This window comes from Ovis canadensis, chromosome 8 (genome assembly GCF_042477335.2).
Source record: "Ovis canadensis isolate MfBH-ARS-UI-01 breed Bighorn chromosome 8, ARS-UI_OviCan_v2, whole genome shotgun sequence".
Classification (NCBI taxonomy): Eukaryota; Metazoa; Chordata; class Mammalia; order Artiodactyla; family Bovidae; genus Ovis; species Ovis canadensis.
Genome location: NC_091252.1, coordinates 73,060,874 through 73,132,962, shown reverse-complemented (window position 1 = coordinate 73,132,962; position 72,089 = coordinate 73,060,874). Strand labels below are relative to the sequence as shown.

Genomic DNA, 72,089 nt, shown 5'->3' with positions numbered 1-72,089 from the left:
CTGGACATGGAACAACAGACTGGTTCCAAATAGGAAAAGGAGTACATCAAGGCTGTATATTGTCACCCTGCTTATTTAACTTATATGCAGAGTACATCATGAGAAACGCTGGATTGGAAGAAACACAAGCTTGAATCAAGATTGCCGGGAGAAATATCAATAACCTCAGATATGCAGATGACACCACCTTTATGGCAGAAAGTGAAGAGGAACTCAAAAGCCTCTTGATGAAAGTGAAAGAGGAGAGTAAAAACGTTGGCTTAAAGCTCAACATTTAGAAAACTAAGATCATGGCATCTGGTCCCATCACTTCATGGAAAATAGATGGGGAAACAGTGGAAACAGTGTCAGACTTTATTTTGGGGGGCTCCAAAATCACTGCAGATGGTGATTGCAGCCATGAAATTAAAAGACGCTTACTCCTTGGAAGGAAAGTTATGACCAACCTAGATAGCATATTCAAAAGCAGAGACATTACTTTGCCAACTCAAGTCTGTCTAGTCAAGGCTATGGTTTTTCCAGTAGTCATGTATGGATGTGAGAGTTCGACTGTGAAGAAGGCTGAGCGCTGAAGAATTGATGCTTTTGAACAGTGATGTTGGAGAAGACTCTTGAGAGTCCCTTGGACTGCAAGGAGATCCAACCAGTCCATTCTGAAGGAGATCAGCCCTGGGATTTCTTTGGAAAGAATGATGCTAAAGCTGAAACTCCAATACTTTGGCCACCTCATGGGAAGAGTTAACTCATTTGGAAAAGTCTTTGATGCTGGGAGGGATTGGGAGCAGGAGGAGAAGGGGATGACAGAGGATGAGATGGCTGGATGGCATCACTGACTCAATGGACGTGAATCTGAGTGAACTCCGGGAGATGATGATGAACAGGAAGGCCTGGTGTGCTGCGATTCATGGGGTCGCCAAGAGTCGGACTCGACTGAGCGACTGAACTGAACTGAACTAATGTTGAGATAGTTTCCTTCTATGCTTATTTTTTGAAGAGTTTTAATCATAAATAGGTGCTGAATTTCTCCAAAGGATTTTTCTGTATTTATTAAGATTATCATATGGTTTTTATCTTTTAATTCATTAATATGGTGTATTACATTGATTGCTCGTACTGAAGAATCCTTCAATCCTGGGAATAAACCCAACTTGATTATGGTGTATGAGCTTTTTGATGTATTGCTGAATTCTGTTTGCTAAAATTTCATTGAGGATTTTTTGCATCTATGTTCATCACTGATATTGGCCTGTAGCTTTCTTTTTTTGGGTGTTGTGTTTGTCTGGTTTGGTATCAGGGTGATGGTGGCCTCGTAGAATGAGTTTGAAGCATTCTTTCCTCTGCAATTTTTTGAAAGAGTTTTAGAAGAACAGGCATTAGTTCTTCTCTAAATATTTGATAGAATTCTCCTGTGAAGCCATCTGGTCCTGAGCTTTCGTTTTTTGTGGAGATTTTTGATCACAGCTTCAATTTCAGTGCTTGTAACTGGGTTGTTCATAATTTCTATTTCTTCCTCATTCAGTCTTGGAAGACTGAACTTTTCTAAGAATCTGTCCATTTCTTCCAGGTTATCCATTTTATTGTCATGTAGTTGTTTGTAATAGTCTCTTATAATCCTTTGTATTTCAGCATTGTTTGTTGTAACAGCTCCTTTTTCATTTCTAATTTTGTTGAGTCGATTTATCTCTCTTTTTTTCTTGATGAATCTGGCTAATGGCTTGTCAATTTTGTTTGTCTTCTCAAAGAACCAGATTGTTTCTTTCATTTCTTTTTCATTTATTTCTGCTTGGTTCTTTATGATTTCTTTTCTTCTACTAATTTTGGGGTTTTTTTCTTCTTCTTTTTCCAGTTGTTTTAGGTGTAAACTTAGGCTGTCTATTCGATGTTTTCTTGTTTCTTGAGATAGTATTGTATTGCTATAAATTTCCCTCTTAAAACTGCTTTTGCTGCATCCCACAGGTTTTGAGTTGTCATGTTTTCATTGTCATTTATTTCTAGAAATTTTTTTTATTTCTCTTTTGATTTCTTCAGTAACCTGTTGGTTATTTAGAAACATGGTGTTTAATCTCCAGTTGGTTGTGTTTTTTACAGTTTTTTTTTCCTTGTAATTGATATCTAGTCTCATAGAGTTGTGGTCGGAGAAGATGCTTGATATGATTTCAATTTTCTTAAATTTACTGAGGTTTGATTTGTGACCCAAGATGTGGTCTATTCTGGAGAATATTTCATGTGCATTTGAGAAGAAGGTGTATTCTTCTGCATTTGGATGGAATGTCCTGAAGATATCAATGAGATCCATCTCATTTAATGTATCATGTAAGACTTGTGTTTCCTTATTAATTTTCTGTTTTGGTGATCTGTCCACTGGTGTGAGTGGGGTGTTCAAGTCTCCTACTATTTTTGTATTACTGTCAATTTCTCCTTTTATGTCTGTTAGTGTTTGTCTTATGTATTGAGGTGCTCCTATGTTGGGTTCATAGATAGTTACAATTGTTACGTCTTCCTCTTGGACTGATCCCTTGATCATTATGTAGTGTCCTTACTTATCACTTGTAATCTTCTTTATTTTAAGGTTTATTTTGTCTGATATGAGGATCACTACTCCAGCTTTCTTTTGCTTTCCATTTGCATGGAATATATTTTTCTATCCTGTCCCTTTCAGTCTATATATGTTTTTAGGTCTGAAGTGGGTTTGTTGTAGACAGCGTATACATGTGTCTTGTTTTTGTATCTATTCAGCCAGTCTGTGTCTTCGGTTAGAGCATTTAGTCTATTTACATTTAAAATAATTATCGATATATGTTTTTATTGCCATGTTCTTAATTGTTCGGGGTTGAATTTTTAGATCCTTTTTCTGCTCTTGTATTTCTTGACTATATAAGCCCCCTTAACATTTGTTGTAAAGTTGGTTTGGTGGTATTGAATTCGCTTAACTTTTGCTTGTCTGAAAAGCTTTTCATTTATCCATTAATTTTGAATGAGATCTTTGCCAGGTATAGTAATCTTGGTTGTAGATTTTTCCCTTTCAGTACTTTAAATATATCCTGCCATTCCCTTCTGGCCTGCAGAGTTTCTGGTGAAAGATCAGCTGTTAATTGTATGGGGTTTCCCTTATATGTTACTTGTTGCTTTTCTCTTGCGGCTTTTAATATTCTTTCTTCGTGTTTAGTCTTTGTTAGTTTGATTAGTATGTGTCTTGGTGTGTTTCTCCTTGGGTTCATCCTGTATGGGACTCTTTGTGCCTCTTGGACTTGATTGACTATTTCCTTTTCCAAGTTGGGGAAATTTTCAACTATAATCGCTTCAAAATTTTTCTCATACCCTTTCTTTTTCTCTTCTTCTTCTGGGACCCCTATAATTCAAATGTTGGTGCATTTGATACTGTCCCAGAGGTCTCTGAGACTGTCCTCAGTTCTTTTCATTTCTTTTACTTTATTTTGCTCTTCAGAAGTTATTTCCTCCATTTTATCTTTCAGCTCACTGATTCATTCTTCTGCTTCATATAATCTGATATTGATTCCTTCTAGAATATTCTTAATTTCAGTAATTGTGTTGTTTGTCTCTGTATGTTTATTCTTTAATTCTTCTAGGTCTTTGTTGATTGATTCTTGCATTTTCTCCGTTTTGTTTTCAAGGTTTTTGATCATCTTTACTATCATTATTCTGAATTCTTTTTCAGGTAGTTTGCCTATTTCCTCTTCATTTATTTGAGTTTCTGTGTTTCTAGTTTGTTCCTTCATTTGTGTAGTATTTCTTTGCCTTTTCGTTATTTTTTTAATGTATTGTGTTTGAGGTCTCCTTTTCCCAGGTTTCAAGAAGTGTTGAATTCTTTCCTTGAATAAGGTTGAATTCTTTCTTCCTTTTGGTTTCTGCTCTCCTAAGGTTGGTCCAGTGGTTTGTGTAAGCTTCATATAGGGTGAAATTTGTGCTGAGTTTTTGTTTTGTTTGTTTGCTTGTTTGCACAGGGTGCTGATGGTTGGATGATGCCAGGTCTTGTATTCAAGTGGCTTCCTTTGTGTGAGTTCTCACTATTTGATACTCCCTACGGTTAGTTAGTTCTGTGGTAGTCTATGGTCTTGGAGTCAGAGCTTCCACTTCAAAGGCTCAGGGCTTGATCTCTAGTCAAGAATGAAGATTCCACAAGTGATTCGTTATGGCATTAAGTGAAACTAAAACAAATATTCAAAAATGAGAAACCAAAGATGAACCCCAAACAAATGGCAGTTACAAAATCAGACAAATAATAATTAAAATAATGGCATACACACACACACACATACATATATGTATACCCATGAGCAAAGTCAAAACAGTCCAACAAAAATAAAGTACAGGAGACTGACCTGGAAAACAAAGGAAGTCAAAACTTATATCTACCAGTTAAGAACAAAGCTAACTAAAGCACACACACAAAACAAAACTAAAGCAAGGTGCAAAGTGGGGAATAAAGCAATGAAAACAAAACTAACAAATATATTGACAGGAAAGGAAAAAAGAAAGAATAGATATGCAAAGTTAAATATAGGTAGATGAAGAAGATGTATATACATTTAATATTAACTGCAAGAGGAAAAGAACAGTAGGAAAGGCAAACAAAGGAACAAATATAGAAAAAATATAATAGGTTTTAAAAAATTAAAATTATAAAAAAGAGAAAAGAAAAAAAAACAGAAGAAAAAAAAAAAAAGGAAAACTCCACAGAACTGCAAAAGCCCAACATAGAGGCAGAGGTTTATAACAACAATAAAAAATGTGACTGAGAAAAAAGCTCGCTTAATTGAATTTCTTAGTGTCAATAAAACTGACAACTACAACGGGGTGGCGGGAGGAGGAAAGAGAAAAAGAAAATCCAAAAGAATCTACAGAACAAGTCAAAAACTAAGAATACTAAATGCTTTTCTTGAGTCACTGCTCTCAGAGTCCTTTCCCTCGCTGGGAGTCACAGTCCACCTCACCTCCCTAGGATGCCCTCCAACACTGTGCTGATCTCTGGACCTGCTGTGGAGGCAGCTCAGATTCTAATCTGGTCCTACTCCTGTGTGTTCTTGCCTCCAATCTCCACAGCTATCAGAATTAGTGCATTTTCTTTTGTGGGAGCTCTCAGTGGCCTTTTATATATTCCATAGACACAGAGTCTGCCTAGTTGATTGTGTGGATTTAATCTGCAGCTTGTACAGCTGGTGGGAAAGTTTTGGATCTTCTTCCTTAGCCACACTGCCCCTGGGTTTCAATTGTGGTTTTATTTCCACCTCTGCATGGGGGTTGTCCACTGGGGTTTGCTCCTGAGGCTGCCCTGGAGGACTTGGGTTTGCCCCTGTGAGGGCCAAGTGTGGAGGTGGTGCAGCTGCTTGGGTCACAGGGGTTCTGGCAGCACCAGGTACTCAGGGGGTTGTCGGCTAGTGCAGCAGGAAATAAAGTGCTCTAGAAGGGTATGGCAACCAGTATTGGCCAATACACTCCAGTATTCTTGCCTGGAGAACCCCCCTCCCTGACAGAGAAGCCTAGCAGGCCACAGTCCACAGGGTCGCAAAGAGTTGGACATGACCAAAGTGACCCTGCATGCATGGAGGCAATAACTTGTTTGCCTGTGGCAGCTCTGCCCCACTGAGAGTTGAGCATGAACATGGCACGGCTGCTTGGCTTGCAGGGACCATGGTGGTGCCAAGTGTGCGGGGACACAGACTGCCCCCTGCAGGAGTTATGGCCCTATCAGTCTTCTCAGGCCTCTTGTAGCTGGCGATCAAAAGGCCTCTTCGGCCAGTCTTTCTCTGTAGTTCTGCCCATGCAGGCACTTAGAGGCTCCCTGGCCTGGGGTCCTTCTCTGTTGTTCAGTGCCTCAGGCACATAGAGGGGGGCCCCCCTGGCTGGGGTCCTACTCTTAGTCTGGCACATCAGTCACTTAAAGGAACCCCCTGGCTGGGGTCCTACTCTGTAGTTCAGTGCATCATGTGTTTGCTGGGCCAGCCTCTCTATTGTTCAGCTGCTGATGCTGGCGTGTGGGGAGAGAGAGACTATGGTGATGGCTCCATCCCCTAGATGTGACTCAGCAGTACTGCCTTGCTTCCATAGCTTCCTGGCTTTCCTCCACTGGCATTTCCCACCTTGATCTCCTCCCTCACACCCCCTCAATCTGTCTCTCTGCAGTCCACAGCAGCCCTCAACCTGGGATTGCTCCCTAAACTCCAGCTCCCAACCATTGTGCCTTCCAGGGGACCAGCGTTCCTGTCCGGGGTATGTATGGCTGTGGCAAGGACTGTCTGAGTCTCATTCCATTTAGGCTGTCACAGATCAGCTGTTTCGCTCTCAGCCTTAAAGGTTTCAACTCTGATTCAGACAGTTGTCCCGATGTGGGGATCGGACCCCTGCTTCAGTTCCCCCACCCACCGAGGGCAGGTCCAGTCCTACTAACACTCCTGTTTTTCCCCCGAGTTCCTCCATCACACCAAGTTTTGCACGGTTCTATATTTTATTTTCCACAGTCAGGTACTCCTGTCCACTCTCAGCTGGTGTTCTGCATGCACTTCTGTGTCTGAAGGTGTATTCCTGATGTATCTGTGCAGAGAGATGGACTTCAGGTCCACCTACTCCTCTGCCATCTTGTTCTCGACCTCCCCCGCCTTTTTTTTAATTTCAAAGAAACACAGTTCCACCCACCTGAAATATGTTTCTACTTTATCTGTTAAGTAAAGTGTTTTACTATATGGCCAATAACTTAAAGGATGATTTTCAATAAAAAAGATAGATTAAACAATCTAATTCCAGAAAAGAGCACATTTCTTTTTCAGATGCCACAGGAACAAAAAGCACAACTGTACTTTTTACTTCTATCAAGTAATCAGGAAGTGGAATTGGGCATTGAGTTCTATAGCATGTGTTAGAATCCCAAAGAGACACCACAAGGTCCCACTGAACGCAGGCGCTAGAGTAATAGAGAAAACTGATATTGAAACAAACAGGAAGAGATCCTCATAGACCAATTCAAAGCGGTCGATATGTTTTTACAGAGTTATGAAATCATGCAGCATTCAGTTAGATTTCACTTTTATTCATCTCCAGTGAAGCCATATCCTAAACCAGAAAATTCATTTCTAGCAAAAGAAGGATGGAAATGCTACAAACTGTTGATGTTTACATCAAATGGGTGAAACTTGAAAAATCCACTCTGGTAGACTGAAAAAATGAAATAAAAATTATTCTAACTCTACATGTATATGTGCATTTGGTTGCTTCAGTCATTTCCAACTCTTTGTGACCCCATGGACTGTAGCCCTCCAGACTCCTCTGTCCAAGGGATTCTCCATGCTCTCTTCCAGGGGATCTTCCCAACCCAGGGATCAAACCTGCATCTCCTGCATTGCAGGCAGATTCTTTATACACTGAGCCACTTGGGAAGCTCTACATAATTGACTCTAAAGTACCTAGGAACAGATTGCTATTGTCAAATTTCACATATATATGTAAACTACACTGGTGTTCATTTTCACCATTCTGTTGTGAAATTAAATAATATCGTAGTAACTGTCAATTCTCAATTATTTTGCCCATGCGAATTAGCCATTTTGTGAATTGTCATAGGAATACTTTAATCCCAGAGTCATTTTATTCTCTAATTTTTTATATGTGATGAAACATTTTCCTCACCATTCATTGTTATCCTTAAGAGAATAAATTAATTTAGAAAGTAATTCTAAGCCTGTTTCCCAAACTTCATTCCAAGCAATAGTTACAAGATGTTCTATAAAAAAAGAGGTTGCTTATCAAATAAAGTTGAATATATATTGCTTATGATTCCTCTCTTGGTGATTCATAATGTGCCTTAGATTTTAAAATTTCTGAGAAGTCTGGCAGTAAAGAACCTTTTCTGACCATGGATAATTTTGTGTATTTTGTGGCTTTTTTCCATGTAACATTTGTTAACAGTCCATGGAATAAGTATTCACAGACACATTTTGGGAAAAGTTCTATAAATAAAACAAGCGGGAGATAAACTAACTGATAATAAATTCTATAGCTATACTTCAAAGCCAAACTTTATAGAGTAACAGAATCACACATAACTCTGGGCCCTGAGGTTTGTTCAACTGATTCCCTACTTTTTCAGACCCTTTCTGAGCACCATGATTCTCTTCTCCAGTTCTCCCTGCAGCCCACCCTGGTCGCCTGTCACCATTGTTTTTAGGACAAAACTCTTCGAAGTTCTTTGGCTTCCATAAAAATCAGTCCTCTGTCTTTAGTTGGAAGTTAGCTGCGCTTGAAAAATTACATACACCTAAGCAGAACAGTATAGGAATATGTCTAAGATAACTAGAATAAAAACCTAAAAAATGATTTTTTTAATGTCATTTTGGGTAGCAGGGAATATAATGGTTTTTGACTAAGCAAAAGCATTAGAACCATAACTATTTTTCTGTAAAACTGCATTCGCTCGAGATACCAGAAGGCCATTGTTGAAACTGGTCAAGAAACAGAAAGGAGAGTAGAAAAGTTTTGACCTGTTGAGTTGCCAAATGCTTCTTGCTGACAGCAAAACAGCAATGGAGATAATCTCACTTCAGAAAACACTGTGCGTGGTTTGATTCTTATCTAGACTTATTGTGGTCCTTTTGTAATGTATACAAATATCGAATCATTACATTACTCTCCTGAAACTACAATGTTCCATGTCAGTTGTATTTCAATTGAAAAAAAGAAAGAAAAGTACTAATAAAAAGTTGTACTTTTGTATTTTCCCCCACAGCATCCAGGAATTTTTAGACATAGGACTTACCAAGAGAGCAATCCCCAAGTTCATAGTGAAATTATGTTTAATGTTTATCTCATTCACTAGAATGGGCTCTTCCTGAGGGAAAGTGCAATGTCTATTGCTCATCTGTGTGTCCCCAGACCAGGGCGGTGGCAGCACTTAGAATGAAGCAATAAAATAAGTGTGGAAGTTGGGAGAGGAAGAAAGGAGGGAGGGAGGGAACAAGTGGAGAGAGGAAGAAAGAGAGAAAGGAAGGAGGGATCTTTCTGAGGTTTAGCTATTTTCCCAGACTGACTATGGATGCCTTGTCTTCTAGTGGCCCCATAGGTTTGTTTAGGATGTAATGTGTGGTCATGAAATGGAAGATAATTAGGAGATCATTAACCCACATAGGCATTATATGGTGACACTATTTCTGTGTGTACTGTATTCTAATCAGTCTTTATAACTGTACACTCATATTTTCAGAGAAGGAAAAATAGACAGTTCTTATATGCAATGGACTCCTTCTGGATTTTATACCTGAATAGAGTCACATGGTCATATGAGGTTATATGAAGAGAGAAATGAGATGAGCAATGTTGAAATTTGGTATTTTTGTGTTGTTCATAGGCAACTAAGAAATTAATATTTGACATGATGATTATTACAGAAACCTCATTATGGTTTTAATAATCATGACATTCTTAAGGTCATACAAGCTCTTTACTGGACCACCCTGGGTATTTCCTGTCAGTTAGCATTCAGCTAACAAGGTGATTTAAAAATTAATATTTGATTATCAGGGAAGAAGGGAAAATAAAGGGAATCTGGTCACTTTCCCTCTCTTTCATTCAAATTGTAACTAGGTTACCCAACAGAGCTACAGTGTATTTTTCCTGTGATTTAGCTAAATCTACAAACTGAGATTGAGGAGACGACCTGACAGGATACAAGGCAGCAAGCATTTAAGTATCATTAACTTACAGGCTTGCTGCGTGAGATCACTGACTTATTCTCACAGAACCACAGAGCACGGAAACTATAACTGTTTTCCTGCTCTGATCAATTTGAAGCAAGAAAAATCACAAATTAACATATTTTTTTTATTATGCTGGGCAGAGTATAAAAAAATAGTGCAGCTTCAACAAAACAGAAAAGGACTCAGGTATTGTCGTATTTCTTTTCTGAGCTAGATTTGAACGGGGCCATTCCATCTGATTGTAATTCCTGTAGGTAAGCAGATGGTCAGGCAACACACCAAGAATTATAATCATCTATGTGGGATGTTTCTAAGACATGAGTTAATGCTTTCAAACCCATAAAGCTTGGAATTTTATGGAGATGAACCACATTATAGACCCACATGCAAGCATGCGCTCATCAAAACTGCCTCAACTGAATCAACAGCTCAGCTCATTTGCACCTCCTGACCTTCTGGAACTGACCTGTGAGATGCATCCTCAGAGCAATTTCTTCCTTTTAAGGACTGACATTAGATATATAAAACTATGCATAAGTTGCTGAGATAGCATGCATTTTTACGATGTTTAGATTTGTGTTACATCTGTAAGTTGCCATGATAGTATGTATTTTCATGATGTTCAGATTTCTTAATCTAAAACAAACATGGGAAATAAGGTAAACTGAACTGCCAAAACCAAGAAGTTTTGATTATAATCCATTGCCTCCTTAAGGGGGCTTCCCCGATGGCTCAGCCGGTAAAGTTTCCGCCTGCAATTGATGAAACACAAGAGGTGCAGTTTCCATCCCTGGGTTGGGAAGATCCCCTGGAGGGGGAAAATGTCAACCCACTCCAGTATCCTTGCCTGAAAAATCCCATGGACAGAAGAGCCTGGCAGGCTATAGTCCAAAGGGTCACAAAGAGTCAGACTGAGCAATTAAGCATGCACGCCTCCCTGAGATGCTAGGGGACACTACCAGAGATGACTAGGAAAGAGATAGCATGGGGAGTAAATGGGAAAATTCACAATACGATTGACCCTTCATTAGCCACAGTTTCCGAATCCACAGAATTCAACTGACTGCTGATGAAAAATATTTGGGAAAAAATTCCAGAAATTGCAAAAAGCAATACTTGAATTTGCCACACTGGCAACACTTTGCATAGCATGTATATTATATTAGGTATTATGATACCTATGATATTAGGTATCATAGTAATCTAGAAATGATTTAAAGTATTCAGAAGGTGTGCACAGCTTACATGTAAATACCATGCCATTTTATATAAGGGGATTGAGCATCATGATCTGTTTGTTTATTTTTGGCCACACCTTGAGGCATGCAGGATCTTAGTTCCTTGACCAAAGATCAAACTCGAGCCGCTGCAGCGGAAGCCCAGATTCTTAACCACTGGACTGCCAGGGAAGTGCCTTGAGCATCATGGTTTTGATGTCCAGGAGGGTCCTGACCAATCCCCTCATGGATACTGAGGTTGACTGTAGTAAACTGATCCCTATGGATTATACAAAACTAATTGAGAGTCAGCTTTGGAGCAGTGAAAACAAGGCCTAGTCTGGAATCCAAAATGCTCGGTGTGAATCATGACTCAGACACTTACAAGTCAACAGCATCAAGCAGTTATTTAACCTCTCTCTGCCTCAGTTTCCTTATCGCTAAAACAGGGATAACAATACCTACGGCACAGCACAGTTGTGAAGTAACCTGTGTTAAGTGCCTGGAACTCAGCACACAGCCAATGAATGTCTTCCATGTTTCTTTCTTCTTATATTTTTCTCTTTTTAGTAATGATATTTTTATTTTTAAAGTATTTGTGGCTTTCAGTGCACTTCTACACAGCTTTTCTTAACCCATCTCACAGCAAAGTATGATATAAGCATTAATTTTGTTTCACATATGAGAAAACAAGCTCATTCTAGAATGCAGGTTATTTTACTTCTAGTCCTGTGCTAATCACTCTAGAATGAATATTGGGATAGCTGAAATCATATGAGGAAAAAGGTCAAAACAGTGAGCAGATTCTAAGACCAAAATGTAATAATCTAAGGATTTTAGAGATTATTCGACAAATAGACAAAAAAAATCATCACTACCTAGGTGACATTTATTTCATGTTTTATTAATATGGTTTGGTCTACAGGACACTAGAAATAAATAATACCTAATTAAGAATTATAAAGACTTCCTGGTGGCCCAGTGGTTAAAATTTTGCCTGTCCACACAGGGGACAAAGGTTCGATTCCTGGTCCAGGAAGATTCCACATGCCTCGGAGCAACTAAGCCTGTGCATCACAACTATTGAAACTTATACACTCTAGAGCCAGCAAGTCACGACTCCTGAGCCTGTGTCCTGAAACTACTGAAGCCCGAGCACCTAGTGCTGCTACTCTGCAACCAGAGAGGCCACCGCAACAAGAAGTCTGTGCACCGCAACGAAGAGTAGCCCCCACTTGCTGCTACTAGAGAAAGCCCACATGCAGCGACAAAGACCCAGTACAGCCAAAAATAAACAAATACAATTTTTTTTAATTATAGAACACATAATATAGGATTAAGGAGGGTTTTGGAGAGCTATGAAATGATTCATTTAAAAAATCTATTCTTGTTTGCAGAAACCTATGGATAGTATACACATATAAACTTATAAGACTGTTATTAAGTTCTTGTTTTTCAAAGTTAATGTAAAATAGTTTATCAACTTAAAAAATAGTAAAGTAATTCATAGTAGGAACACTACTTTGGAAATATTTGGGGGGGCTTGTCTAGTTTTCATTTTATTAGTGCAATTAATACACACATGATCACTTATTTTTCAGTCACTAAGTCATGTGCAATTCTTTGTGACCCCATGGACTGTAGCACACCAGGCTTCTCTGTCCTCCACTGTCTCCTGGAGTTTGCTCAAATTCTTGTTCATTAAGTTGGTAATGTTATTCAACCATCTCATCCTCTGTCGTCCCCCTCTCCTCCTGTCTCCAATCTTTCCCAGCATCAGGGTCTTTTCTAATGAGTTGGCTCTTTGCATCAGGTGGCCAAAGTATTGAGCTTCAGCTTAAGTCCTTCCAATGAATATTCAGGGTTAATTTCCTTTTGGATTGACTGCTTTAATCTCTTTGATATCAAGGGACTCTTAAGAGCCTTCTTCAAACCACAGTTCGAAGGCATCGATTCTTTAGCAGTCAGCCTTCTTCATGGTCCACCTCTCACATCTGTACGTGACTACTGGAAAAACCATAGCTTTGACTATATGGACCTTTTTTGGCAAAGTGATGTTTCTGCTTTTTAATACACTGTCTAGGTTTGTCATAGCTTTCCTTCCAAAGAGCAAGAATCTTTTAATTTCATAACTGCAGTTACTGTTCACAGTGATTTACTTACAAGACCCAGCAGTCTCTTCCTTCGATTAGGACAACTCCTCTCAGTTCCAAGGCCCCTCACCAGATTGGCTGAAGCCCCTGTTGCAACTATTACATCGCAGTTTAATCTCACTGCACCAACAGTGCTTCCCTAGCTCCCTGACCAGTATTGATCCTTGAAGCTCTTACCAATTAAACACTGCCCATAAATATCTATTTCAGAGCTCTTTCCAGGGGACCCAACCAAAGACAGTTGGTTACAGAAATGATCCTAGGAATCAGACCCTAACTTGGAATTTGGGAGATAAGTTGTCTGCTGGCCAGCTGTTAATGAGGACCCCACAAAGGGTGGTACATGAAGCACTGATACTGAAAAGTAGCACATCGTGGAAGTCAACTGGGGTGAACTGAACGGGATAACGTGAAGGACAGTACACAGGCTCAGGCAGCTGAGAGGTTCCATGGACAGCATCACTCTTGTGTGCGCATGCTAAGTTACTTCAGTCGTGTTCAACTCTTTGCAACCCTATGGACTGTAACCCGCCAAGTTCCTCTGTCCATGGGATTCTCCAGGCAAGATACTGGAGTGGGTTGCCATGCCCTCCTTTAGGGGATCTTTCCAACCCAGGGATCGAACTCACATCTCCTGAAGCTCCTGCACTGCAGGCAATTTTTTTTTTTTTTAAATCACTGAGACTTCTGGAGAAGCCCATTATCAGGACTATGGAATAGGGAAAACCTGATTAATCCAGGGAGGGGACTGACTTCACTGCAGAAGTGACTGAGTTCAAGTAGGCTTTCAAAGGCTGTTGGATGTAGGGGCTTTCACTAGAACCTTGTTTACTCAGTGAGCTATCAAACCACCTTCTCAGTGATGAGAAGGAAGATGCACCTCCACTCGTTGGGTTGATGTCTGTAGAAACAGTCAGGTGATTTCCTTTCTGATGAAGATTTTAATCTCCGTTTGAACACTAGAATGTGGGCTCCACTAAACAGGGACTTTCCTTGTTGTGTCACTGCTGTGTCTCCAGCTCCTAAAACAGTGCTCAGTACTTAGAAGGTGGCACTCAATAAATATGGGTTGAATAGTTGAATAAATGCTTCAAAGGAAATACTCCTAATTGGAGTTCCTATATTCATACCATGACATGAATGATTAATGTGAGCATAGGCTCAAAGGGAGTGGGAGAGAAGCAATGAGTAAAGAGCCCATAGCAACTCACCTACTTTATTCTACTTGTATGGGTCAGTAAGTATGGGAGGCAAACAAGTAATGCCTATGCAATGAAAATCTGATTGGGACTGACTAAAGATGCACTTCTGAATCAAACCGTAACCTTGTGCTGTTAAGTATTTTCAGAGTGAGAGCAATTGTCTTGTTTTGACATAAACTGGTTGTGCGTGTATGCTCAGTTGCTTCAATCCTGTCCAACTCTTTGGGACCCCATGAACCATAGGCCACCAGGCTCCTCTGTCCATGGGAGCTTCCCCACTCAGGGATAAAACCTGCATCTCCTGCATTGCAAAGAGATTCTTGAGCCACCGGGGAAGCACCAAACTAGTCACTAAGCCTTGTTTTTAATTTCTGAATTTTTTCAAATGGAACAATATTGGTGCTATCTTTGACTGGAATGTAAACCAGCTATGAAACCCAAATGACTTCCAGTCCTTGCTTTCAGACCTGGGCCCCTGGAGGGGGCTCTTGACTGAAACATAAATGGCAGATGTGGTCCTTCTCCCAAGCACTGTATTGAGGCTGAGACTACAGCTGAGAGGAGCACTTGAGATCACTCATCTCTTCTAAATCTTTCTGTGCTGCTCAGAACCGAAAATCAATTTGATGTAGGAGCAGTAAGTGATCCCATATTGAGGAGGCCTGTACAGGTGAGTCCGCGCCCTCTGCTGCTGCTGCTGCTGCTGCTGCTGCTGCTGCTGCTGCTGCTGCTGCTGCTGCTGCTGCTGCTGCTGCTGCTGCTGCTGCTGCTGCTGCTGCTGCTGCTGCTAAGTCGCTTCAGTCGTGTCCGACTGTGCGACCCCATAGACGGCAGCCCACCAGGCTCCCCCGTCCCTGGGATTCTCCAGGCAAGAACACGAGTGGGTTGCCATTTCCTTCTCCAATGCATGAAAGTGAAAAGTGAAAGTGAGGTCGCTCAGTCGTGCTCGACTCTTAGCGACCCCATGGACTGCAGCCCCCCAGGCTCCTCCGTCCATGGGGTTTTCCAGGCAGGAGCGCTGGAGTGGGGGGCCATTGCGCCCTCTGTCAGGGTCATAAACCAGGACCTTGCATATTCATACACAAAGACCAGCGGGACACCCAGACTCAAGCGCGTGGGAAACAGCGACATCCAGTGGCTGGCCGGCTGCATACCCGATGGGCGGTGCACACTGAGTGCGAAAGATGGGGTTCACTCTTTACTCCAGAGGCTGACTTCTGCTTTTGTCTTTTCAAGCCTCCCAACCCTCTGAGATTCCGAGAAGGTTATGATTTCAGACCAACCAGGTGCTAACCAATAATATTTATCCTCCCACATATTCTAGGTTTTTTTACTTTCAGAATCAGCTCTCATCTCTCCCTAGAGTTGCAATGTCTTAAACTGCATCATAAAAATGAATAAATGCTCAACCCTTGAGAAAATGTAAAATTCTAAGATTACATTTTTTTCTTTGTTTTGAAAATAAATAAGCTTTGCCATTCATTCAACAAATGCTTTTTTTGTGCACCTACTAGGTGCCAAGCCATGAGTACAAGAGGAATCCTTTCCCTCTTGGGGAAGACAGACAGTAATGTACACAAACATACACACACACGTATGGAGATCCCATGATGTCTGGTCGTGGTAAATGCTAAAAAGAAAAATGAAATAAGATAAGCACATAGATTTTGACAGGAGAATTGCTGCTATTTTTGCATTGTGGTCATACAAGATCTCTCTGAGGACATTTTAGCTGAAACATGAATTAAAGGGTCAGATCATGTATGTATCAAGGGAAGGACAGTCCAAACATAGAAAAAGGCAAATACTAAAAAGGAGCCATTGTGCAAAATCTATACACAGAGAAAAACTAAAATGGTGTCAGTGTTGATAAAAGTAATTATATATGAAAGCAATTTTAATTCTATTTTTAAAGATGAAAAGCCTCTGAGCCTAAGCTCAACTTTTGTATTTTATACAGTAGAGTACAACAGTTAATTACAGTCAATCTTTGAATCCTAATTCAAAGCCAATTCAGACCCAAAGTAAAACACTGTCATATAATAACAAATGCCACTATTTAAAATCATTATTTCAAGGTAGAGGCAAAGAGTCAGGACAGTGGAGAGTCACATGCTTCATTCAGACTCTTACTGAAAGTGAGTTTAACTCACAATATAACTCAGACCTCCCAGGGCTCCCAGCAACAGCTAAGGGTGTTTTACACACACACACACACACACACACACACACACACACACAAAGAGTGGAGCAAGCTTTTTATGTTCATTATAGTATTTGACAAAGTATGATAAAGATACTTCGGGAAAGATACTTTTCTCTTTTTATTTCCTCTTTCTGAGGTATAATTTGCACTTATCTGGACTTCCCTGGTGGCTCAGCTGGTAAAGAATCCTCCTGCAATGAAGGAGACCTGGGTTTGATCCCTGGGATGGGAAGATCCCCTGGAGAAGGGAACGGCTACCCACTCCGGTATTTTGGCCTGGAGAATTCCATGGACTGTATAGTTCATGGGTTGCAAAGAGTCAGATACAACTGAAAGAATTTCACTTCACTTAACACTTATCTTAAAGGGTACAGCTTGCTTAATTTTTACACATTTGAGTTTTTTTTTACATTTGTAAAACTTTAACCACCACTGAGATCAAGATATAAAACATTCTCAGCTCCTCAGATGTCTTTGTCCCCTTCTAGCTTACCCCCAAAAGGTAACCAGTGTTTTTATTCCTCTCATTATATACTTATTTAGTCAGTTGTTTTAACTTCTTAAATCACACAGCATGTGCTCTTTTTGCATCCAGATTCTTCTGTTCAACAATTACCTGTGAGGTTCATTAATGAGGCTGCGTGTAGCTGTAATCCATTTTTAAAATCACCGTTGTCTAATATTCCATTGTATGGATGTGGTACAGTTTATATGTTCTATTGCTAACAAACTTTTGGATTATTTCTTGTTTTTGTGGGGTTAGTATGAACAAATCTAACATTATTGTACATGTATTTGGGTGAAAACAAGCATTCAATTTTGTTGAGTTTCTATCTACGATTAAAATCACTGATTCAGAAACTGGGCCAGCTACCTAATTTGCAAGGCTCAGTGCAAAATGAAAACGCAAAGCCTCTTATTCAAAAAGTAGAGAAACATGCTATTAAAGATACTACAATGTAAAGTTTTTTCCTTTTTCCCAAGTCTCTCTCAACTTATCATGGTGTTCTTTTGTTTGCTACTTAGTAAGTAAAAAAATTAAAATGCTTACATTTTGACATATATTTTACTATTTACCTTTATATTGGGCAATGGCTGTTTTAACTGCAAATATTAAAGCATTTAAGCTGCAGACAGGATCACTGAGATAGCACAATTCATTTTTCATAGCTTGTACATGCATACACATCTCATTCTTAACAGAACAGTGAATGTGCTTCCTGGAACTAAGGTAAATATTTTTGCTTTGCTTCTTGGTACATGCCCAACATCTTTCTACCCTTGGTTTACTGCTGAGAAAGCAGGATCAAAAGGAAAAAGAACTATAGGTTGCCCTATCTTTCCTTTCCTTCCATGTAATCATTGCTAGCATATGCGTTTGTCTAATGCAAGAAAATAACATGAGTAGGTAAGAATATGATAGAATTCTTTGTTTTTGTGTTTCTTAAAATAGCATTGTGTTCTTTCTTTTTAATGCAAGATCTGGTTCTAGCAGACCTGGGGCTTCTCAGGGCTGTCAGCATCCCCCACTTATCTTGTATTTCTTTGAGCTTCATTAAACTCCCAGGCACTGGGGTTCCACAAGAATACTGTGGTCATAGGTGAGTGCTCTCCACGACAGGGGTACCAAGGAACAGCACAGACGCACAAACTATACTTCCCTCCCTGCTCAGGGCTGTACCCAGCACCAGAGGTCCCCAACCTTCTTGGCATCAGGGATTGATTCCTGAAAGACAATCTTTCTACACACTGGGGGTGGAGGATGATTTGAGGATGATCCACATAAGGAGCTTGCAACCAAGATCCCTCGCAAGCTCAGTTCACAGTGGGGTTCGAGCTCTTAGCAGAATCTAATGCCTTTCCCTGATGGCCTGTGCTGTTGAGAAGTCTATTATTTATTTTGATATCTTCTTTTGGCTTCTCTGATAGCTCAGTTGGTAAAGAATCTGTCTGCAGTGCGGGAGACACCAGTTCGATTCCTGGATCGGGAAGATCTGCTGGAGAAGGGATAGGTTACCCACTCCAGTATTCTTGGGCTTCCCTTGTGGTTCAGGTGGTAAAGAATCTGCCTGCAATACGGGAGACCTGGGTTTGATTCCTGGGTTTGGAAGATCCCCTGGAGAAGGGAAAGGCTACACACTCCAGTTTTCTGGCCTAGAGAATTCCATGAACAGTCCATGGGGTCACAAAGAGTCCGACGTGACTGAGAGACTTTCACTTTCACTCTTGTGAAGAACCTGTTAAAACTTTTGCCCACTTTACAGTGGATGGTCTGTCTTTTTCACAGCCATATGCAGGTGCTATTCATATTTTCTGCATTCTTTTGATGTATGTATTTACTGCTAGTATCTTCTGCCCTGTACTTACCGTTTCATTCTCTTAACAGTGTTTTTTTTTAATCATAAGTCACAATATCTTTGTGTAAGTTGTTCAGTTTTGTTCTTCTTCAAGATTATCTTGGCTATTCTAGGCCCTTTGAAATAAAAACTCTGAAATGACCTCTGTGCTAATCTGCTGCTGCTGCTGCTGCTAAGTCACTTCAGTCGTGTCCGACTCTGTGCGACCCCATAGGTGGGCAGCCCACTAGGCTCCTCTGTCCCTGGGATTCTCCAGGCAAGAACACTGGAGTGGGTTGCCATTTTCTTCTCCAATGCATGAAAGTGAAAAGTGAAAGTGAAGTCACTCAGTTGTGCCCGACTCTAGCATTTTCAAAAGTCTTCAGATTTAAATTCCTTAAATTACCCAGCAGAGGGTACTATACTACAACGAAGAAAAGCCAGTCTAAATCTGGATTTGGAGGAAAGAGGTTTATTAATGTTGTGCTTTTGTCTTTCCATATCAGAAAAGAATTTTTAGTTTCATTTTGCATAGTCTGGCTAATTAGTATGCCTAGCAGATGCAACTACCAGCTGAATTATTATACCAACAGTTGTTGCATTGAGAACATTTTTGATGATCATGAATGAAAGGTCATTCAACATTTGCAAGGATTTTCATCTTCCTTATTACCACCATTCTTTATGGTACTGACTGAAGTAACTTTTGTGGCTTTTTATAAACTCTTCCAGAAGTCATTGTTTCTGTTAAGAGTATGGTTTCCATTTTTCAACCTCAAAATAGAAAAGATGACCAAAAAACTTATTATAAATCCTTTAGTTAAAAGTGTTCTTTGAGACAAATATATGGTATCACAATAGGTAGAGTCTAAAATATGATACAAATGAACTTATTTACAAAATGAAAACAGACTCACAGACATAGAAAACAAATTTATGGTTACAAAAGGAGAAAGAGGATGGGGGAGGGATAAATTAGGAGATTGGGATTAGTAGATACAAACTATTATATATAAAATAGATAAACAACAAGCTCCTACTATCTATATAGCATAGGAAACTGTCTTGTAATAAACTATGATGGAAAAGAATATGAAAAAGAATGTATATCCCCTGTGTCATTTATCAAATGTCTATAAATGCTGGACTCTATACCTTGTTTTACTAAGCTTCACTTTATTGTTCTTTGAAAATATTGCATTTTTACAGATTGAAGCTGTGTGGCAACCTTGTTTTGAGCAAGCCATTTTTTCAACACCATGTGCTCACTTCTTGTCTCTGCGCCAAATTTTGGTAATTCTAGCAATATCAGACTGGTTCATCATTATTTGTTATGGTGATCTGTGATCAGTGATATTTGATATTATCCCTGTAATTGTTTGGGGGACCCATGAGTTGCACCCATATAAAATTTAATCAATAAACGTCTGTATTCTGACTGCTCCACCAATCACTGTTCTACTGAGGGTAAAATACGACCAAACAGGATTGTGTGCAACAGAGAAATCATTCGTGAAAGGAAAAGTCAATCAATGCAGCAAACTTTACTGTAGTCTTATTTTAAGAAATTGTCACAGCCACCTTCAACAACCACCACCCTAATCAATCATCAGCCATCAAGACTGAGAAAAGACCCTCCACCAGCAAAATGATTATGACTCACTGAAGACTCAGATGATGGTTAGCATTTTTCAGCAATTAAGTATTTTTTTAAAAGGTTTGTACATAGCTTCCCTCATGGCCAGATGGTAAAGAATTTGCCTGTAACATAGGAGATCCAGGTTCAGTCCCTGGGTTGGGACGATCCCCTGGAAAAGGGCATGGTTACCTAATCCAGTATTCTTACCTGGAAAATTCCATGGACAAAGGAGCCTGGCAGGCTCTAGAGGGCTCAGGCTTCAGTAGCTGTGCCACTTGCCAGTTAAGTTGTTTCCCATCATGTGGGATCTTGCCAGATAAGGGATCAAATTTGTACCTCCTACATTAGCAGGTGGATTCTTTACCATTGAGCCACCAGAGAAGCCCTTAAAATGGTTAATTATTTTGCTTTTTTAATGTGGTATTGGTGAAAAAATTGACAAATATCAGTGAGAAGAATAGAGATTTGGAAATAGACCGATATATATATGGTCAATAGACTTTCAGGAAAATGGTTAAAGCAGTTCAGTGTGTACCAAAAATCTTTTTAGCAAATCTGTTTTTAGCAAAACAGAACATCTTATGAGGAAAAGAATTAATCTCTACTTTTTCCTCATATTAAGCACAAAAAAATAACTTACAATGTATTTAATTACAAAATCTTTGTTCAAATACACAAAAATTTCTTAGGTAGAACATCAAAACACAATGATAAAGAGAAAAAAATGAAAAATTAGACTAACAAAATTTGAAACTTTTGCTCTTGCAGACATCATTTTAAAAATTAAAAGGTTTCATGAACTGGAAGAAAATATTTGCAACAAATATGCCTGACAAAAAGCTTATATCCAGAATACATAAAAAACTCCTGCAATTTCATAATAAGATATAACCCAAATGTCCATCAACAGGAGGATGGATAAGTCAGATAAAGTATTCATACAATGGAATGTCAGGGAAACAATGCTCCATGAATATTTTCACATTTCTGGACAGTTTGTCTTCAAACAAAATTGGCACACCATAGAACATTTCTTCTTCTCCAGACTCACAGCGCTCCTCACATTACAAGGGTGTTAGACCTGGAGCCATATGTTCCCATTCAAAGGATAATAAAACTTATCTCCCCCAGAGCCAAATGATTGCAGGCCAGGGTAGGGACTTTCCCCTTTTCCCTTCCTGAGACAATCTGTTTGCTTTCCCAAGTGTTTGTTCACATTGGGAAGATAAGGGTTTTTTCCCCTTTTTCAGAAAGGTAGGCAGCAGTTAGTGAAAGTGAAGTCATTAAGCCATGTATAATCTATTTGAACTTCCAGACTCATAATCTAGGACTTCCTATCCTCTTTCTCATGCATAGGATATCTACCTGACTCTCATCACACCACCTCAGAAGAGAGTGAAGAATAGAGCATGGAAAACGGATGCAGTTATGCTATCTGTGGTCCTTCCCTGGTGGCTCAGTAGTAAAAAATCTGCCTGCCAATGCAGGAGATGCACAGGGTTTGATCCCTGTGTCGGGAAGATTCCCTGGAGAAGGAAACAGCAATCCACTCTAGTATTCTTGCCTGAGAAATACCAAGGACAGAGGAGCCTGGCAGGCTACAGTCCATGGGGTCAACAAAGAGTTGGACAGGACTTAGCAACTAAATGACAAACAACAGTAATGGTAATTCTGATCTCTGCCCTAGAAACTTTTTGCTTTTGGCACAGAAATGAACAAATGCAGATATTAAAAGCTTATCATGGAACACTTCCTAGCAATGAAAAAAGGATTAAAATTACTGATACATGTTATAACATGAATGAACCTCAAAGACATTATGTGGAACAAAAGAAGACACATGCAAAAAAAAAAAAAGTACATACTATCTGGTTCCATTAATAGGAAGGGCAAGAAGAGTAAAAACTAATCAAATGTTGGGACTTCCCTGGCAGTCCAGTGGTTAAGAATCTGCCTGTCAATGTAAGGGACAAGGGCTCAATCCCTGGTCAGGGAATTAAGATCCCATGTACCTCAAGGCAACTAAGCCCATGCACCACTCTCCAGAGCCTGTACTCCACAATGAAGATCTTGTGTGCCACAACCAAGACCCAATGCATCCAACCAAATAATTTTTTTTAACCTAATAAAACAGTAATGGAAGTCACAATAGTGACTATGTTAGAGGGATGTAAAAGGAGCATGTGGGAATTTTCTCTGTACTTGGTAACATAGTTGTGTATCCATGAAAAATTTAAGTGAAGTTTTTGTACCTTACTTTACATATATTATGACTTAATAAAAAAAGTTGTTTTTTTTTAAAGTCTCCACCAGTTGTTTTGTGGGAGTTGGAAAGTGATTCTAAAATTTATTTGGAAATCCAAATGGGATAAAGAATAGCCAGGGTACTCAAACAAGAACAAAGTAGAAGGACTTGCTTTACTAGCAAAAAGATAATAAAAGTAGTGAGGAATTAGCACAGTAATAGACAAATACACTAACAGAACAAGAGTATGGTCTATAAACAAACCCATTTGTGGATGAGAGTTTATGAAGAATTCTAAGAAAAGGATGATTTTTTAGTAAATAGTGCTGGGTCAGCTTGACTTTTAAACAATTAAACTTGAATCCTTACTTCACATCACATATAAAAATCAATTCCAGGTGGATCATAATTTGAAATGTGAAAAATTAAACAAAAAAAGATTTCAGGAGATAACTTAGAAGAATATTGTCATGACCTTGGACAACAGTTTTTAAAGAGGACAGAACAAAAACAAACCATAAAAGAACAAACTGGTAAATTAGATTTGATTACATTTAAGAATTTCTTTTGTTACTCTCAAGAGTGAAAAGGCAAGCCACAAGAGGGAAAATATTTGCAACATATATAACAGAAAGAGGTGTCATATTTAGAAGATGTAACAAATTCCTTCAAAGCAATTAAAAATGAAATTAAAAGAGACACGATTTAACAGAAAAAAAAAATTGAAAAGAACTTAAGCAGATCCATGACACAAGAACTAGTATGTATTATCCAAGTGGCTAATAAACTTGCCAAAAAGTTCTTAACATCATTAATCATCAGAAAAATGGAAACGAAAACCACAATCACATAACTCTACATATGTTATAAAATGGCAAAAATTATGAAGCCTGAAAATATCAAATATTAGAAAGAATGTGGAAAAAGAACTCTCATTATCCTGACAGGGATGTGAATTGTGTACATTCTTCAACTACTTCAGAAATCAATTTTGGTGGTAAGTTACTTAAGTTACAGAAGTTGAAATTATGTCTGTCTTATCCAGCAATTACACTTCTGGGGATGTATTTGGCAGAAATATGTGCACCCAAGCAAGAGACACATACAAGAATGTTCAAAACAGTACTATTGCTAATAGTCCTGAACCAGAAACAATCTAAATGCCATCAAAAATAGAATGAATAAATCAATCATGACATTAGTTCAGTTCAGTTCAGTCACTCAGTCGTGTCCGATTCTGTGACCCCATGAATCGCAGCACACCAAGCCTCCCCGTGTCCATCACCAACTCCCGAAGTTCACTCAAACTCAGGTCCATCGAGTCAGTGATGCCATCCAGCCATCTCATTCTCTGTCATCCCCTTCTCCGCCTGCCCCCAATCCCTCCCAGCATCAGGGTCTTTTCTAATGAGTCAACTTTTCACATGAGGTAGCTAAATAAAGTATTGGAGTTTCAGCTTCAGCATCAGTCCTTCCAAAGAACACCCAGGACTGATCTCCTTTAGGATGGATGGAACTGGTTGGATCTTCTTGCAGTCCAAGGGACTCTCAAGAGTCTTCTCCAATACCACAGTTCCAAAGCATCAATTCTGTGGTGCTCAGCTTTCTTCACAGTCCAACTCTCACATCCATACATGACTACTAGAAAAACCATAGCCTTGACTACACGGACCTTTGTTGGCAAAGTAATATCGCTACTTTTCAATATACTATCATGGCATAGGCATCCAATAAAAAACTTCTCAGCATGACAGTACAGCTAAGGCAGTAACACAGATAACTCTCATAGCCTAGTGTTGAACGAGAGAAGACAGAATACACCCTGTGTGATTTGGGGAAGAAGAGAAAGGTTAGGAGAGGGGTTTCTATCAGGTTAGAACTGTTCCATTTCCTGAATTAAGTGATGCTTACCAATGCTTTCACTTTGTAATTCACTGAGCTATAACATAGGACTGGAAAAGATCAGTTTTCATTCCAATCCCAGAGAAAGCCAATGCCAAAGAATATTCAAACTACTGCACAACTGCACTCATCTCACACACTAGAGAAGTAATGCTCAAAATTTTCCAAGCAAGGCTTCAAGAACATGAACCATGGAATTCTAGATGTTCAAGCTGGTTTTAGATAAGGCAGAGGAATAAGAGATCAAATTGCCAACATAGAAAAAGCAAGACAGTTCCAGAAAAACATCTACTTCTGCTTTATTGACTATGCCAGGGCCTTTGACTGTGTGGATCACAACAAACTGTAGAAAACTCTTAAAGAGATGGGAATACCGGATCACCTTACCTGCCTCCTGAGAAATCTGTATGCAGGTCAAGAAGCAACAATTAGAACTGGACATGGAACAACAGTCTTGTTCCAAATTGGGAAAGGGGTACGTCTAGGCTGTATATTGTCACCCTGCTTATTTAACTTCTATGCAGAATACATCATGTAAAATGCTGGGCTGGATGAAGCACAAACCGGAGTCAAGATTTCAAGGAGAAATATCAATAACCCCAGATATGCAGATGACACCACCCTTATGGCAGAAAGTGAAGAAGAACTACAGAGCCTGCTGATGAAGGTGAAAGAGGAGAGTGAAATTTGGCTTGAGAAAATGGCAATAGGAACATACATATCAATAACTACTTTAAATGTAAATGGACTAAATGTTCCAACCAAAGGACACAGACTAGCTGAATGGATACAAAAACAAGACACATATATACACTGTCTACAACAAACCCACTTCAGACCTAAAGACACATATAGACTGAAAGTGAGAGGATGGAAAAATATATTCCATGCAAATGGGAAGCAAAAGAAAGCTGGAGTAGCGATCCTCATATCAGACAAAATAGACCTTAAAATAAAGATTACAAGCGATAAGGAAGGACACTACAAAATGATCAAGGGATCAATCCAAGAGGAAGACATAACAATTGTAACTATCTGTGTACCCAACATAGGAGCACCTCAATACATAAGACAAACACTAACAGACATAAAAGGAGAAATTGACAGTAACACAATAATAGTAGGAGACTTCAACACCCCACTCACACCAGTGGACAGATCACCAAAGCAGAAAATTAATAAGGAAACACAAGTTTTACACGATACATTAGATGAGATGGATCTCATTGATATTTTCAGGACATTCCATCCAAATGCAGAAGAATACACCTTCTTCTCAAGTGCACATGGAACATTCTCCAGGATAGACCACATCTTGGGTCACAAATCAAACCTCAGTAAATTTAAGAAAATTGAAATCGTATCAAGCATCTTCTCTGACCACAACTCTATGAGACTAGATATCAGTTACAAGAAAAAAACTGTAAAAAACACAACCAAATGGAGATTAAACAACACACTTCTAGATAATCAACAGGTTACTGAAGAAATCAAAAGGGAAATCAAAAAATTTCAAGAAACAAATGACAATGAAAACATGACAACTCAAAACCTGTGGGATGCAGTGAAAGCAGTTGTAAGAGGGAAGTTTATAGCAATACAATACTGCCTCAAGAAACAAGAAAATATTGAATAGACAACCTAACTTTACACTTGGAAAATGAAGGAAAAAAATTAGAAGAAGGAAAGAAATCATAAAGATCTGAGCAGAAATAAATGAAAAAGAATGAAAGAAAAAATAGTAAAGATTAAAAATACAATACTGCCTCAAGAAACAAGAAAATATTGAATAGACAACCTAACTTTACACTTGGAAAATGAAGGAAAAAAATTAGAAGAAGGAAAGAAATCATAAAGATCTGAGCAGAAATAAATGAAAAAGAATGAAAGAAAAAATAGTAAAGATTAATAAAACTAAAAGCTGGTTCTTTGAGAAGATAAACAAAGTTGACAAACCTTTAGCCAGACTCATCAAGAAAAAAAGCAAGAAGAATCAACTCAACAAAATTAGAAATGAAAAAGAAGAGGTTACAACAGACAATGCAGAAATACAAAGGATTATAAGGGACTATTACAAACAACTATATAGCAATAAAATGGATAACCTGGAAGAAATGGACAGATTCTTAGAAAAGTTCAATCTTCCAAGACTGAATGAGGAAGAAATAGAAATTATGAACAACCCAATTACAAGCACTGAAATTAAAGCTGTGCTCAAAAATCTCCCCAAAAAACAAAAGCTCAGGACCAGATGGCTTCACAGCTTCACAGGAGAATTCTATCAAACATTCAGAGAACTAATGCCTATCCTTCTAAAACTCTTTCAAAAAATTGCAGAGGAAGGAACATTTCCAAACTCATTCTATGAGGCCACCATCACCCTGATACCAAAACCAGACAAAGACAACACACAAAAAAAGAAAACTACAGGCCAATATCACCAATGAACATAGATGCAAAAACTCTCATCAAAATTTTAGCAAACAGAATTCAGCAACACATCAGAAAGCTCATACACCATGATTAAGTTGGGTTTATTCCAGAGTTGCAAGGATTCTTCAATATACACAAATCAATCAATGTGGTACACCATATGAACAAATTGAAAGATAGAAACCAAATGATAATCTCAATAAATACAGAAAAATCCTTTGACAAAATTCAGTACCCATTTATGATGAAAACTCTTCAAAAAATGGGCATAGAAGGAAACTACCTCAACATGGTAAAGGCCATATAAGATCAGCCCACAGCAAACATTATTCTCAATGGTGAAAAACTGAAAGCACTCCCCCTAAGTTCAAGAACAAGACAAGGGTGTTCACTTTCACCACTATTATTCAACATAGTTCTGGAAGTCCTAGTTACAGCAACCAGAGAAGAAAGTGAAATAAAAGGAATCCACATCGGAAAAGAAGAAGTAAAGCTCTCACTACTTGCAGATGATACTGTACATGGAAAATCCTAAAGATAGTATCAGAAAATTACTAGAGCTAATTAGTGAATTTAGCAAAGTTTCAGGATACAAAATCAATACACAGAAATCACTTGCACGTCTATTAACTAGCAATGAAAAATCAGAAAGAGAAATTAAGGAATCAATCTGATTCACCACTACAACAAAAAGAATATCCAGGAATAAACTTACCTAAGGAGACAAAAGAACTGTATACCAAAAATTATAAGACATTGATGAAAGAAATCCAAGATGACATAAACAGATGGGAGAGATATTCCATCTTCCTGAGTAGGAAGAATCAATATTGTGAAAATGACTGTACTCCCAAATGCAATCTACAGATTCAATGTGATCCCTATCAAATTACCAATGGCATTTTTCACAGAACTAGAACAAAAAATTTCACAATTCATATGGAAACACAAAAGACCCCAAATAGCCAAAGCAGTCTTGAGAAAGAAGAATGGAACTGGAGGAATCAACCTTCCTGATTTCAGATTATACTGCAAAGCTCCAGTCATCAAGACAGTATGGTTCCAGCACAAAAACAGAAATATAGACCAATGGAACAAGATAGAAAGCCCAGAAATAAACTCATGCACCTATGGGTACCTTATTTTTGACAAATGAGGCAAGAATATATACTGGGGTAAAGACAGCCTCTTCAATAAATGGTGCTGGGAAAACTGGACAGCAACATATAAAAGAATGAAATTAGAACACTTCCTAACACCATAAACAAAGATAAACTCAAAATGGATTACAGGACTAAAGGTAAGACCAGAAACTATAAAAGTCTTAGAGGAGCACATAGGCAGAAAATTCAATGACATAAATCAAAGCAAGATCCCCTATGACCCACCTCCTGGAGTAATGGAATAAAAAACAAAAGTGGAGCCTGATTAAACTTAAAAGCTTTTGTACAGCAAAGGAAACTATAAGCAAGGTGAAAAGACAACCCTCAGAATGGGATGAAAGAATAACCAATGAAACAACTGACAAAGGATTCATTTCTAAAATACACAGGCAGCTCATACAACTCAAGACCAGAAAAACATACAACCCAATCAAAAAGTGGGAAATAGACCTAAACAGACATTTCTCCAAAGAAGACATACAGATGGCTAACAAACACATGAAAAGATGCTCAACATCACTCATTATTAGAGAAATGCAAATCAAAACTACAATGGAATATCATCTCACACGAGTCAGAATAGCCACCATCAAAAAATCTATGAACAATAAATTCTGGACAGGATGTGGAGAAAAGGGATTGCTCTTGCACTGTTGTTGGGAATGTAAACTGATACAGCCACTATGGAAGACGCTATGGAGATTCCTTAGAAAACTAGGAATAAAACTACCATATGACCCAGCGATCCCACTCCTAGGCATATACCCTGAGGAAACCAAAATTGAAAGAGATACATGTATCCCATTGTTCATTGCAGCACTATTTACAATAGCTAGAACATGGAAGCAACCTAGATGTCCATCGACAGATGAATGGATAAAGAAATCATGGTACATATACACAATGGAATATTACTTAGCCATAAAAAGGAATGCATCTGAGTCAGTTCTAATGAGGTGGATGAACCTAGAGCCTATTATACAGAGTAAAGTAAGTCAGAAAGAGGAAGATAAATATTATATTCTAATGCATATATACAGAATCTAGAAAAATGGTGCTGAAGAGTTTATTTGCAGGACAGCAGTGGAGAAACAGACATAGAGAACAGACTTATGAACATGCAGAGAGAGGAGAGGGTGAGATGCATGAAGAGAGTGACATGGAAACTTACATTACCATGTGTAGAAAAGAAAGCCAATGGGAATTTTCTGTGTGTCTCAGGAAACACAAACAGGGGCTCTGTAACAACCAAGAATGGTGGGATGGGGGAGGGAGATGGGAGGGAGGTTCAAAAGGGACAGGATATATGTATACCTATGGGTGATTCATGTTGGTGTTTGACAGAAAACAACAAAATTCTGTAAAGTAATTATCCTTCAATTAAAAAATAAATAAATTCACAATATATATATAAAGGGAAAAAAAGTTGGCTTAAAACTCAATATTGAAAAAACCATGATCATGGCATCCAGTCCTACCCCTTCAAGGCAAATAGATGGAGAAACAAAGGAAACACTGACAGGCTTTATTTTGGGGGGCTCCAAAATTACTGCAGATGGTGACTGCAGTCATGAAATTAAAAGACACTTGCTCCTTGGAAGAAAAGTTGTGACCAACCTAAAAAGTATATTAAAAGGCAGAGACATTACATTACCGACAGAGGTCCATCTAGTCAAGGCCATGGTTTTTCCAGTAGTCATGCATGGATATGAGAGTTGGACTATAAAAAAAGCTGAGCACTGAAGAATTGATGTTCTTGAACTGTGGTGCTGGAGAAGACTCTTGAGAGTCCCTTAGACTGCCAGGAGATCAAACCAGCCAATCCTAAAGGAAATCAGTCTTGAATATTCATTGGAAGGACTGATGCTGAAGCTGAAACTCCAATACTTTGGCCATCTGATGCAAAGAACTGACTTCTTGGAAAAGGCCCTGATATTGGGAAAGATTGAAGGCAAGAGGAGAAAGGGATGACAGAGGATAAGATGGTTGGGTGACATCACCGACTCAATAGACACGAGTTTGAGTAAGCTCCAGAAGTTGGTGATGGACAAGGAAGCCTGGCGTGCTGCAGTCCATGGGGTCGCAAAGAGTCAGACATGACTGAGCAACTGAATTGAACTGAACTGAGCTGTAACAACTACATTTGTGCATTTTTCTGTATGCATATTAGACTTCACAATTACAAAACATTTTTAAAAGCATGTACCATTTCTCAAAGGGGCTTCCCCAGTAGCTCAGTGGTAAAGAACCCACAAGGAACACAGGAGACACAGGAGACATGGATTCAATCCCTGGATCAGGAAGATCCCCTGGAGGTGGAAATGGCAACCCACTTCAGTATTCTTGCCTGGAGAATCCCATGGACAGAGAGGCCTGGAAGGCTATAGTCTATGGGGTTACAAGAGTCAGACATGACTTAGCGACTGAACACACAGGACACAACACCACTTCCCAAAATAAAAACTGAAGAGTTGAGGGAAGATTTGATAAGATCCCATAGGATTTGAAATATTAGATATAATTTGGATTTAAGCAAACAGCATACCAAAAATTACTAGTGGCCCCATATAGCCACAGAGTAGTTCATTCAATCAATGAAGACAGCATGGCAGAGTAGCCTAAAAGGACTGTAGAAATCCTCTAAATACTGGATGCTTATTATTTCCCCAGAACTCTCCTTTTCTGCCACCACCCCCAACCCTTTTCAGAGAACTTTATCTTGCCACCCTTCATGTTCTAATTGCCACCTGTCCTCCTAATATTCAGGTGTACTCCTGGAGCAGTAACCTTATTACATTCTGATCCTGCCCTGTTCATGCTTGGGTGTCCAGGAATGGCATCTCTTCCCACTCACAGGGTAGTTTATGCTAAGGAAATCAACTCATGCTGCATTTTCATAAATTAATAAGAATACATCTTACTATGTGCACTATTTCACAGTTCACCCCTCATATGTATGTGATTCATTTTGTTACGTATTAATATAAGAGACATAAAGGAAGTCATTAAAATACAGCCTTTGGAACTGCATTAACCAGGATTCAGATCCTTGTTCTGTCCCTTTAAGTAAACCATCTGTACAAGCCTGTTTGCTCCTTTTGTAACTCGGGGTAACATAACTGACTCATAGAATTGTTTTAAGGACTAAAGAAAGCAGCAAATATAGAAATTTTAGTTGGTACCTGGCTGACAATAAGAACACAGTAACTTCAGATGATGATGATGATATTATCCCTGGAAACTGTTTAGGAGTTAAACTGGAATGGGAAAAATTTATACTACCTGTTTGTGGTATTAATGTCCGGGCTGGGATGGGAAGGATTGGTTTATGACCTTTCTGAACAGAAAGCCCAGAAACTCATACATCAGGTTTCACAGAACTAAGATCCCAGTGTGATAAGTCAGGGCAAGAAGAATTGTAATGTTTGAGGAGAAGAAAAATGTTGATCTGAATGTGTTGAGTCATTTCAAAAATCTGTGGAAGGATATACTAGAATTTATTTCAACCTGAGAGGCTTAGACTGGGAGGGACTCAGACTGTCTGTCTCTTACTGAAGTTCACAATAGTGAGAAGATGGTAGAATTTAAAGGTACTAAGGAAACGCCCTAAGGTGAATTCCAGGTCACAGCTAAAAGCAAAAGTCATGTCTGTCCTCTTCAATGCATGGGAAACAACTGAAGGCCTAGCAATTTCTCAGGTCACACTCATCCTGCAAAAGCCATAGGCAACCTGAGGACAGAAATGTGAGTGTGTTCACAGGTATGAGACTATCAAATTCTGACTTACTGTCTGATCAGTGCACAGGAGAAGCTGAGGAGGAAGGGTGAGAGGGAGGGAGGCAAAGGCACACAGAAGATGGTTGGCTCCCAAACAAGGGGCACCCACTTATGAGTGGAAAGGACTACAGATCTCAGGTACGTTCCCCATTCCTGCTTCCTAGAAGGAGGAAACAATAAACTGTTCCTGCTCAAGTTAAGAAGTGTTAGGGGACTATAGATCACAGGGAACTATACTCAATATTCTGTGATAAACCATAATGGGAAAGAATATGAAAAACAATATATATGTATAACTGAATCACTTTGCTGACAGCAGAAATTAACACAACATTGTAAATCAGCTATGCATCAATTTTTTTAAAAAGGGAGGGGTTGCGAGACAGGGAGGGAAGGTTATATATATTTGCCTCAGCCCTTTTAGGGACATGAACAATTCACATTGGAACCAAAACACACACAAGTCTTAAGGTTTAGATACCAAAAATGATCAACTCAAAATACTTCTGTGGCAAATATACATCATGTTTAACCCACCAGAATTAAAGTAATAATGTTGGTGCAAGACTAATTTTTAATGGAAATATAGTTGATTTACAATATTGTGTTAATTTCAGATAGAGAAAAAAATGGCTCAGTTATATGTACACATATTTTTAGATTATTTTCCATATAGGTTACTACAAGATATTGAATATAGTTCCCTGTGCTCTACAATAAATCTTTGCTGTTTATCTGTTTTATATACAGTAGTTTGTATTTGTCGATCTCATTCTCATTTACCCATCCCTCATTCCCTTCCCCCTTTGGTAACCATGTTAGTTTTTATGTCTATAAGTCTGTTTCTGTTTTGTATATATATTCATTTGTATTATAGTTTAGACTCTACTTATAAGTGATAGCACATATTTGTCTTTGTCTTTACTTACTTAGCAAATATTCTCTAAGCTCATCCATGTTGTTGCAAATGGCAATATTTCATTCTTTGCTATGGCTGAGTGACACTTTAGAGTGTGTGTGTGTATTTAAAATCCAGAAAGGGACTTAACTGCTTTAGTGAAAGAAGTGAAAGTCATTCACTTGTGTCTGACTCTTTGCCACCCGAGGACTATACACAGTCCATGGAATTCTCCAGGCCAGAATACTGGAGTGGGCAGCCTTTCCCTTCTTCAGGGGATTTTCCCAACCCAGGGATCGAACCCAGGTCTCCAGCACTGCTGGCAGATGCTTTACCAGCTGAGCCACAAGGGAAGCCCTTTAAAATCCTATGGAATCTTGTCTCATCAAATCTTCCTCCAACTCTTCAGTTTTTGTTTTGAGAAGTGGTATTGTGTGCACTCCACTCCAGTACTCTTGCCTGGAGAATCCCATGAACGGAGGAGCTTGGTGGGCTGCAGTCCCATGGGGTAGCGAAGAGTTGGGCACGACTGAGCGACTTCACTTTCACTTTCCACTTTCATGCACTGGTGAAGGAAATGGCCACCCACTCCAGTGTTCTTGCCTGGAGAATCCCAGGGACAGCAGAGCCTGGTGGGCTGCCGTCTATGGGGTGGCACAGAGTCGGACACGACTGAAGCGCCTTAGCAGCAGCAGCAGCAGCATTGCGTGTTACGTGTTTAGTCCCTAAGTCATGTGGGTCTCTTTTGCAACCCCATGGACTGCAGCCCACCAGGCTCCTCTGTCCATGGGGATCTCTAGGCAAGAATACTGGAGTGAGTTGCCATGCCTCCTCCAGGGGATCTTCCGACCCAGGGATCAAACCCGCGTTTCTAGTTTCCTGCATTGGCAGGTGGGTTCTTTATCACTAGTGCTACCTGGGAAGCCCACTGATAACATTAAGCCCTTTTTAAAATGTTGTCCTTCCTAAACTCTTACCAAATCAATGAGTCCAGTCAGGAAAACAGAAAACACACTGTTTACTTTAACAGAAAGAATTCGATACGAGGAACTTTTTAAACAGTCGGGAGGGAATTTTTCCCTGCAGTAGTGACCTCCTTGAACTTTACCAGTGGCACAGCGGTAACGAACCTGCCTGCAGGGCGAGAGGTGGGTTCCATCCCTAGTTGGGGAAGATCCCGTGGAGAAGGAAATAGCAACCCCTCCAGTATTCTTGACTGGAAAATTCCACGGACAGAGGAGTCTGGTGGGCTACAGTCCATGGAGTTGTGAAAGAGAAGGACGCGACTTAGAGACGAAACAACAGTAAAAGTGACCTCGTTATTTGGGAGGCGGAAAGTCACGGATTCTCGGAGCTGCGAGCCGGACGGGCTTGGAGGAGAAGTCGGACACTCCCCCTGGCGCTGGCACCCAGCCCCGGCTCCGGCGGGACGCGAGTGGGGCTCCGCCTCCCCGGGCACCCAGCCGATTGGAGCGCGGCGCTCAGCCTGAGCCCGGGCCCAGGGTGCGGAGGGGAGACGGCGCTCTCAGCGCCCGCGGCCCGAGGGGGCGTCCCACGCTGACGGGTACCTGCAAAGATGTGACCCAGCCCCGGCGCCCATGTGCGCCCCCGGACCCTCACCGAGGGTGGCGGCCAGAGGAGCCCCGGCACCCGGCCTCCTTGCGCTGCTGTTCCTGCTGCTGGTGGCCGCGCCGACGGGACGGGCAGGTAGGAGTATCCGGATTTTGCTTTCAGGCGCGCGGAGCAGGAGGAGCGCAGGTCCGCGCGGGGAGCCAGGGAGCCCGGGGAAGAAACGCCGCTGCCTCGCGCGCGCTGAGAACTTACACTTGCGGCGAGGGTGGCGGGTGACGGTGGAGGCAGGTTGAAGGTAGTCGCCCCGAGTGGACCCGCAGGTGATAACTTGCGGTCGGCGAGAGTGCCCTTGCACTTTGCACTTCCCGCCCCACCCCCCGCCCCCGTCGCAGGCTGTCGCCACCCCCGCCGAGGCCCCACGGACCAGCTGCCCTTCTACACGGAGCATCCCAGGGAAGGAGGCGATGCCTGAGCTTTAAAAATCCAAACGGGAAAGAGCTGGGCTCGCAGGGGACGGGAGCTAGAAAGGGGCAACGTTTCTAAAGTAAGATCCCTTTCCTGGGCAAGTCATTTTTTTCCCCCTTTGCAGTTTTGACCACGTACATCTAAGTGCCCTTTGATTTTTCGGAAGTAACACAACTTTGAACTGATCTGTGATACAGGTTTTTTTGGTTTTGTTTTTAAGCTTTAACTCTACCAGCTGCAAGCCAGTAAATCAGAATGATTCATTAACTGATTTCTGTTCTCTTTCTGCATTTCTGGTATATGAGAAGAATGTTTTTAAAGCAAGGTACCTAGGATCCTCTCTTTTTAAAAATTTTCAAGCAACAGAGCTTGAAATACTGTATTTTGTGCAGATTTGGTCCAGGCCTCTATGTTTTTAACCCAGAACTGAATAATGACTGTGAATGCAGGAAGTTGTCCATGAAACTGTGGTGTCCTTAGTAATCAAAGAACAAGTTGCAAAAGTTCAATATAATTACAAAGGTAGGAAAAGCGTGCATATAGATCTTGGAGAGATTTTTGGACAATAGACATTATGCACAAAAAGCTTCTCTTTCTCTTCTAAATCCTGAAGTTACCAGAAATGGTCATTCTTTTCTCTTGTGATAAATATCCCTAAGTAAGCTGAATGGGAAGAGACTGCTCCTGACTTAGCCAGATACTGACCTTCAACTAACTGACAGGAATTTAGTTGTTTCTATTTCTAATCAAAGAAATAAAGCTTGCTCCTTGATTGGATAGGGAGGCTGACATTAGAAAGTAATAATATTCTTGGCTTCGAAGCAAAATTAGGGGAAAAAACAAAGAAACTCTCTCTTGACCTAGGTACTTTCTTGGCTCATCTTAAAACATTTCTGTCTTCTTCTGGGCCTCCAGGCACACTGAGAGCTGATGGGACAATCAGGTGAGAAGGTACATGTGTTTATGTGGATAGAGAGCTATGCCGTCTTGTTGGTTCCACCACCATATCTGTTGAGCCATTATATGACATTGCCACATTTCAGTCGTAAATGCTTTAACATTTCAAAAATTTTGGCACAAAAATTTGAAGTCACGCAACTCTGTGATTGGATCAGGCTGTACTACAATACCAAACCTCCAAAGAGAAAGAAAAAAAATTTTCAATGTGGCATCAGCATTTTAGGAAAGTTCTTGGTATTTCATTTCAGGTAAACTTTTAAAGGAATTCGGAACATCTGTACCATACCCACAAGGCAGAAGGGACACAAACTCGACTCTATCAACTCTCCAGGGACAGAAGTTTCACTAGGAAGTTCTTCATTATGGTTTGGCAGTCTGATTCTGTTGGCCTAATCCCCTGTCTTATTCGTCACTGCAGATAAAGAATCCTGGTCAGCATAATATTAATGAGCATTTAAAGCCAGTAACAGAGAGTGGGAGGAGATGACTTGCCAAAGTCACGTATCTCCTCCTCAAATCCTTAAGAAACTTCCACTGCTGATAGAATCATTCTAAATTCTCCTGTGTGGTCTTATGTGACCCCCTCCTGCCTGTCTCTTCAGCCTCACTCACACCACTTAATTCCTACTATTGTGGACTTTTTCCTGTTCCTAGAGCAAACGAAACTGTTTTGCATCACAGGCACTTCATACTTGCAATTCCTTGTGCTGGAATGTTCCAGCCGACTCTGTCTCTGGCTAACTCCTGTTCAGACTTGACATCTCACCTCCGGTGTGCCTCCCTCAAGAAGAGCTTCCCAAAATCCCCAAAGAGGGGGAAAAAAATAGAGTTTATTGTGTCTATGAACAAAGGAGCCAGCTCTAGGTTTGGAGCTTTCGAATATGGTCTAAATATTAAAATATCTCTGCTTGTTAGAACTAATATGCTATATTTAACACAGCAAGGGTATTTGTTGAAGTGTTTCTTTCTTTGATATAAATACAGCAGTATCAGGTATTTTATTTCATGGAGAAGTTATTTTAAGATATTTTTCACACACACAAATGATTCCAGTGAACTAATTAAATTTTTTTCATTGCTTTCTTCTTTTTAGCTTTTAATTTTGAGCTAATATGAGACTTACAGAAAAGCTCTAGAAATAATTGAGCTCTCATTAACCCCCTCACCCTGTTTTTCTTAATTTTAAGATCTGAACCATACAGGGTTCAGAACCGTGAAATTAACATTGATGTAACACTGTTCAGGCTTCCGAGGTGGCTCAGTGGTAGAGAATCCGCCTGCCAATGCAAGAGACTTGGGTTCGAACCCTGTGTTGGGAAGATCCCCTGTTGAAGGAAATGGCAACCCACTCCAGTATTTGTCTGGGAAATCCCATGAACAGAGGAGCCTTGTGGGCTACAGGCCACAGAATCCCAGAGTCAGAAACAATTTAGCAGCTAAACAACAGTGTGACACTAGTCACTAAACGACAGACTTTGTTTCAGTTTCACCCTTTTTTCCCGCTAACTGCTTTTGTGTTCCAGGATCTCCATCATCTTTAGTTGCTGTGTCTCCTTCCTCTCCTCCAGTCTGTGACAGTTCCTCAGCCTCTGTTGGCTTTCATGTCCTGACACTTTAGGAGTCCTGGTCACGTTTCCCTCAGACTTGTCCCTCAGCATGGGTTCATTTGAGATTTCCTCATTAGAGTGAGATTATTCCCTTTGGGCAATAATACCGCAGAAATGGCGTTATCTTTACCAGCCCATCCTATCAAAGGGTTTATGATATCAGTGCATCTTCTTCCTGATGATGCTAACCTTGATCATTTGGTTCAGGTGGTGTCTGTAGGGTTTTTCACTGTAGAGTTCCTATTTTCACTTTCTGATTAATAAATATCTAGTGGAGAAGGAAATGGCAACCCACTCCAGTGTTCTTGCCTGGAGAATCCCAGGGACGGTGGACCCTGGTGGGCTGCTGTCTATGGGGTCGCACAGAGTCAGACACGACGGAAGCGGCTTAGCAGCAGCAGCAGCAGTGGGAAGATATTGTGAGATGGAGCAAGTATCCTGTTTCTCCTCAAACTTACACCCACTAATTTTAATATTCATCAATGGATACTGGATGCAGTAACTGTTATGCTTAATGGTGATTTTTAAATTTCACTCTTTCCTTCTCAATTTATTGAATTGGAATTCTAATGCAGGGAAGAGCCTTTGCTTCTACTTCATGTATTTATTTAGTTTCTTACATATATTAATATGGATTCATAAATGTTTATTGTTTGAGTTATAATCCAATACTATTATTATCTAGTATTAATTTTATTGCTCAAATTTTCTGGCTTTGGCCATCAAAAGCTCTTTTAGTTTGGTTCCTGCATGCTTTCAACAGGCCCCGTTCTTTCCTGAGCATTTCATTACTTTGTAGCATCACAAAATATTTCAAATTCATCTTGTATTTTCCCTTCCCCAGGTCTGAATGGGCTTCCCAGGTGGTGCTAGTGGTAAAGAACCCGCCTGCCAGTGCAGAAGGCATGACACTGGTTTGGTCCCTGGGTTGGGAAGATTCCCCTGGAGGAGGGCATAGCAATCCACTCCAGTATTCTTGCCTGGAGAAGCCCACGGACAGAGAAGCCTGGTGAGCTACCGTCCATAGGGTCACACAGAGTCGGACACGACTGAAGTGACTTACCACGCAGGCATGAAGGGCTGAATCAGCCACTTCCCTCAGGAGCTCTAGTTCCTTCTCCTGGAGAATAAGATCTGGAAACCAAAATCTCGTTGCCGGGTGTGCTCATTGCTACTGGAATGTTGTTTCTAGGCCCTCTTTAAAAAAAAAAAAAAAAACTGACTGGCGATGTTAAAATTAAATATTTCTTCTGCTTTATTTTCAGAATTCTTTTTGATACAGAAAACTAGGCTTAAAAAGACCTTAAAATCCCATCCAACTGCTTCTCTTGTGAATCTCTTCTGCAGTATAACTTCCATAACTCTGCTGTTGAAGCACCTCCCATCATAGGAAACTCACTACCTGACACCCAAGTCACTATGTCCTGTCGTTGCAGACTTCCAGCTACTGGGATGTTCTTCTGTGTAATGAGCTGAGATCATGATCTCTTTTCTCTTTTCCCATTGTCTCTCTCAGAGTTGGTCCTCACTCTGAGTGGATCAAGTTGTACAGAACAAGCTGCTCAGCTCATTGACTGCAACCATCACATTCCCTCTGTCTTCTTTCATCTCAGCTAACCACCTCCCGAGTTACATCATGCCAGGTCCCTGTCTCTTCTGGTCTTTTCTGTAGGTGTGTGTTCCGGATTGTCCATCAGCTCTCAGGCGGATCGTGATGAGATGGCTCATCTCCCACATTTTAAACACTACCCCTGGCATGTTGGTCCTTCAGTGACTTAGCATCAGGTTCTTGGTGAACACAGGTCTCTAATGCCTAAAAGTTACCCTCCCTTTTTATCTTCGTTATCTTCTCCTATGAGACACAGACCTTGACCCCTCATTTAAACTCAGAATTTCATATAAACATAATTTCATTTTGCAGAGGCAGTTTTCTTTCTCTTCACTTCTTAGATTATGGAGAATGGGAAATATGGCATAATGTTTTGGCTAGAGCTGGTGAAATCTGTGATGATGGACTTAATGATGATGGAATGCAATTAATGAGACTTTTCTGGAAAGGAAATTTTTACTGATTACAAATATTATCTATTCAAAATCAGTTCTATTTTTCAATGCAGTGCTCACTGCATTGCACACGGAGATGCCAAAATGACTTCCGCTCAACTTTTCCAATCACTTTATGCATGGCTTCATCAAATGCCAGCTCCACCTCCAGGCACAGAGAATGGCATACCTCTCTTCCACAGGTTTGTCAGGAAGTTTTCCTTACACATCTTGAGTCTGAGCATGTATGCCTTTCATCCAGCCTCCTGAAATTTCCATATCATACAATTACACTTGTATTTTGGTAGTATGAGATATTTTGGCAAGTGTATCCTCTTAGTTAAAGCTTCTGTTTACATTCCTTCCCCCATTTAAATTTCCTCCTTTTCAATGTTGCAGATTTTTTTTTTTCTCCTACATCAATTCCTTCCTCTGCACTTTCAGGTAACTTGGCGGCCCTTAAAGCATTCATTGTTCTCATAAATAAACATTATGTTCATTTTTGAGGACAGATGTGAGCAACAGATGCCGACTATATTACTTTTCTAGGGCTGCCATAACAAAGTACCTCAGACTGGGTGGATTAGATCAGTATAAATTTACTATCTCACAGCTCTGGAAGCTAGAACTGAAAACGGTAGGAGAGCATCTGTTCCACGCCTGTCTCCTAGCATCTGGTGGTTACTGGCAATCCTTGGCATTCCTTAGCTGTTGAGCACCACTCCAGTCCTCTCTGCCTTCCCACAGTGCTCCTTTTGTCTCTTCACATAATCTTCCCTTTGTGCATGTCTCTCTTTGCATCCAAATTTTCCATTTTTATAAGGATACCAGTCATGTTGGATTGAAGCCCACCCTAATGAGGTACTGGAGGTTGGGATTGCAACATACTCCTTTCAACATACATTTATAACACCAACCATACTCTCAAGGGGCTTCCCAGGTGGCTCAGTGGTAAAGAATTCACCTGCAACGCAGGAGACCCGGGTTCAATCTCTGGGCGAGGAAGATCCTCTGGAGGAGGAAATGCCAACCCACTCCAGTATTCATGCCTGGAAAATTCCATGGACAGAGTAGCCTGGCAGGCTACAGTCCATGGGGTTTGCAAAGAGTTGGACATGACTGAGCAATTGAGCAGGCACACACCATACCCTCAAAGACTTGGAGGTTAGTGAGCAGGACCCATGAGCTTGGCTCCTAAAGTGAAGAAAAGCTGCCTTTTCAACCCTATGTAGTTCTCCTCAACATATTTATTAATCTATGTCCACTGCCAAATGGAAACTTTTGCAGAAGTCTCACACCTGAAAGCCTCCCTTAAGAATGTCAAGGGCAGCGATGAGTCTTCTCTTACACTTTCTGTAGCATGAACATAAGAGAGAGCAACTGTTTTATAATATATGCAAACACGGAATCATAATGATGTATGACTGAAACTAATATAATGTTTATGCCAATTATCTCAATTTTTAAAAAAGAGAAACATCAGTGGATGTGTATTAAGATGATGGAGTTAAAATTTCTTCAGCAGAGGGGTTCACTCTCTTCCAACCTCTACCTCCTGCCTCCATTTCTCTGTGGGGGCACTTTCCTGCAAAATCTTGCTCCAACATGGACCATTTTCATGCTTAAGGCTAATTACTCATATGATTCCAAGTCAGTCTCCCTTCTCCATTTTACACTAAAACGTATATGTTTAAAAGGTTCTCTAAATTATCTACTAAATGCTGTATGTTGTTATTTTTTAAGTTGACTAATGGTTGGTTTAGTACAAAATAGAACAGCATATGTACCTTACGAGTAAATAACTTAGGGGAATGAGGTATTTGAGCTGATCAGATGTAACGAAAAAGAATCAGCTTCTTACCCCCACACATTCATTTTGAGTTTTCATAAGTTAAAATATAACTTGATGCAATGTGATTTTTAAATAACCTTCTTTTGAGTATTTTCATTTATTCATTCACTTACTCAGAGTCATTCATTCATACATTTCAGGAACTGTTCTAAGTACTGAATTGAACAAGAAAGCAAGAACGCTTTCTTTGTAGAGCTTTTAATCTCAGATGATTACAGTATAAATGTAGAACTGAAGAAACCAAGCTTCTTTAGAAGCACAGAATAAGGCAACTGCTCTAATTTAGGAGTCAAGCAGAGCTTTCTATGAAAAGGGAAACTGAAACTTATGAGAATTGCCAATATACTCATTGTATTTTTCATTTAAAATACTAGCAAGAAATTAAATCTTGCTCTAAGCATATTCTATCTGTAAATGACCAGGTAGTTCATATTCCTTTTCCACACTTATATTTCTTTCTTATAAAGCTACTAATCAACAAACAAAACACAACAACAAATAGCAAAATCCTACGAAAAGGAGAGATTTTTTTTTTTTTTTGAGGGTGGTATTGCCAAATGGATAGAGTAAGGATCTTTGCAGCTTACGGACAGCCTGACCTCAAGGTCCTTGACAGCCTCGCCAGGTCATTGTGGACTGCGGCTCTACTCAGTGCTGAGTCCATCTGCAAACAGTTATCAAAAGGCACCCATGTTACAGCTTCAGTTTTCTAAGAAGGCTGGTATCCTAGGTGCTGTTTCCTACTTCCTGAATCAACACAGTCCTCTGTTAGCTTTAATAGCAAGAGCAAGGGAATGCCTGCATTGACCCATTCTCTGCATTGATCCATTCTCTGCATTGATCCTGGAGAAGGTCCATTGTTGCCAGTACCTTATCCCGACCAGTGTTTTTCTAACATCTTTGTGGCAGGATAACTACCCCTAAGAGCTGATCTTCAGAGAGACGTGTGTTACACATAGATCCCCTGTCCACTGTGTTACATTTAGTTACACAACTTCATCAAGGCATAATCCAACCTGAAGAGGTCTAAATCAAGTCTAGGTCACTGTCAAAAACATCAAAGCATTGACTTGTCACCTCAGAGAAGAGTTAGCCCACTGAGAAAGAATGCATCTTTCTGACTGTATTTTTAATGGCTGCTATACACTTCTGTCTTCATCTTATTTGACTAGACAGCTTGAGATCACACTCTCAACCTCATTTGCCTCAAAATCCCAATCAACAATGAGCAGAAGTAAATACTATTGATTACTTCTAAATCTCCACTAAGTAATTATTTTAAGGCTTTTTTTTGTTTGTTTGTTTTTCTTACTTTTTTCTATTTTTCTCTGTCTTCTCACATTTTTATCTTGTTCATTTTCTCTCTGAATATGTGAAGTGATAGAGATATCAGTGGAAAAACTGTATTACATATGTGAGGATAAAAAGAAGTACTGGATTTGAAAATGAAGTGAAAGATAAAGTAGATGACATATGTTGATATTTAATAAATATCTGTTGATTGAACTTGGAGCTCCCAATAGTTGTTCTTTCCAATACCTTAGTGGCTCCAAATGGTTTCTCTCTGTTCTTTCTTGTCATGTATTTATTTTTAGTTTTTTGCTTGCGCTGGGTCTCTGTTGTTTCACGTGGGCTTTCTCTAGTTGCAAAGAGTGGGGACTACTCTTTGTTGTGATGAGTAGGCCTCTCACTGTGGGGGCTTCTCTTACTGGGGAGCGGAGGCTCTAGGCACACAGGCTTCAGGAGTTACAGCACTCAGGCTCAGTAGTTATGTTGGGCAGCTTAGTTGCTCCGCAGTGTGTGGAATCTTCCTGGACCAGGGATTGAACCCATATCCCCTGCATTGGCAGGTGGATTCTTATCCACTGTTCCACTAGGGAAGTCTGTCTCTGTTCTTTCGTCTGTCTTTTCCTTTCTGAGGCAAGTTATTGAGTGAGTTGTAGAGACTACAACGCACATGTGAATATTCTTTCCCACAGTTACTGTGATCATCACTTTGGATAGACACTTTGGCAATCACAAAATGTGGAGAAAATCAAACCCTTGCCCTCAAAAAGCCAATTTCTGAAAGGAAAGGGAAAGCATTCACACAAGAAATGACATAAGCCAGTGGGACTGATTCTCTAACAATGGGACCAACATATACAAACTGATAATGCCATCTTCAAAATAGGCATTTTAGGAAGCTATGCACAAAAATCTGACAGTGTTTCTCCTAAACTCCTTTTTTCAGAGTTCTGGATAGAACCTGCACACGTTGGTCAGAATAACCCATTAAGTGGCAAACCTCATTTTGAAGGTGTGGTTTAATTTTCAAAATCTTTCAGAGCCACTTCCAAGCAACTTGTATAACCAAGCTAAGAAATGCTATGTTGGGCAAAAACAAGGTGTGCCTATTTTTAAAAAATGAGATGGAATTTTTGCATATTTATAAGCTACCTCTGAAGACAATTGTAGGTAAAAAGATCTGTGTTCCAAATGCCAGAGCTGAGCAATGCCGGGAATAATTATAAACTGTCCCAAGGAAACTGCTTGGAAGATGTGCACTCTTTTTGATGGATAAACGCCAATATATTTATTTTAAGAAGTAGTCTCAATCTTAAAGTCCTATTTACTCTCATGTACCAACCGCAATATTCCAGAACATGTTTAAGCACATAGATTTACTTACTGAGGTGTGGCTATAAAGAAATAACATGTTTTTCATGTATGACTTATGTATCACTCATCCATATAAACATTCACATACTTGGCAGGGAAAGCTTGTATTGATGGACTATGTCCAGATGCAGAAAATACTTGCTCTGTAAGAGCAGGGCCTTCTGTGTGTTTCTGTCTTCCAGTGCACCTAGGTAACTGGTAGGTTCTATTTCTAGTAGGTGTCTGGTAATGAGGTTGAATGAATGACATGACTAAGTATACTTCCACCAGAAAAATTCAGGGAAGGAGAAATACTCAGGTTTTCCTCATTGAATTTCTTATATATCTCCTTAGAAGCAATTTTCAGTTCAGTTCAGTCACTCAGTCATGTCCGACTCTTTGCGACCCCATGAATCGCAGCACACCAGGCCTCCCTGTCCATCACCAACTCCCAGAGTTCACTCAGACTCACGTCCGTAGAGTCAGTGATGCCATCCAGCCATCTCATCCTCTGTCATCCCCTTCTCCTCCTGCCCCCAATCCCTCCCAGCATCAAAGACTTTTCCAATGAGTCAACTCTTCGCATGAGTTGGCCAAAGTACTGGAGTTTCAGCTTTAGCATCATTCCTTCCAAAGAAATCCCAGGGCTGATCTCCTTCAGAATGGACTGGGTGGATCTCCTTGCAGTCCAAGGGACTCTCAAGAGTCTTCTCCAACACCACAGTTCAAAAGCATCAATTCTTCGATGCTCAGCCTTCTTCACAGTCCAACTCTCACATCCATACATGACCATAGCCTTGACTAGACGGACCTTAGTCGGCAAAGTAATGTCTCTGCTTTTGAATATGCTCTCTAGGTTGGTCATAACTTTTCTTCCAAGGAGTAAGCGTCTTTTAATTTCATGGCTGCAATCACCATCTGCAGTGATTTTGGACCCCCCCAGAATAAAGTCTGACACTGTTTCCACTGTTTCCCCATCTACTTTCTGTGAAGTGATGGGACCAGATGCCATGATCTTAGTTTTCTGAATGTTGAGCTTTAAGCCAACTTTTTTACTCTCCTCTTTCACTTTCATCAAGAGGCTTTTTAGTTCCTCTTCACTTTCTGCCATAAGGGTGGTGTCATCTGCATATCTGAGGTTATTGATATTTCTCCTGGCAATCTTGATTCCAGCTTGTGCTTCTTCCAGTCCAGCGTTTCTCATGATGTACTCTGCATATAATTTAAATAAGAAGGGTGACAATATGCAGCCTTGACGTACTCCTTTTCCTATTTGGAACCAGTCTGTTGTTCCATGTCCAGTTCTAACTGTTGCTTCCTGACCTGCATATAGGTTTCTCAAGAGGCAGGTCAGGTGTTCTGGCATTCTCATCTCTCTCAGAATTTTCCTTCAGTAACATGCAAACTTTGTAATGATTGTGCAATCTCTTCTTCCCATAACACTGTTCTTTGGAGCATTCCCTAAAGGCAGCAAGTGAGTATCCTAGCAGAGAGATCTCTGTTGTCCTAAGAAAGCTTGGACTCAAGCACCCTCCGAATGGTTGAATAACTGCAGGCAAATTGGTCACCTCTCTGGGCCTTTATTCAGCTGTGAAAGGAGAATAGTAACGATGGAGGACAACGTTGTTGTTGTTTAGTCACTAAGTCATGTCCGGCTCTTTGCGGCCCCATGGACTGTAGCCCACCAGGCTCCTCTGTCCATGGGGATCTCCAGGCAAGAATACTGGAGTGGATTGCCATTTCCTCCTTCCATGGGTCTTCCTGGCTCAGGGATAGAACCTGTGTCTCCTGCATTGGCAGGTGGGTTCTTGACCATGGAGCCACCAGGGAAACCAATGAAGGACAAGGCTGAGCTAACAATTACTGAGTTCTTTCTTTGTACCAGGCACTATTTTAGGAACCTTATTTAATCATCCCAACAAGCCTATGAGGCAGATAATAATATTGTTTTGTTTTACAAATGAGGAAATTGAGTGCAGAGGCTAAATAACTTACTTCAGGGCACACAGCTTAGGTAAGCGGAGAGCAGGGAGCAGGTGTCAGTGTGGCTCTGGAACTCTTGTTTTTATGACTTCTCTCCGACCTACTCACATAAACAATTATTAGAGGCCAATGAGATAGAGCAGGTGGCCGTGCCCCGTGTAACAACAAGCAGTCCTATTATAGACAAAGCAGAGGCCGTACTCAAGTACAACAGCAAATGGGCTAAGCGGTAATAGGGAAATAGTAGCAGAATTGGTAGAGAAAGAGAATCAAGTTCAGAGGAACTAATGTTAACTCCAAACTGAACTCTCCTTCATAGAAGACAGTTAAGTATATTTTCTCAGATAAATAGTTCCTATATCACGCTTGAAATGTTGGTTAGACGATTCACTTTTTTTTATTTCTTATTTTACTTTACAATACTGTATTGGTTTTGCCATACATTGACATGAATCTGCCACGGGTGTATATGAGTTCCCCATCCTGAACCCCCCTCCCACCTCCCACCCCATATCATCTCTCTGGGTCATCCCAGTGCACCAGCCCGAAGCGTCCTGTATCCTATATCAAACCTAGACTGGCGATTCGTTTCTTACATGATATTATACATGTTTCAATGCCATTCTCCCAAATCATCCCACCCTCTCCCTCTCCCGCAGAGTCCAAAAGTCCGTTCTATACATCTGTGTCTCTTTTGCTGTCTTGCATACAGGGTTATCATTACCATCTTTCTAAATTCCATATATATGCGTTAGTATACTGTATTGGTGTTTTTCTTTCTGGCTTACTTCACTCTGTATAATCGGCTCCAGTTTCATCCACTTCATTAGAACGGATTCAAATGTATTCTTTTTAATGGCTGAGTAATACTCCATTGTGTATATGTACCCTAGCTTTCTTATCTATTCGTCCTTCCCCAGCCACTGCAATTATATTTCAAGCGCTCTTAAAAAGTGAATCGTCTCAGCACTGTTTATAATACACGATTCACTTTTTAAGAGCACTTGAAATATAATTTTAGTGGCTGGGGAAGGAGGAAAGAAGAGTTAATATTTTTCAGGAGAAATAATTTAAAACTTAAGACCAAAGAAAATATGCCTTTCCTTTTAGCATGAAGTTAGAACAATACTTCATCTGCTGGAAGGCAGAGACACTGCTTAGCTCTCCTTTGGTGGAGGGTGGGATGAGATATTTACAGCTTTGCTTCCTGAAATTGATTAATCGCCCTCTGGTGCCCTTTTGTACATCAACTCTTCTTAACCCCATTTCCCACAACAGAAAACTCAGGTGATTTTTTTTTCCTCTTCTTTTGATCTTACAAGGTAGTAAAGTATTTTCCTGTTTTGAAAGACATTTATAATATGTGGCAACCACTTACCATGAGCTGCTCTTCCTTCATTAAAAATATGTTGAGTATCCCTTGTGTACAGTGCAGGTTTCCCAGGGTTATTTCAAGCTATCAAGGTTTGGTAGTTCAGACTGTATCACCCTCATTCAGATGCTCATGTGAGGGTCCTGCTCTGTCTTCATGACGTATGTGAGCCAAGAAGTGGTTCGTTCGGTTCAAAACTATTTGCCAGGCACTGGGGATACAAAGGCTCTTGTAAGACATGGTGCCCTGTGTCAAACAGCTCAGAGCCTGGTGATTGCTTCACTGCTTCAGCTGCAGAAAGACAGATGGGGCTGGAGATTTTCTCAGGGCAGAGCTGGGCAGGGCTTCCTCAATGCTGAGGTTCCCAAGTTAATGAGCCTGCAAAACTTGAATGGCCCCAAGGGGAAGTCCCCAGAAGCGGCCACATTTGACTGTTCAGCCTCTTACAGTCTGGTAGTTTTCCTCAGAAGTGCATGAGCATATTGTCCATAAAGGGTAAGTCAGAAAGTCTCAGCCCCAGAAGACAGAGGTTTGGGTAACCATGAGACCAGTTACCCTCTATGAGTTCACGCTGAAAACCTCGCCATTTTTTACTGGTGTTCATCGAGTACTGATTTATGCATTGATTTTTCCCACAGTGTAATGAAATAGAAATACCTTTTACTGTCAGGCATATGATTAAAACTGCAACATATTTAGACAGTGACCTTAGTATTATCTTTGAGGCCATTAGGAAAATGTCATACCATTTCATTACACTTACAGAAAGGTAACCATAAGATAACTCTTGGAACTAATGCAGCAGCCACACTTTGTAAAACTCCACTAATGAACTTGTCAAAGACGTACCCATTTCAAATGCCATTTATCTATTCTCTTTCTACTAAAGGACCCAAGAGGAGACAAAGGACCTTTTCTTTATGGTGCTATAACATAGATGAAGCTGGGCTAGAAGGCTTTCCCAAAGGCCAAGATATAACGAGAGGAAAATAAACACAAAGAGGGAAAACAAGTCTAAATGACATGACTTACAAGCTAGAGCTAACTCATCATTACTTGGGAGTTCATTAAGTGGGTCCTCCTTGCTGACCTCTCACAGCTTTGTTAGGGTAGACATCTTTTCTGTTGTTTTTCACACTCCATTTATAGGCTGTATTCCCTGTGTTGTACAATATATCCTTGTAGCTTATCTTATACATAATAGTTTGTGCTTCTTAATTCTCTTCCCCTGTATTGCCCTTCCTCCCTCCCCACTGATAACTGCTAGTTTGCAGAAGCCACCTTAATTACCCGTAATCCAAGGGGACCCCGCCTCAAGTCTCCCTCCCATTGCCCAACATTCACACCCCCATCAGGAAAGCTCAAAGGGAGCCCAAAATTCTGGTCCCTTTCTGAGGTCTTCTGAATTTCACTTTCTCTTGAAAGAAATGCCTCCTACCCAGTGACTGTCATCAGAAATGCCCAAACCCTTTTAGGGTATACCATGCATACTCTCCATAATATCACAACACAATCATGTCATTAAAATAGCACAGGCCAATATTCATTGAATGGAGGCACACAAGGAAAAATAAGGCGTCTTCTAGTTCCAAAAGATATTTAGGGAGAGAGTACCAAAATTATAAAGGGTATGAAACAGCTAAGCAAGTTAGGGGTTTGCAGGTAATTTGGTGTGACCAGTGAACATAGTACATTTGGCTGAATACCATAAGGAGAGGCCAGACCAGACTGTGGAGACCCTTGTTCCAAACCAAAGTTGTGGTGGTACAGCACTCCTAGAAATAAAATTATGTGTACCAATCCAAAAACTTTGTGATTTGGGATATTAAATAGAAGGACTCTCAGAAGATCAGATCTGTACTTGCAGGCCATAAATCTATGTGAACAAAAGTGCTTTTGTAACTCACAGATCAGCACATGACTCCTGATATCAATGTGGGTATGACATATTTTCACTTGGATGTTGATTAAATGATCTTATCAGTACTGGCAGGTTAAGAAAATGACTTATCTCAGTTGGAATATTTATTCAGGAGTGTTTTCTTTATGTTTTTCCAAACTGGAAACAAATAGTACCTACGACTTTGTAAAGATGATAACACCACAAGGAAATACTAGTTATCGATTATGCTTTTTTTTAATGTGCTATTTCTCCCCCTCAGAAACAAGTACGAATTCTATTTTCTATCATTCTTTTGCATCATCAAAAAGGCAAATATTCCTTGATAAATCTTCATCTGTTGATGTAGCTTACAAAACAGGCATTGAAAATAGAGCTCCCAGCTGGTGCCACCCCACTTTCCATATCCATAGCCAGCATTTTGGTGCCAGCTCAGCCATCCTCATTGGGATTGCTGCAGTTGTGGTCTCACCCGTCTCTCCAGGTCTATTCTTGCTCTCATTCAATCTTTTCTCCTCTCAATAGTGAAGTAATCCATTTGAGATACAAATAGGCTCTTGACTTCCACTGCCTAAAAGGCATCAGTGCTCTTCTGCTGTATTTCAATTATATCCCAACTTCCTTTCCAGGGTTTACAAAGACGGGGGTGACGGTGAGAGATCTAGCCCCTTTGAATTTCTTCAATCACAATGTGGCCAGTAGCCTTCACTTTTTCCAGCCACAGTGACATTTTGACTGTTCCAAGGCCATGGTCTTTTTGGATTGGCATTTCCCCACCTCTGGAGTCTGCCTGGAACACTGCCCTCCTACCTCACAGCTGACTCTTAAGCCCCTATCTAAGTAGGTTCTGTGACCCACTACTCCAACCTTATTCTCTTCCATAGCTGGGTCACCACGTGCTTGTTTGATTTTTGACTTGTCAATGGTGTCTCTCTTCCCACTAGTCTGGGATCTCCACAAGGGCAAGAACATACCTGCTTATTCATCATTATGTATCCACATGGTGGCAGCTGTATTAGTTTCCTGGAGCTGCCATAACAAAGTACCATAAACTGGATGGCTTAAAATAACAGAAATGTATTCTCTCATAGTTCTGAAAGCTAGAAGTATGAAACCAAGGGGCTGGCAGTGCCATGCCCCCTCTAAAGCTTCTGACGGAAGCTCCTTCTTCACTTTGACTAGTTTCTGGTAGTAGCCAGGCTTCTTGACTTACAGATGTATCACTCCAATCTTCCATCTTCAAGTGGTGTATCCCTATGTCTTCAGATTTTTTTTTTGTTGTTGTTGTTATTTTAGGGCTGTCCCCGAGGCAATGCTTTGATTTATTGACTAGAGGATATCCAAAACAGATATATTTTCTGCCTAGGAAATCTATAAGATAACGTCAATACAAATGAATCTAAAGGACAAAAGCTAAGGATATTCTTCCCCCAGAAATAGTGTACCAAACAGCAACATCCATTTTAAAATATATTTCTATTAAAGATGTTTACTACTCTGAATCCTTATTAGTGTATTGAATGGATTGGCTAAAAAGTTCATGATAAGATGTTGTGGAAGACACCAAATGAACTTTTTGGCCAACTCAATATAATGTGTTTAACAGAGCATTTATCTTTTTTAAAAAATTCAAAAAATTGTTGCTGTAACCCTCACTTGTAATTAAAAGTCTAAGAAGTTGTCATTCTTCTCATTGGTTTTTAAAATGTTTCATAAAGATGAAATGAAACTACTAAATAGAACATTTTTCAAGATTTCGACCTCAGTAGTCCTTTATGACATCACTGGATATGAAGGGAACCATTATTTTCCTTCCTCCATTTAACTTTTTTTTTTTTTAAGTGATTGATTTCTCTTAGTTTCTCTAAGTTTTAGACTCTTTGTTGTATTAGATACTAGTGCTGGGTAACAAGCTACCTCAAAACTTAGCAGCTTAAAGCAACAAATATCATCTCTCAGTTTCTGTGGGTCAGGAATCCAGTAATGGCTTATCTGGTGGTTCTGGCTGAGGGTCTTTCACGAGAGAATAGTCAAGAGTATATATGAGAGTATGGATGACTGAGGCTGCAGTCATCTGAAAGTTTTACTGGGACTGGAAGATCCACTTCTAAGCTCACTAATGTGCCTTTTGGCAAGAAACTTCATTCAATTCTTCAACATATCCTGGAGGCCTGTTACTTGCCACAAGGTCCTCTGTGGAGAACTGTTCACAAAAAGACAACCGACCTTTCCTAGAGTAAATAATCCAAAAGAGAGAAAGCAAGGTGGCAGCCATAGTATCTTTTATAATCTAATAAGAAATGATGTACTCTCACTTCTGTCATACTCTATTGGTCACGTAGACCAACCCAGCTGCAGTGCGAGAGGGGAATATGCAGGCTGTGAATGCCAGGAGGAGGGGATTACTGAAGGTCATCTTGGAGACTGGCCACCAAAATTGTGGCAATACATACGACTTATCCATAATGTAAACTTGCAAAGAGGTTCACAGCATTTATAATGAAATATGTTTTATTTTCAAAAAATAGGATGGTATGATGAGAAAATTGTTTAATGTTTTGATATTGTTGTCACATTATTAATTCTCTTTATTTAACCTATTATTCCTTTTATTTAAACTGTTAAAATATTTATTTTTTAATCATTTCTCTACAGAGGATTTCTAGAAATTAATCCTTTAAGATACAGAGTTTGTAACATTTTGATAATTGATATAGCATTTTAAGCTTCCCTGCTGGTTCAGTCAGTAAAGAAATGCCTGCTATTCAGGAGACCTGAGTTTGATCCTTGGTTCAGGAAGTTCCCCTGGAAAAGGTAATGGCCACACACTCCAGTATTCTTGCCTGGAAAATCCCTTGGACAGAGGAGCCTGGCAGGCTACAGTCCATGAGGTCACAAAGAGTCAGACACAACTGAGCAACTAAACCACCACATAGCATTTCTAGAGGATCGCTTAAACAATTACAAAACACTAATCAAAATTTCTGTTGAATCATTGAGCATTAATGATTGACAACACATTTCAGGGGGTAATTTATTTCAGAAAAGCAAGGTGGTTTAAAACAATCATATTATTATATCTCACAGTTCTGATGATTAGCTAGGGCTCAGCTGGATGGTTCTTCTGCTGGCCTCTCTCAAGGCATCTCACACAGCTTTAGTCTGAGGCAAATAGGGCTACAGTGTCCACAGTGGCTTCATTCTGGCCCCTTGGCTGGAAAGCTGGGCTCAGCTGGGATGCTAGGACAGCTGGACATCTCCCTTGTCATATGGCCTCTCAACATGGTTTGTCCAGCAGAGTAGCCCACTTTTTACATTGCAGTGCAGGGCTTTCAAACGAGCAAAAGTGAAAGCTCGCAGGCCTTGTTAAGGCTCAGTCTCAGAATCACTTCTGTTGGTTAAGGAGGGTCATGAAGTCAGGTCGGGCTGGAAGGAAGTTCACAGAGCAAGAGTACTGGAAGGTACTACTTCTTGGGGGCTGTATCTAGAGACCAGCCACCACAGGTTAGGTCTTCCTTTCTCTCCACTAAACCCTCAATTCCCCTCTACTCCTTTTTCAGTTCCCTGTGTCTCTGGTGATCTGCATAAACCTACAAATGTCACCTTCATATCCATAAACATGAAGAATATCCTACAGTGGAACCCCCCAGAAGGCTTGCAAGGCATGGAAGTTAGTTATACTGTGCAGTATTTCATGTAAGTTGATTCTTTTTCTTTGTTTTATTTATAAAAGCAAGACTTAGACCCCTATGCAAAGATTAACAAACCATCTATTACATTAAATGAGTGTTTGAAGAGAAAGAGAGATTTTAGATATTTCCTGTTAAATTATCTTGTTATATTTTGTTAGATTAAATTAGACAATAATGTCTTCATGTAAACAGAATGTTGAGTGCTTAGGCAAGAGGAAATATTTAAATGGAGAAAAGAAGTTGATCAAAATGTTATTCTGTGGCTAAGCAAACAAGGAGATCCATCACCTCTGAAACAAGTAAACTTATTAGAATTACAGGGTATTTTTAAGTGAAACTGAGTACAGAATTCTGTACAACTCATGGTTTTTATTAAAGATGGTAATGGATGGACATTTCCACTTTTCACCTCTCCCTCAAAACTCATGACAAACAAGAAAGAATGCAGAATGATGAGCGAATGTGGGGTAGATTGTCACTCCCATACCCATTCAGCTAGTATTTAAAGAACTGCTCCTTTCAAAGAGTAATTGTCCCAGAGAATCCAGCAACCTGTCCCTAATTACTGAAAGGGAGAAAGAAAAAAAAATGAACGTAAGTTAAAAGTTCCTGAAAGCTTTCTTGTGGAAACGGAAAGAAAATTCAGACAAGTAATTGTCTGTAGTTTTGAGTCCATAAACAACGTGGTCTCTAATGGTAAATGTCAAAGAAGAGATAAACAGTCAAAGAGAAAAAGATTCTAAGACTCCAAGAGGAAGAACTTTTTTTAAAAGCAAGATGGCAGAACTTAGGAAGAAGATAGAAAATAAAAATGTTTTCTGGAGATGAAAAATCTATTATAGCTGATAGCAATAATTGAACAGGTAATAATGACTGTCTGGAATTGCATATTATAAATGCATGCTCTGCCTAGGAAAATTTAATAAAAATAATAGGAAGACATCCTGGTGAAGTTACTGAACTTTGAAAAAATGACATGATTTATAACCATCATAGTAAAAGCAATGATTTCTATCTGCAACACTCAGCTGATGGCAGTGATACATCTTCTGAGGGAAATATAGTTGTGACCTAAGACTCCCACCAAGTTCAACAAATGTATTTTCAAGCAGATGGAACTTGGGATATCACTCTCCTGAGACTTTCTTGCAGAGAGTTGGGAGGGGAAACACTAATTAAAGAGCACCTCCAACTGAAAGAGATAAAAAAGAACCTAAAGAATCTTAATAATGACAAGATTGTGGCAAAAAAGATGAGGAGCATGCACTGAAACCATCTAAATGTAGAACTGAGTCTAAATAGCAGTGAGAAATGTGGTTACAGACTTTCTTTGCATATTTGAACTTAATAATATAGCAAATCATAAGGTGGGGAAAGACTGTATGTGTACTTTTATAGCACCAAGGTATTATATGTGATCCAAAATAAAAATGTTATCATTTGAATAACTAAACTCTCAATATCTTTCATATATGATTTTCTTAAACTATCTTATTAAAAGATATTAAGAACTAATATCTTGTGGTGATGAAATGTTTAAACTGCAGTGATTTATTTCAGTTTAATTTCTTTCTCATTAAAGTTCAAATCAAGTTAAAATTACTATTTTTATTAAAATCATAAGTATGGCATAATCGAGTTTTTGTCTATGTATCCAATTATTGAATCATTCTTCTGGGTACATATAAGCACAGTGAGATGTACAGAGTCACATGTACCAAATGTTTCAGGGTAATGGGCTTCAGGATAATTTATTTATCTCTCCATTATACTTTTTTGATTGTGTGAGTTTAAAAAATGTACCATATTTACCAAAAAAAAACCCAATAATGTCGTTTTTGTCTTTGAAAAAAAAATATCCTGACCATTAAAGGCAATAGAAGACTTTGGCTGCTATTCACAGTGACCTCGTTTATCTAGACCCTCATGCTCATTGCCAGTGTTTCTCAGGAACCAGTATTTTAGGGAAGAGGCATCGCTCTGTCAAGAGAAATGGCTCCTGAGCATGCCCTTGCCTCCTCTTCCGATAGGTGGAGCGGGGAGCTTGCTCTGTTCTTCATGTGTCTGTGTGACTCAGAGAAGGATTTTTTTAAAAAGTCATCACTGCTCTGAGAGCAGATAATTTAGATTATTTGCATTTCAAAAAAGAATATTTGAAAATAAACTTTTCATTTTGGAATTCTTACAGCCCCTGAGCCTGCGGATGGCGCGCAGGAATACAGGGCAGTGTGTGTTACCAACAGACTCCACGCTCGGTTCCGAAGGCAAACAGTCCTGGGTTCACAGCCAGGCTGTGGACCTAGCTGGTTATAGACTATACATTTTTGCTTTTGAGTGAAGCTTGTTTCCAAGTAAAAGATGAAATTTTAGCAAAAGTTTAAATTATATCTACGTGAGGAATTTAACGCAGAAAATATAGCGTAGCATTAAAAGCACAAGTTTTAGCATCAGAGAAAGCGGTTCAAATCCCAGCTATGCCTGTTCCTAGTCAGACTAACTTGAGCAGCTCCATTAACATCACTGAGTCTCAATTTCCTCATCTGTAAAATGGGATGAATATAATGGTACCCACCTCCAAGGGTTATTATGACAATTAAATGAGATAAAGCTTTCAAATCCTAAGCACGCATCCATGCTTAATAGCACTTGATAAATGTTTCCTGCTGTTACCAGAAAGCAGTCAGAGACCACCTAGAGCCCCACATGACTTTTGCGCATGGAGAAACATTATTGCTGTAGCATTTATTGTGGGATTCATGTCTATCAGCTTGTCAAACTTACAAAGCATTTTATCCAGAACTTGGTCAAGAGTATTTCTCCTTCATCAACATCTACCATGGGATGCTGTGCCGGCTTTGGCAGAGTCAGGAAGTTTGAGAAGAAAGGGTCAAATAGGCGATGGCAGTATTTTTCTAGCCACTAGTCAAGACCTGTTGGTGAACCATGAAATCAATTTCGAGGGACATAACTAGCATGGCAAGGTTTAGGATGGTGTGGAGGGGATTAGAGTAAGAAAATAACTGAGTGCCTGGCATGTAGTAAAGTTGTATGATCTTATAAAACGTTTTGTTTTAGTATATGAGATATATGTATGAACTGTATCACAGTATGAGATGTTTCTTTCTGTGGCTCACCATCACAGAAGGTGACAAAAGTATGAAAGCCCCTTGGCATGGTGATTACTTGAATTGTAGAAATAGGTCAACAAACTCTATTTCTTTTTTTATTTTTTTTAAGATTTTTTTTATGTGAACCGTTTTTGAAGTCTGTATTGAATTTTTTACAATACGGTTTCTGTCTTCTATTTTGGCTTTTTGGCCAAAGCATGTGGGATCTTAGTTCCCCAACCAGGGATCACCACACCCCTTGCACTGGAAAGCAAAGTCTTAACCACTGGACCGCCAGCGATGTCCCCAGATCTAACTACACTTTTAGTGTTTTCTGGTAACTATGCTGCTGCTGCTGCTGCTGCTGCTGCTGCTGCTGCTAAGTTACTTCAGTCGTGTCTGACTCTGTGTGACCCCATAGACGGCAGCGCACCAGGCTCCCCCATCCCTGGGATTCTCCAGGCAAGAGCACTGGAGTGGGTTGCCATTTCCTTCTCCAGTGCACGAAAGTGAAAAGTGAAAGTGAAGTCGCTCAGTCGTGACCGACTCTTAGTGACCCCATGGACTGCAGCCTACCAGGCTCCTCTATCCATGGTATTTTCCAGGCAAGAGTGCTGGAGTGGGGTGCCTTTGCCTTGTCCTCTGGTAACTGTGGTGCTTAGGAAGCAGGAGATGTTTACTTTCAGGACTCTGCTGCCATATTCTGAAAAGGGAGGATACCCTTAAGCTTTGGCAACACTTGATAAAGTTGGCAATTCCTCCTCCTCAACACGTAGTCTTCCCTTGACTTTTGTGATGTCTGTTTTTCTTTCTCCTTCTCCCTCTTTAGCTGCTATTTCTGAGGGTACTTTGCATCTCACCTTTAAATGTTGATGCTCCTGAAACTTTATCCTAGGCTTTGCTTTGTATCCATGGATAATTTCATTCATGCCTGTGCCTTCAATGAGCAGCTTTATGTCACTGATTTCATAATCACGCACACCTTTCTGCTGAGCTCCAGTTCCTTCCGGGCACCTGCATTCAGATACCTTTTACACATATCTTAAGCTCAACATGGGAAAAACTGAACTCATCTTTCCTTCCTCCCTGTCCCCCACTCCCTATTTCTCAAACCCACTCTTCTTCCGCATTCTTGATCTGGATAAATGTTACCACCATTCTACCCATCTATCCTGGACAGAAAGAGCTGTAATGCTTAACACCTTCTTTTCCATCACCTCTTATGTGCACTCAATCACCAAGTCTTGTCTCCTAATATTTCTTACTTGTGTCCTGTCATTCATTCCACTGTCACCGTGCTTGTACAAGCCACCTACATCTTCCGCCTGGACCACTGCAGCACTCTCTTCAACTGTTCCCCAGTCTGACACTCATGACCCATTCTGTCCTCTCTGCTACCACCAGAGTTAATAGCCCGGCACACCTCATAGCCCAACATGCCTGCTTTAATCCTTTCAGTAGCCTCTCATGCAACCCTGTCTCTTACACTTGGCTCATCCCGTGTCTCTTAAACTCTCAATACCTCAGTCTCTCCCACCTGAAAAATGCTAGAAATACTTGCCCTCCCTATTTGCTATGAGTGTTATATTTTTAATAAAGGAGAGGAAAAATCTATATAAACAACCTCATCTTTATCATCGTTATCACTACGATCATCGAAAATGCAGATTTGGAAATGAACTCCAACCTAGTGAATTTTCCCTAGAACCCTTGAAGGCAAGTATATTTTTAAATTTTATGAAAATGTCAAGAAGAATTTCTAAGAAAAAATAGCAATTTTTCTTAAAACACCCCATCCAAAACAAACAAATAAAAAATATCCATCAAACTGACCTTGGTATGCATGTGGGCTGTAATATAGAAAAATATAGAGAAAATATAGAAAAATTGATCACACAATCTGTAAAATTTATACTGTAGCACAAGAATAATAATAAAATACATGCTTTCAAATGTACTATCCACATTATAATTCACAGAAAGGAAAGATGATTACAGAAACTCTGACTCATGCTCCTGACAGCTAATGAAAAAAATTGCTAGCAGCAAAAGTCGATTCTTTTTTATCTCAATGACAGGCACTTTTGTTGTTTTGAAGAGAAGGTCTTAAGTTCCATTCAGTTTTATATAATGACTGTTTTTCTTTCCTATTGTAAAGCATGGAGAGCACCTCATTGTTGATTCACAGTTTTCTTCTCAGCAGATATGGGCAAAAGAAATGGCTGAATAAATCTGAATGCAGAAATATCAGTAGGACCTACTGTGACCTCTCTGCTGAAACTTCTGACTATGAACATCAATATTATGCTAAAGTTAAGGCCCTATGGGGAACAAATTGTTCCAAATGGGCAGAAACTGGACGATTCTATCCTTTCTTAGAAAGTAAGTAGCTCAGTTGTGTATTAAATAAGTACCAAGGTCATCTGACCTAATGTAACAATCTCTGCCTCATAGAGATTGTCCAAACCCCAGTGCTCTGCTTGGCTCTCTTCTGCACTCTGTCCATTAGGTGGAGTGACCAGCCCAATACTGGGTACTTCACCTTACTGTATCTCAGAGTCTCATCTTTAGAAAAAAAGGTTTAACCAAGTGTCTCTCACATTGCTCCCCGATCCAGAATTGACACTAGAGGCCAAACTGTCAAATTTTGATTTTGTTTTATCACTCAATTGAGACTGTATAATTTCAGGAACAACTGACAGATTTATCTTAATGTTGTGGTTTTGCAAACTATTTGACATATGCCCACAGGTTGACTAAAGATTGTTTCCAGGAGGGAGGCTTAAGAGGGAGGGATATATGTGTACCTATGGCTGATTCACATTGTTGTACAGCAGAAACTAACACAACATTGTAAAGCAATTATCCTCCAGTTAAAAATAAGTTTAAAAAAAGACTCCTCTGATACCCAAACTAAGTCTCTGCTTGTTATAAACTCAGTAGTGTGATGATATAATATCTAGGTATAACTCGGAATGAGGGCAACATCTTCCTAGTATTTGCTTTTTAAATTTTTCCATCCCCAATCTGAGACTGATTCAGCCATAGAGGACCTACTCAGAGTTGCCAGGATGACGTTTACAAGCGCTTCCTGAGTTCTGGAGCTGGCACCTTTCCCTTGCTGCCCTTCTAAATCAGAAGTCAGCAAACCAGAGCCTCAGACTAAGTACAGCACCCCACTCCTTTCTATTTTTCTACAGGACAAGTATGGTATTTACATTTATATAAATAATAGTTGCAACAGAGATCACGTGGCCTGCAAAGCCTAAAATACAGCCTGTACTTTTGTGATAAAAGTTTGCTAATCTCTGTTCTAGATCATTCTCCCAAGGTTACATCCCCAAAGGTCTTTAGCAGTGCTTCATTTCTCCACTGCTGATCTTTACAAACACATCAAATCTGATTAATGTTATTTATCACCAACTTGTCAGGTCATAGTAGTATTGCAAACACTTTTAATTGTATTTACTATCCTCTAGTACTGTTTATCCAAGTAACTAGGAACTACATGTGGCTAAGTAAATCAGCTGTTTTAACATTGTATCAGAGTCTGTGACTTGATTATTTCAAAATTTGGTATAACTTGGGTCTAGGTGAGCATTCTGAGGCACTTCAAATAAGAAGATGGGGTTTAGAGCTTTGATCCCAGTGGAATTATACTGTAGCTTCATTCAAGGTGTTTTCTACATCTGAACATGATAATTCCCTCTCCCCTCCCCTTTAAGCACAAATTGGCCCACCAGAGGTTGCTTTGACTACTGATGAGAAATCCATTTCTATTGTTCTGACGGCTCCAAAGAAGTGGAAGAAAAATCCAGAAGAAAGCTCTATTTCCATGCAACAAATATACTCTAATCTGAAGTATAATGTGTCCATATATAATACTAAATCCAATAGAACGGTAAGCCTGAAATGGAATGGGGGCCTATAATCTGTGTCACTTTCTGAATCTAATGCTGGAACATGCAGCCCTGATTCTAAAATTGGCAGCGTGTGAATCTGGGAAGGTGTGTTACTCAAAAGTGATGCCTTGCAGGATACAGTTGAAGGTGATGCATAGAAATTTAAAGAGCTACCTTCAGATTTTCCTTACAGAAAGTATCTGCTATGATGTTGTTGCTATCATGCAGAGCAATTGTCCACCTCACTTTGATGGAGAGTTTCTGTGCTTGCTTAACATCTGCCAGTCACTCTCCAAGAAAGAAAAAAATATTAGCAAGAACACAGGACAAAGTTGAAGAAGAAATCCCTCCTATGTCATTATTTAGAATTGTTCCCACAATTTGTTCAGTTCCTGACCACGCCCTGCCGAGCTGAAGGGAAAAGTTATTTTAAAACTGCTGCTAAAAAGAAAACTCATAGTGATAGCGAAGGACTTAATGGTACCTCCATCTTCTATTTCTTTCTGTCGTTATTTGTCTGCGGGTTGCTGGAAATCTTTGGTTCTAACTGTGTTTGTAATTCCCTATCCTAGTGGTCCCAGTGTGTGACAAACCACACCCTGGTGTTCAGCTGGCTGGAGCCGGACACTCTGTACTGTGTACTTGTGGAGTCCTTTGTCCCAGGCCCTCCTCGCATCACTCACCCTTCTGAGAGGCAGTGTGTCAGTACTCTAGAAGGTAAGCTTTGAAAATCTCATCTGATCTGAGGAAGGAAATCTGGTAAAACTAGAAGGAAGTATAGCAGTGTAGACAAGGTTTTGACAAATCCATGTCTACCAGAAACAGGCTGAAGTGAAGGCAGAAACAACCATCCCCAGACAGCCTGGGACTCTGCCTCTGAATTTGACTCCCAGTGTTTTTACATCCTGGGGAATTCTCAGTACAGGTCCTGGTGTCCACTGCCAATTTCACTCTGCCTTGCAGAAATAGCATTATAGGAATTTTTACACTCATGGTCTTTCTTCTTTAAATCTATAATCACTCTGCTCAGTAGAAGTCCTTTGGGTTTTAAAGAACATCAGATGATGTTATTCCTAGAAACAGACAGTACCCTAAAAACACTTTAAGATAGTGTTTGGCGGCTCCTCCAGAATATAAATTAGAGACTGTATGGGTTGTGTTCAAATATTACTCACTGGCTATGGGAGGGCCTGGGGTCAGCAAATCAGTTACTTCTCTCTCTGTCTTATGGTTGCTTCTCTCTATTTCCATTTATTTGTCTCCTTCTCATGTTATCTGAACTTGGCTGACAAAGAAGGATGATTGAAGATTCTTGTTCCTGTTAGGAGACTAGAGTTAGGAGCTTGGCATTTGTTTAATTGTTCTTCCCTGAGGGAGGGTCCTCCTGATGGCTTAGACAGTAAAGAATCTGCCTGCAATGCAAGAGACCTAGGTTTGATCCCTGAGTCAGGAAGATCCCCTGGAGAAGGGAATGGCAACCCACTCCAGTATTCTTGCCTGGAGAATTCCATAGACAGAGGAGTCCATGGGGTCGCAAAAGAGTCCGACACGACAGAGTGACTGACACTTTCCCTGAGAGTGGTAAGACCTTGAACTCAAAACATAAAAGTTGAAAATAAATCCTAAAGTTTACCTTCATGGAACAGCTCTTCATCATTCTTCTTCTGTTTCTCTCTTCCAAATGTGCTGGCCTTCCACATGAAACAACCATTTTCCCCCAAGCCTTTTTTCATCACAGCTATGGGACAGGAATGGTGACAGAATCCCTGTTTTCTTCTCTCCTCATGCCTTCCACATTTTGAGATGAAACTGTCCCAGGGATTAAAAAGGGAATTTTGTGAATACATATCAAAAGTGAAAAGCCTTATTTTTGAATCTCCACCCTTATCATACCTTCCCCTTTTAAACAAAGCATTCTCTACCATATGTCCAATAAAATTAAAATGCAAAACAAGCAAAAGGCAAAACAAAGCAGATTGAGGAAATCATTTTTGTATTTGGAAGAGTGTTCTGTTTACTAACAGCTTGATCAGTGGCCAAATGGTAGGAATGAATTCCCAGTGGAAATCATTCAAGCTATCGGCGAAGCTAAAGCAACTAAAATACAGATTAAATTAAATACTTCCCAGTAAGCAGATGGTGGAGAAGGCAATGGCAACCCACTCCAGTACTCTTGCCTGGAAAATCCCATGGATGGAGGAGTCTGATGGGCTGCAGTCCATGGGGTCACTGAGAGTCAGACACGACTGAGCAACTTCACTTTCATTTTTCACTTTCATGCACTGGAGAAGGAAATGGCACCCCACTCCAGTGTTCTTGCCTGGAGGATCCCAGGGACGGGGGAGCCTGGTGGGCTGCCGTCTATGGTATCACATAGCGTCGGACACGACTGAAGCGACTTAGCAGCAGCAGCAGCAGCAGCAGCAAGCAGATGGAGCTGACTTTCTCACTAGTCCTAGAAAAGTAACAAAACAACAAGGTTCCATGTCAGGTTCTGACCTTTTCTGTGATCTCCTAGCTGTTGATCAACCCAGGTATCTTTCTAAGACACCACTATGAGGGTCTACTTTTTCAAAAACTTGCTATTACCTATTTGGGGACTATTTTTTGAAATATTTCTGTTCTCCAAAATCCCCCAATTCCTAAAATACAGATACAGGTTATTAGCTGATTGTTGCAAACGTGTGCTGGTGCCATCAGTCATTGTTTAAGCAGGGTGAGTTTGGTCCAGAGACTAGAGATTGTATTAAGAGGACTGGACTGACTGGGATTGACATATACACACTAGAATAAATAGATAACTAAGAAGGACCTAGTATATAGCATAGGGAACTCTACTCAATACTCTGTAATTGCATGTATTGGAAAAGAATCTAAAAGAGTGGATATATGCTTATGTATAACTGATTCACTTTGCTGTATACCTGAAACTAACACAACATTGTAAATCAGCTAAACTCCAATACAATTTTTTTTTTTAAGAGGACTGGGCTGAGTTGTACCCTGAAGTAGGAGCAGGTGATAGTCACCTGCCATATCTGCATTATCGGCGTCTTTCTATGTGGAACGTGTAGACAGATGCACTCTTTGGGGTGGAAGAACCTGCAGTTAGACCCATGTACCTGGACCTTTCCTACTGGCATTTGTTGACCAGAAGTCCATGATGCTTCTCTTTCCATTTTTTAACTGGACAGTTAACTGGACAGTAACTTGGCAGCTTGCTCCCAGGACTAGGCATCCAGAGCATCCAATGTCTGCATGGATTAGAATGCTCTCAGGACACTCCTGCTGATTGTATTAGTATGTAACGAATGGCCTTCCAGGTGGCTCAGTGGTAATGAATCTACCTGCCAGTGCAGGAGCCACAGGAGATGGTGGGTTTGATCCCTGGGTCAGGAACTTCCCCTGGAAGAGGAAATGGCAACCCATTGCAGTGTTCATGCCGAGATAATCCCCTGGACAGAGGAGCCTGGTGGGTTCCTGGGGTCCCTGGGGTTACAGAGAGTCAATAGGGGTCACAAAGACACAGCTAAGCAACTGAGTACACGTGTTCAATGCCCTAGAACTTTCGTCATTTGTGCTAAAGCTGCCCTTTTTCTACAGCTGTATTGGTCACAATTCTCTGGAGAACACAATATACATAATCTTTATATGTATATACTCAAAGAGGGAGAGAAAAAGACTTATTTTAAGGAGTTGAATCACATGATTTTGAAGGCACAGGGTAAATTCAAAATCCATAGGGCAGGCCAGCAGGCTGGAGAACCAAAGAAGAGTTGATGTTACAGTTCTTGTCTGAAAGTGATCAGGTAACAGAATTCTCTCCTCCAGAGGAGTGGGGAGTAATCAAGTCTTTTTTCTATCAAAGCCTTCAACTGATTGGATGAGGCTCACCCACATTATAGAGGGTAATCTACTTTACTCGAGTCTACTCATATAAATGCTAATCTCATCTAAAAAATGTTTTCACAGAAGCATCTGAAATCATGTTGGACCAAATAACTGGATACCTTGGCCTACGTAGATTGACATGTAAAATTAACCCTTTCAATTTTCAAGTACCCCATAGAAGCTTAGCAAATATAAATTAGTCACAATGAGTCCTGTCCATCAACCATACAGTCTGATCAGTGGTGATCCAGGATTACTTTTATTAAAACTATTCAGCAGATCTTTTCATTCCGCTATGGACTTTTAAATTCGCCATGCACCTACAGGACAGCAGGATCTGGAAGAGAATTACTGCCATTCCCATCACATACTACCTCAGCCACCTCCTACATGCATCCCCACACTCCAGACCTACCAGAAGGCCTGGCCAACTGTGTGGGATGGTTCTATCTGTTACACAGAAGATGACACCAATGTTCTTCTCCTCTCCTGAATGTATGGAAAAGATTGAGTTGAATGAGTGACATGGAAACGTGGAGCAGCTTAATGGGATCGTCACAAGAGGGTTTTGTTTGGTTTGCAGTGCTCTGAGTTGCCTTAATACACACTTAACTTCAAATATAAGGACCAGTATGAGTCTCATAGCCAAATATAAACTGTTGGAATATCTGCTGACTCGGGTTGTTAAGGTATCCTTGCCATAAAGGTTTGAGACAAGTCCAGATGATTCCTTAAGGCCATCTATTATCAGACAGAGTAAGAATTCTGAGATCCCTTATTTAGCTCAAGCTTCTCAGTTTATAAATGATAAACCTTAATTTTTAAACTGATCTCTGCAAAGTCGCTTGACATTAGCATTGTTTTCCCACCCCACCAAATCACAACTATCTACCCCACCTCACTTTTCTATTTTTACAGATCAAACAACAGCATTGGAGGTTAAAATCATCCTCTGGTATGTTTTGCCCATATCTGTTACTGTGTTTCTTTTCTCTGTGATGGGTTACTCCATGTACAGATATATCCATGTCGGCAAAGAGAAACACCCAGCAAATCTGGTGAGTAAAAGCATTACTGTGGTAAAGGCTTTAACACACCTCCAAGAAGATAGAAAAGGACTTTCTAGAACAGATACCATTCCTTTTATGGGCAGAGTGAGTTTCAAGTTAGAGTTGATGAGTTAAAAACACTTTCTGTACTAGGTTAGCTCATTAACATAACTAAAGAGAAAGATTCCTTTATTTTGACAAAGACTTTATATTTACTGAACAGATTAGACTAGGTCTTGAGATACACAGATAAATTGTTATGATCCATGCCCCTCCAGATGCTTAAGTCTAGTTTGGAACTAGAATTTTTAAATGATAACATGTATATGCCCATGGCAGATTCATGTTGATGTGCAGCAGAACCAATACAATATTGTAAGGTAATTAGCCTCCAATTAAAATATATAAATTTAAATTTTAAAAAATAAAAATGCCAAATTATAAACAAATAAATGATATGTGAAGACTAAGATGAAATTGGGTTCTTGGGACTCTTGAGGGTACAGGAAGGGCAGTGGCACCCTACCTGGAAGATCAGAAGGAATTTCATGCCAGGGCTTGGTCATGAATGTTGAGAGAGTTAGGGCACCTACCACAGGCAGGAAAAATAGCAGAGTCAAAAGGTGGGTGGATATTTGGAAAACCACATAATATTTCTAAACCATAAGATTCCTGATAAGGAGCTATGAAAGAAGAGACTGAGGGAGTAAGGCCAAGTAATGGGAGAATTGGGGTGCTATTTAAGAAATTATCTAGCCCAAGGTGCTATTCTTGGGCTTCATTGTGTTTGCAAAACTCTGTCGGGTTTTGGGTTGGAATCATCAGGGTCAATATTGAGTTTTAGATACATCTGGATAGTGTTAAGGACAACTTTAAGGGGAGGAAGCCTGGAAACAAAAAAGCCGCTAGGAGACTGTGAGAGTTGTCCAGGAGAGAGAAGGTGAGAGTCTAAAAGAGGAGAGTGGGAGGAGGGGCTGGAGACAGACAGAGTGGAGACACGTTCAGGGGGAAAGTGGCCAGGACTTCATCACTCACAGCAAGGAGAAGCAAGACGGTAGAAGAAGGAACAAACCTCATGCTTCTACACCATGTACTAGAGGGTTTCCAAGGGCTGAGCGAATTTTAACAAACAAAGATTATTTCTTTGGGAATTATCAAAATACATGTTCATATGTATACGATACATATGTGCATTTCTGTTCTATTTTAAAACATTTCTATTGTTCTGCCTTCATTTAGGTTTCAGAGTTAGCTTTTTAATGAGACAGGGAGACCTTTCCTAGAAGGAAAAGGCACAGGAGAACTGACCATGTGTGGCTTTTTGAAACCAACGCTTTCATAACAGAATGATGTTGGAGTTCCTATTTTCCAGTTAAATGAAATCACATCATAGCGTGAACAATGAGATGTGGGACGTAATTCATGATCAACAGTCTAAATTGGCACTGTCCATGTATCTCCAGCAAAATGTCAATCTTAAACAAGTTTCCTCCCATGATCTAGAGTTTCTCCATCTGCTATGAACTGGCAGGTGAATTTCCAATTTTAGCCCTACTATAGCATAGTGTAGGGGGGCAGTTAGTTAAACCATCTCTAGTCGTGTGCTTACTTCCCTTTTTACACCTAGTTTTCATACCCTTCCACATTTTCTGTCCAGAGTATATGCAGAAAAGAGCTGGTGGCCCAGAGGACAGTTTATTGATAAATACATTTAAACTGTAATTAGAGCTTCCCTGGTGGTTCAGGTTGTAAAGAACCTGCCTGCAATGCAGGAGACCTGGGTTCGATCTCTGGCCCAGGAAGATCCCCTGGAGAAGGGAATGGCTACCCACTCTAATATTCTTGCCTGGAGAATCCCAGAGGAGTTTGGCAGGCTACCGTCCATAAGGTCACAAAGAGTGGGGTACAACTGAGTGACTTTCATTTTCAAACTGTAATTAACAAAGGAATTTCAAAACCTCTATTTGTTTTCACCTCTCTGGACACAGCAGGAATTCTGATTTTACAGAATTTTAAAATGAGGCTCTAGAATTGAAATAACCCCCTTGAGTGCCCTGAGCCAATTAGAGGAAGGGGCAATCACACCCTGACCTTTGGATTAGATCGGGACCGCCCAGGGAACCACTTTTCACTGCCCTGTGCATCTTATGTAACTTGGGTCCCTTGGGTCCAAGTGAGGGAGGTTTCCTGCGTATTCCAAGCATAACTTTCACTTTCATGAGTTGGTAAGTATAGGCCTTTAAAACTATGTGGGGACAGTATAAATTCTAACTAACAGCTGCTTTTAATGTCTCTGTAAAGTGAAAAGATGAAAACCGTTCTCTTCTCTCTTTTTAGGTTTTGATTTATGGAAATGAATTTGACAAAAGATTTTTTGTACCTACTGAAAAAATTGTGATTAACTTCATTACCCTCAATATTTTGGAGGATTCTAAAACTTCTCCCAAGGATATAAGTGTAATGGAAAAAAGCAGTGATGTGTCAGACCTGAATGAGCCCATCGAGGACCAGGAAGCCCACTGGGAGGATGTGGAGGTGGAACACCTGGGCTATGTGTCACATGTGGTGGACACTGTGTATGACTTTGAGAAAAGCTCCAAAGGGACTTCCTTAACCCAGCAAGAGCCACCCGGCAGAACAACGCCCATGGATAAAACAGTCATTGAGTATGAATATGATGTAAGAAGTAGCGACATTTCTGTGGGGCCTAGGGGACAGGAGTTCAATTTGCAGGAGGAGGTGTCCCTACAAGGAAAGATATTTGAACAACAGGCAACTTTAGCAGGCTTGGGTCCACAAACACTGCTGTATTCATATACCCCTCAGCTCAGAGACTTGGACCACCTGCGGCAGGGGCATGTGGACACAGAGGAGGCCCCAGAGGAGGAGCCATCCACCACACTCGTTGATTGGGACCCTCAGACTGGCAAGCTGTGTATACCGTCATTACCCAGCTTTCAACATGACCCAGAGGGATGTGGGCATCCTGAATCTGAGGGGCTCGGGGAGGAGGGCCTCTTATCTAGACTCTATCAGGATCGGGCTCCAGACAAGGCACCGGAAGAAAATGGAGCCTATCTCATGCAATTCAAGGAAGAATGGGGATTATATGTACAAATGGAAGACTAACCCTCAAATGGCCCTTTGCCAGACTTCTACTGTTACAAAACATGTCAGTGCAGAGAAGTGACCCAATAATAAAATACCTGAGATAGAAGTTTACTCAGATTTCTGTGTCAGTGAGAATCACTTATTTCTTTTATTTTCACAGCACTTGTTTAGTTCTGCCTCATATGGGTGATTTAGTCATGCATGGGGGTCTCCTGCACCAATGGTGGGCACCCAGAGTGCAGGGGCTGACCCTCCTTGTACCCATTCAACATTGTAAACATTCAAAAATGTTGACCAAACTGGTCAGAATTTATTCAGGTGGGTATACTGTAGTCTTCTTATTTATGGTTTTCTAACACTTGTATAGTTTTTCCTGGGCATTTACCAACTGTGAAAGTGAGAGCGAAAGTGTTAGTCACTCAGTCATGTCCAGCTCTTTGCAACTCCGTGGGCTGTAGCCCGCCAGGCTCCTCTGTCCATGGAATTCTCCAGGCAAAATATTGGAGTGGATAGCCATTCTCTTCTACAGGGGGTCTTCCTGACCCAGGGATTGAACCCAAGTCTCCTGAATTGCAGGCAGATTCTTTATCATCTGAACCATCAGGGAAGCCCCTACCAAGTGTATAGCACATAAAAAACATTCCATGAAGATCATTCATTATACAAGTGCTACTTTTTTAGAATTTGGTTTGTTGCCCAAATGATGACATACTTAAAACTTGCAAATACCTCTAAATGGGTGGGAAGTGGTCACATTTAAAGACCCTAATCCACTCTTTAATCATAATAATCCATGTTCGGAGTGAAGGAATCAGGCAGAAATCTTGAGGTCACATGATTTGGACTACATTAAGTGGATATATCAATACTTTAGGAGAAGTTCTGGAGTGTAAACATAGTGTTGTTATTATTTTATACTCAGAAAATATTCTCTCAATAACCTAGTGGGGGCTTTTTAGTAGGGAATTAACCTAAAAGAAAATGTCACATTTTATAATAGTCTTACATTTATTTCTGGAAATGTGTTTCTCAAAAAGATATTTAGGTAGTCTATAAACCAAAACACATTTAGTAGCTGAGTCAGTTACCATTCAGTTCAGTTCAGTTCAGTTCAGTCGCTCAGTTGTGTCCAACTCTTTGCAACTCCATGGACTGCAGCACGATAGCCTTCCCTATCCCTCACCAATTCCTGGATCATGTTCTAACTCATCATCAAGTCGGTGATGCCATCCAACCATCTCATCCTCTGTCATCTCTTATCCTCCTCCTTCAATCTTTCCCATCATCAGGGTCTTTTCCAATGAGTCAGTTCTTTGCATCAGGTGGTCAAAGTATTGGAGTTTCAGCTTCTGCATCAGTCCTTCCAGTTACTATTACAATATTAAATATTATATTTGAATGGACAGTGCCCCAGAGACTTTTTGGAATTTATGTGAATGAACATCCCATAACTACATAATCTTAAAATCAGTAAACACATACTAAAGAAATGTTGAGTTAATATGTAAGGGAGAGTGTATTAAAATTTTGACATAGTTTACTGTGAGAATGAAACTATATCATAAAACAATACCAACTAAATTTCAGTAACCATTCCCACCTCCTTCACTAGAAAATAAAATTCAGTATTAACACTGTGTTAAAATATGACAGAATCTTGTTAAGTTGAGCCATATAAAATTATTCATATTTGACCTGCAGAGACAACAATTTCTTATAATTTACCTTAATGTATGTTTGTTTTAATCATGAACTCATGATCCATTGATGCTCTTTCAGGAAAACAGATAATATCCATATTTTCTTATTTATGTTCTTGGCACAGACAGAAAACCCTGGATTCTGAAGTCATGGTCTTTTGAGATTGTCCACAAATCCAAACAGCTTCTGATCTAGCGATTTAATTTAGAGCATAATTCTATTAACCAGAGTGTCCTGTTCTTCTCAGTCTTTGTAAAAATGATGCTGCTAGTTTTGAAGAACAAATGTATTATTACGTAAATATGTAAGAGAGAGTGTATGAAAGATTTGACATAATATACTGTGGGAACGAATGTATATCATAAAACAATACTATCCTAGTTAAATTCCATTAGCTATTCCCTTCTCCTTCACCATTTGCTTCAAAACAGACAGCCAGTTTTGAAGAACAAATTTATTACTATTATAAAGGAAGTTCAGGAGTGGGAAAGAATGAGTTGCTATTAAGAGCAAAAAGAAAATAGATTGATGATTGTTTGCTTTATTAATTTCATTCACAAAATATTGAGCGTCTACTGTGTCCTACAACGTGCTCATTGTAGGGAGGATAACAACAACCTTAGGGTTATTTTAAGGATGAAAAAGCCTTAGAACATTTAAAGCACTTAGAACAGTGCCCAGCACATAGTGAGCGCAATGTGTTTGTTATCATCAGTGAAAGTGTTAGTCGCTCAGTTGTGTCTGACTCTGCAACCCCCTGGACTGGGGCCCACCAGGCTCCTCTGTCCATGGAATTATCCAGGCAAGAATCCTGGAGTGGGTTGTCATTTCCTTCTCCATGTTATCATTAGTAACTTCCAAAACATGTGCTTAGCATCAAGAAGACAAGCCATTTAGACGTATGACTGCTTTGATTCAAAAGCAGAGCTTGCCTCCCTGTGTTTCTCTTCCCTAAAAGTACAATAGTAATTTGCTTCCTACATTGTGCCTTCAGATTGAAATCCATCTGTGGTTTTGTAAAAGGGAATCTAATTCTGAGTTGCTTTTGCAGTTCTTGTCATTCTGAGCGTATCAGAAGTATTGAGCCTTTGTAAAACTTTGTTTCTTCAGTACTTTGCAATACACACACACACATATACACATTCAAATGTGAGCATATGGTAGGCATGTCTTGTGGGGGAAAGGTGGCGCATTCTTTGATTTAGTGCACCTGTGTGTGTGGCAGCCATCCTGCTTCCTGTTACCTCTGTGACCACAGCCTCAGCAACTCGGAGAAGCCATCCTCTGGGGCCTCAGCAGATTCCATCCCTACGACTGAGGTCCCAAGGGAGCTGGGAAGTTGAGGTTTCAGAATCTTGGACCAGCGCTTTCATCCTTTCCCCAGCTGTTCATCAGTTTTAGGGTTTCTCACACCTCTTCTCCATCAGATGGTCTTTCCTCATGAAAACTGCTCATGGCTCTGTGTCCACACCCCATAAATTCTAAACAACCGGGTGAATAAAAACATGCTCACTACAAAGTGAGTGAGACCTAGTGCCAATACCGCACATGGGAAGGAAGTAGGTGAAAAGGGCATTTCCCCCTCAGCCTACAATGCAGACAAGATCAGATGCCCCCAGGCTGAACTCATCTCAGAGGGAAATCGGTGCAGGGTAAAATTGCTTGTACAGCCCAGAGCACAAGTCTGTGCAGCATGGTAAATCTAATGAGAACATCAAATAGAGGGCTCCATCAGTGTGGATCGGTGCACCTGGCTCATAAATCAAATTCTCTCTGGCCCACACACTACCACCCCCATGTCTTGAGATTAATTTTTGCTAAATTATCTTGAGAAGAACTTTTTTTCTATTTCCTTTGTGATTCCCCACATTGTATCTTCCATAAATCTTCTATCTATGGTGTTTTTTTTTTTAAAGACTTTGCTCAAAAACTTAGGCCTATAATTTTTAGATAAATAATGCAATAAATTAGGAGTTTCAGATTAACATATACACACTACTATATATAAAATAGACAACCAACAAGGACTCTGTAGCACAGGGAACTCTATTCAATATTTTCTATGGGAAAGGCATTCTGTATTCTATATGGGAAAGGCATCTGAAATGTGTATGTATAACTGAATCACTTTGCTGTACACCGTGTTGTAAATCGACTATACCCCAATATAAAATAAAAGTTAAATTAAAAATAAATACATTAAAATTTTTAATTAAAAAAGAAGAGGTTGACTACACACAAATTACCAGCAAGGTACATTACTATTTAGTTTCAAGCAGCCTATTAGCTAGTTGCAGGTTTTCTCCCAAAAAGAATCCTACTGAACTCTCTCATAACTTCTTTTCACTCACTCAAAAATATGTATCTGTC

At 40.1% G+C, this 72,089-nt stretch overlaps 1 protein-coding gene across 2 annotated transcripts; it reads left to right on the top strand.

Annotated features, from left to right (window-relative positions):
* Positions 1-33,954: 33,954 nt before the first annotated feature.
* Positions 33,955-68,135, top strand: IL20RA (interleukin 20 receptor subunit alpha). 2 transcript variants are annotated; one of them, XM_069598494.1, is made up of 7 exons: positions 33,955-34,579; positions 52,827-52,962; positions 58,269-58,447; positions 59,791-59,966; positions 60,540-60,684; positions 64,777-64,916; positions 67,245-68,135. In XM_069598494.1, the coding sequence occupies exons 1-7, from the start codon at positions 34,471-34,473 to the stop codon at positions 68,034-68,036; spliced, it is 1,677 nt and encodes a 558-aa protein (XP_069454595.1). In that variant the 5' UTR covers positions 33,955-34,470; the 3' UTR covers positions 68,037-68,135. The 2 variants fall into 2 exon arrangements, with proteins under 2 accessions (XP_069454595.1, XP_069454594.1); XM_069598493.1 differs by having other exon boundaries at positions 34,301-34,579; positions 58,266-58,447.
* Positions 68,136-72,089: the final 3,954 nt, after the last annotated feature.

What these genes read in the sequence shown, in the direction of transcription:
- IL20RA (XM_069598493.1), top strand. Translation starts at nt 34,471, where the DNA reads ATGTGCGCCCCCGGACCCTCACCGAGGGTGGCGGCCAGAGGAGCCCCG. An exon ending in CGCGCCGACGGGACGGGCAG is followed by an intron (nt 34,580 to 52,826) that starts GTAGGAGTATCC and finishes CTCCTTTTTCAG; the next exon opens with TTCCCTGTGTCTCTGGTGAT. An exon ending in ATACTAAATCCAATAGAACG is followed by an intron (nt 59,967 to 60,539) that starts GTAAGCCTGAAA and finishes TCCCTATCCTAG; the next exon opens with TGGTCCCAGTGTGTGACAAA.